This window comes from Drosophila hydei, unplaced genomic scaffold (assembly GCF_003285905.1).
Source record: "Drosophila hydei strain 15085-1641.00,03,60 unplaced genomic scaffold, DhydRS2 tig00008119-arrow-pilon, whole genome shotgun sequence".
In the NCBI taxonomy this organism is placed as follows: Eukaryota; Metazoa; Arthropoda; class Insecta; order Diptera; family Drosophilidae; genus Drosophila; species Drosophila hydei.
The window spans coordinates 4,215,928-4,273,722 of NW_022045830.1; the positions used below are offsets into that span (position 1 = coordinate 4,215,928).

The 57,795-nt window shown below is 42.6% G+C and overlaps 15 protein-coding genes across 17 annotated transcripts; 5 read left to right on the top strand and 10 right to left on the bottom strand.

Annotated features, from left to right (window-relative positions):
- Positions 1-1,704: 1,704 nt before the first annotated feature.
- Positions 1,705-8,355, bottom strand: LOC111597810 (WD repeat-containing protein 44). 2 transcript variants are annotated; one of them, XM_023312698.2, is made up of 10 exons: positions 7,926-8,355; positions 7,588-7,828; positions 6,006-6,095; positions 5,682-5,820; positions 4,797-5,616; positions 4,534-4,734; positions 3,338-4,061; positions 2,462-3,280; positions 2,270-2,398; positions 1,705-2,036 (listed from the first exon to the last, which is right to left on the bottom strand). In XM_023312698.2, exons 1-10 carry the CDS (start codon positions 8,009-8,011, stop codon positions 1,881-1,883), a joined length of 3,405 nt encoding a protein of 1,134 aa, XP_023168466.2. In that variant the 5' UTR covers positions 8,012-8,355; the 3' UTR covers positions 1,705-1,880. The 2 variants fall into 2 exon arrangements, with proteins under 2 accessions (XP_023168466.2, XP_023168467.2); XM_023312699.2 differs by having other exon boundaries at positions 1,706-2,036; positions 7,597-7,828.
- An 82-nt stretch (positions 8,356-8,437) lies between these two features.
- On the top strand, positions 8,438-10,333 carry LOC111597811 (DNA polymerase alpha subunit B). The gene has a single exon (XM_023312700.2). It carries the CDS (start codon positions 8,540-8,542, stop codon positions 10,331-10,333), a length of 1,794 nt encoding a protein of 597 aa, XP_023168468.2. The 5' UTR covers positions 8,438-8,539.
- Positions 10,334-10,589: 256 nt separating this feature from the next.
- Positions 10,590-14,007, bottom strand: LOC111597841. The gene is made up of 6 exons (XM_023312746.2): positions 13,799-14,007; positions 12,278-12,399; positions 12,074-12,211; positions 11,808-11,986; positions 11,624-11,746; positions 10,590-11,566 (listed from the first exon to the last, which is right to left on the bottom strand). Exons 2-6 carry the CDS (start codon positions 12,281-12,283, stop codon positions 11,077-11,079), a joined length of 936 nt encoding a protein of 311 aa, XP_023168514.1. The 5' UTR covers positions 12,284-12,399; positions 13,799-14,007; the 3' UTR covers positions 10,590-11,076.
- A 1,008-nt stretch (positions 14,008-15,015) lies between these two features.
- On the bottom strand, positions 15,016-16,299 carry LOC111597865 (filamin-A). Its single transcript, XM_023312788.2, has 3 exons — positions 15,905-16,299; positions 15,457-15,840; positions 15,016-15,405 (listed from the first exon to the last, which is right to left on the bottom strand). Exons 1-3 carry the CDS (start codon positions 16,053-16,055, stop codon positions 15,110-15,112), a joined length of 831 nt encoding a protein of 276 aa, XP_023168556.2. The 5' UTR covers positions 16,056-16,299; the 3' UTR covers positions 15,016-15,109.
- A 1,252-nt stretch (positions 16,300-17,551) lies between these two features.
- Positions 17,552-20,833, bottom strand: LOC111597808 (tubulin polyglutamylase TTLL13P). Its single transcript, XM_023312693.2, has 6 exons — positions 20,272-20,833; positions 19,917-20,213; positions 19,709-19,862; positions 19,006-19,640; positions 18,438-18,948; positions 17,552-17,755 (listed from the first exon to the last, which is right to left on the bottom strand). Exons 1-6 carry the CDS (start codon positions 20,709-20,711, stop codon positions 17,645-17,647), a joined length of 2,148 nt encoding a protein of 715 aa, XP_023168461.2. The 5' UTR covers positions 20,712-20,833; the 3' UTR covers positions 17,552-17,644.
- Positions 20,834-21,544: 711 nt separating this feature from the next.
- On the bottom strand, positions 21,545-23,345 carry LOC111597872 (serine/threonine-protein kinase pelle). The gene is made up of 3 exons (XM_023312796.2): positions 22,882-23,345; positions 22,172-22,813; positions 21,545-22,111 (listed from the first exon to the last, which is right to left on the bottom strand). The coding sequence occupies exons 1-3, from the start codon at positions 23,172-23,174 to the stop codon at positions 21,583-21,585; spliced, it is 1,464 nt and encodes a 487-aa protein (XP_023168564.1). The 5' UTR covers positions 23,175-23,345; the 3' UTR covers positions 21,545-21,582.
- Positions 23,346-23,712: 367 nt separating this feature from the next.
- LOC111597874 (fumarylacetoacetate hydrolase domain-containing protein 2A) lies at positions 23,713-25,108 on the top strand. Its single transcript, XM_023312799.2, has 3 exons — positions 23,713-24,446; positions 24,501-24,829; positions 24,897-25,108. The coding sequence occupies exons 1-3, from the start codon at positions 23,913-23,915 to the stop codon at positions 25,057-25,059; spliced, it is 1,026 nt and encodes a 341-aa protein (XP_023168567.1). The 5' UTR covers positions 23,713-23,912; the 3' UTR covers positions 25,060-25,108.
- Positions 25,109-25,185: 77 nt separating this feature from the next.
- Positions 25,186-28,642, bottom strand: LOC111597871 (MICOS complex subunit Mic60). Its single transcript, XM_023312795.2, has 8 exons — positions 28,303-28,642; positions 27,853-28,067; positions 27,316-27,795; positions 27,104-27,252; positions 26,345-27,040; positions 25,871-26,029; positions 25,518-25,806; positions 25,186-25,459 (listed from the first exon to the last, which is right to left on the bottom strand). Exons 1-8 carry the CDS (start codon positions 28,525-28,527, stop codon positions 25,282-25,284), a joined length of 2,391 nt encoding a protein of 796 aa, XP_023168563.1. The 5' UTR covers positions 28,528-28,642; the 3' UTR covers positions 25,186-25,281.
- An 84-nt stretch (positions 28,643-28,726) lies between these two features.
- On the top strand, positions 28,727-29,450 carry LOC111597877 (39S ribosomal protein L35, mitochondrial). Its single transcript, XM_023312803.2, has 2 exons — positions 28,727-28,859; positions 28,924-29,450. The coding sequence occupies exons 1-2, from the start codon at positions 28,835-28,837 to the stop codon at positions 29,415-29,417; spliced, it is 519 nt and encodes a 172-aa protein (XP_023168571.1). The 5' UTR covers positions 28,727-28,834; the 3' UTR covers positions 29,418-29,450.
- On the bottom strand, positions 29,419-30,572 carry LOC111597875 (fumarylacetoacetate hydrolase domain-containing protein 2). Its single transcript, XM_023312800.2, has 3 exons — positions 30,111-30,572; positions 29,713-30,044; positions 29,419-29,653 (listed from the first exon to the last, which is right to left on the bottom strand). Exons 1-3 carry the CDS (start codon positions 30,501-30,503, stop codon positions 29,485-29,487), a joined length of 894 nt encoding a protein of 297 aa, XP_023168568.2. The 5' UTR covers positions 30,504-30,572; the 3' UTR covers positions 29,419-29,484.
- Positions 30,573-30,775: 203 nt separating this feature from the next.
- Positions 30,776-32,231, bottom strand: LOC111597876 (cytochrome c-type heme lyase). The gene is made up of 4 exons (XM_023312801.2): positions 32,155-32,231; positions 31,919-32,080; positions 31,185-31,799; positions 30,776-31,128 (listed from the first exon to the last, which is right to left on the bottom strand). The coding sequence occupies exons 3-4, from the start codon at positions 31,772-31,774 to the stop codon at positions 30,882-30,884; spliced, it is 837 nt and encodes a 278-aa protein (XP_023168569.1). The 5' UTR covers positions 31,775-31,799; positions 31,919-32,080; positions 32,155-32,231; the 3' UTR covers positions 30,776-30,881.
- Positions 32,232-32,256: 25 nt separating this feature from the next.
- Positions 32,257-33,963, top strand: LOC111597873 (NADH dehydrogenase [ubiquinone] 1 alpha subcomplex subunit 10, mitochondrial). Its single transcript, XM_023312797.2, has 3 exons — positions 32,257-32,355; positions 32,595-33,732; positions 33,795-33,963. The coding sequence occupies exons 2-3, from the start codon at positions 32,596-32,598 to the stop codon at positions 33,888-33,890; spliced, it is 1,233 nt and encodes a 410-aa protein (XP_023168565.2). The 5' UTR covers positions 32,257-32,355; position 32,595; the 3' UTR covers positions 33,891-33,963.
- A 299-nt stretch (positions 33,964-34,262) lies between these two features.
- LOC111597844 (transmembrane protein 181) lies at positions 34,263-37,734 on the bottom strand. Its single transcript, XM_023312751.2, has 7 exons — positions 36,937-37,734; positions 36,622-36,878; positions 36,013-36,093; positions 35,852-35,951; positions 35,516-35,793; positions 35,356-35,458; positions 34,263-34,845 (listed from the first exon to the last, which is right to left on the bottom strand). Exons 1-7 carry the CDS (start codon positions 37,379-37,381, stop codon positions 34,475-34,477), a joined length of 1,635 nt encoding a protein of 544 aa, XP_023168519.2. The 5' UTR covers positions 37,382-37,734; the 3' UTR covers positions 34,263-34,474.
- Positions 37,735-37,926: 192 nt separating this feature from the next.
- Positions 37,927-39,997, bottom strand: LOC111597836 (pre-mRNA-processing factor 17). The gene is made up of 3 exons (XM_023312731.2): positions 39,147-39,997; positions 38,599-39,077; positions 37,927-38,539 (listed from the first exon to the last, which is right to left on the bottom strand). Exons 1-3 carry the CDS (start codon positions 39,844-39,846, stop codon positions 38,006-38,008), a joined length of 1,713 nt encoding a protein of 570 aa, XP_023168499.1. The 5' UTR covers positions 39,847-39,997; the 3' UTR covers positions 37,927-38,005.
- Positions 39,998-40,148: 151 nt separating this feature from the next.
- Positions 40,149-42,783, top strand: LOC111597825 (probable ATP-dependent RNA helicase pitchoune). Of its 2 annotated transcripts, none has more exons than XM_023312713.2 (5): positions 40,149-40,510; positions 40,571-40,759; positions 40,955-41,668; positions 41,732-42,357; positions 42,420-42,783. In XM_023312713.2, exons 1-5 carry the CDS (start codon positions 40,201-40,203, stop codon positions 42,747-42,749), a joined length of 2,169 nt encoding a protein of 722 aa, XP_023168481.2. In that variant the 5' UTR covers positions 40,149-40,200; the 3' UTR covers positions 42,750-42,783. The 2 variants fall into 2 exon arrangements, with proteins under 2 accessions (XP_023168481.2, XP_023168483.2); XM_023312715.2 differs by having other exon boundaries at positions 40,151-40,510; positions 40,574-40,759; positions 42,420-42,780.
- The last annotated feature ends 15,012 nt before the right edge of the window (positions 42,784-57,795 follow it).

Sequence of the window (57,795 nt, forward strand, 5' to 3'; positions counted from 1 at the left end):
AAATCTTGCTCCTCTTTTGGGGTTGTTGTGAACGTATTTGTATTTGTATTTGTATTTGCCTTTATATTAGAAATCAACCCACAGCACACAGAACCGCCCCAAATAAGAATTCGCCTAGCCGTTAGCCGCTAGCCGGGGAAGCCCCCTCTTCAGCCAGGCACTTCAAATGATTTCCATGGCACTCAGGAAGTCGCCTCTTCCGGCCAAAAAAAATGAAGTAGGGAACCGAAGCCTCTCCCATTTTCATTTGCCGACACTTTTTGTTGATTTTCTTTATGTTTCGCTCATTTGGTGCAACACTTGTATGTATACATATTCACATATATAAATATATAGAGATATATATTTCTATGTTTATATTGCCGGCATTGTTTGGGCCAGTCTGGAGTATTTGTCGCAGTCGGGAATTGGCAAAGCACCAGCTGCAATTACACTTACCGAGCATGCCCAACACAATTGACTCAAAAAACATTCCATTTTTTAAATCACACACAAAGGATTATCCCTCACACACGCATACACACACACTTGAGTGCCTCGAACGCACCCTTCGGCCATTAGGAAGCCCCAACAATGAAGGTTAAACTTACGCTAAATAGCTGTCGTCGCCAGCCACACTCCCGAGAGCCACTTCTAATCCTTCCTTCTGCTTTACTGGCGAAGCACTTCAACAACCGCTTCTAATACCGCATGCTGGGGAACGTGCAAAATCAATAGCAAGACGAAATCATAATTAACTTCGCAAAGTCGACTTAAAATACCCTTTTTACAAGCATTATGTGACTCAACACTTGCAATCTTTAGAAATTTATGAATTTATATTTTTCCAAACAAAAAAAAAAATTGTAAATAAAATAAAATATTTATAATCCAAAACATATTTAAATTAAAAAATTTGCAAGTTTACTAAATGTGGACGTTGTATAATTTTCCATCGATCGCTCCAATTATCAGTAGCATGAATTCGACTTTAATCAACTTAAACGAGTACAGCCTGAAAAATTCCCAGTCATAATGTATAATGTAGTTGTATCTCTGTCGAATACATTCGTAGACTGCCGAATCGACTCAACTATTGACTTGTCCCACGAAGCTATATATGCTATATATGGATTGTAGGCTGTATCAGTTGCCACGTGCCCATATCAAAAATGCCGGCAAAAACTTTAGTTAAGTGCACAATTGGCATACCCCAAGGGAGCTGCACATTTCTTTACTTTACACATATTGTTATATAGTATATTAAATAATTACCACAAGCTAATTATCATTATTAGTCATATAAGTGTACGTGTGCGTGTGCGTGTGTGTTTTTCTGTGGTTTAAGATTACTTTGCATAATAATAAAAAAATATACAATTGGCTTTCAATTATTTTTGATTTTAAATAACAAGCAATAAAATATCAACTAATTTAAACTTACACACACGTGCACACATACACATACAGTTCACACAGAATTGGCATTAGAAAATAATTAACATTATAAAACATGTTTTTTGTTTTGTTAAGCATACAGACGCTTCTCGAATATCCATTAACAATTCACATAATCATTATAATCATATAGTTTATATATGTACTATATAAGACATTACATGATCGGACTGATCTTAGATAGCGAAATAGTTTAAATATATAAATAAGCGTTAATGCTATTTCAATTAATCCGTACAAAATACATATACATTTGTCATAAATACAATTAAATACACACAGAGAGGGAAAACAAAACAAGTACAGAGAAGAAAAAAAAGAGCTTTCCTCGCTTTTTCTTTGCCTTCCTTACATTTACCGTTTGCCCACCCACGTCTCTGTCCCGCTTCTGATCCCCAACATTTGCCTGCCAGCGACTAATTGACATATCGACGGCACCTCGATTAATCCGCAATGGCCGTGTAGGGCAGACTGCTGTGTTTGGGCTTCGTTTTATTGATGAACACCTTGATGGCGCCATTGAAATCGGCACTGACCAGCACATAGCCACAACCCTTCTTGTGCTGCTCCACCAACGGATCTGGCTGATTGTTTGCCAGCTGTGTGGAACGACAGAAAAATGAAAGAAAAACGTTATTGGACTACAACAATGGAAAAAATTCCAATAAATGTGTTTCTAACTCTATGGAATGTGTAAGGTGTGCTTTACAGTTTTCTACATGGCATTTCATGACTAAGCAAGGTTTAAAGTATGATATGCCATTTAAAGAACTATAATAAAGTAAATGTATACTAAAGAGCACTATAAATAATCTGTAAACGAAAACCTCACCTTATCATTAGAAATTTCATCGGGGTCCGGTTTGATAATCGCCTCCGGATGTGGCGCAAATATGGCACAGGTGACAGTAGCGTTGTGTGCTTTAATGCCCTCCCAGAAATCACTACGATCGCGACGAACCTTTAATGGAAGACAATACTAGATCAGGCTAAGCCGATGGAAACTAATCAATTTTTAGCTTACCGAGCTCAGCTTGGAGTAGTCGTGATTTGTTTTCCATATATAGATGCATTGGTTCTCAGAACCGGCTATTATGTATTTGCCATCGTGGCTGAACGAGCCCTTGATCTGTGATGACACATTTAGGTAGCCCTTGTATTTGCAAGACAAATTTAGATCGCGCAGATCATAGAGACGCACACGACTGTCATTGGAAGTGACCAGTATTTTATCCTCACCCGGCATAGGTTCAATGCCGCTGATCTTACGACCAATTCGATTTTTTCCGCGTGTGGATCGCACATGAATCTGCGTGTGATACTTCAGCTGGTCCGTGTTGTAGAAGATGCAACGGCCATCATAACTGCCAACCACAGCGAATTGTCCGTTCTGACAGAAATTGGCTGCCGTGATAAGCTTCGTCTGGCCATCGACCTCGTTCCAAAGTGCCACTTTTTTATCGGGTATGTTCCACAAGCGCAGCTTTCCATCCAGGCTGCCGCTCAAGAAGTAACGATCATCGCGCGGATGAAACGCAATTGCCGTGACGAAATCAATGTGCTGGAAGCAGCACAGACACTCCTTTCGAGAAATATGCCAGAGACGCACAGTCTTGTCCATGCTGCTGGATAGTATAAAATAGTTCTTCGACCAGCTAACATCTAGCAAATCCGAAGTGTGGCCATTATATGTGCAGAACGGCTTCGGCATGAAGGGACCCGTGCACTTCTCGGCGGCGGTAGCCATGGCGATGGCCTCCTCAGCAGAATGCTGGGACACTAACGACTCCTGTGATGGCGTTGGCGACGATTTCTGATCCGCGTTGTATTTGTTGCGCATGTCCTGCAATAGAATTAGTCCGTTAACTAGGAATATCTTTAGGGCTGTGCCAAGACTTACCTGGAAGTAGGGATAGGCGTCTTTTAGCACCCAAATGCGCAGCACTTTGTCCTGGCCAGCGGTGGCCAACAAACGTCCACAAGAGCTGAATTTCATACACCATACGGCGCTGGTATCCTCGCCACTGAGATCCTGGACATGCTGCAGTTTGGTGAACTCGTAGGGGCCCTTGTTAGAGGAAGATGCTTTAATTTTGATATTCTGTTCGGGATTCATAGCATCCACGATATCAGCCACATCCTCTTTGTGGCGAGCATGTGACACCTCCGACGCAATGGACTTGGCTTTGTCCACAGTCTTGCGCATGGTGCTACCAAAGAAACGCTTAATGCGCGCAGTTTTCTTCTTAAGTCGACTGCCATCCTCCGTTTCCAGCTCCTCCTCATCCGGCTGTTGACCCTCAATGCTAGGCGGTATGCCAATTACGCTTTCCTCATCCGATTCCTTTTGTATGACCTCCAGATGTGAGGTCAGCTTCAGTATATGCAACGAGAGCGGATTCCAGCCCTCAGGCACTGGCGGTGAACGCACTTCAGATAGCGGCATATTCTCGCCGGTATCCAGATTCTTAACAGGAACTTGTTCGAGTATTTCAAAGTCCGTCAGCTGTTTGCCCGAATTAGTGCGAGTGCGCACATAAATATTCATCTGCCTCAGCACATCCTCGTCTCCAGCGGACTTGCGACGCTCCTTCTCGTTGGCAGCCCTATATAAGGCCGTATAGCTGTGAAGCGAAAAAGGGATATAAGTTAAAGCCTTTGTAATAACATTTAAGGCAGTTGTCGAAACGAACTTTAGCAATAAGTGACTAGCAATAGATTATCTGTAAGATATATACGATATTTAAGATATATGTTTAACTAACTTCAGGCACATCCTCCAAGTCTTGTACATTATATACAGTTCAAACGGATTGCTGCGAAGAAAGCTCGAAATATGTACATTAAATTTCACTCAACTTAAACTAAAGTTCATTTGTTATGCCTTGATATTGTTTGGGAATGGACGAGGTATTATTACAAAGCAATAATACTGTCTGATTTCGAGTGTCCCTATTTGCTTTTTGGCTAGTTTGTTATCTACTTGTTTATATCCTGTTCTATAAAAAACTATTCACACACGCCATTTTTTTATATTAATCTTCCCCTAAGCCATGCTAATCCATTCCCTCTCTCTTTGTATTTGCTTAAACCTACCGTGTGGCACTGCCCAAGCTATTGGAGCCACTGCCCGCCAGCTTGGGTCGACTAGCACTCTCCATAAGCATTTTCTCAATGCGCTCGATTTCATCTTGAGATGGTCCTTGCGCCTTGTTGCTTGCCTCATCGCGCGGCTTAACCACATAACCACCTTGTATGGCCTTGAACAGATTAAGGCCCTGATTGGGATCGATCGAGCTGCAAGCAAAATAAACTATTAGCTATATATTACTATATAGATATATGGATTGATTACTCACCTGACGCGACCCGGTGCTGAGTTGCTCTTGGCCGAGTTCGAGGGACTTGGTTTCGAGTAGACGGACGTGACGCTGTTGCCCAGCGAATGTGATGGCTTCATCATGATGCCTGCCGTTGAGACAGGTCGCACATGACACGCATGACTTGTGGAGGCCATTTGCGCCAGCGACGAAGGAGTCGTGGTGGCCGTGGAAGCGGAGGCAGACACAATCGTGCTAGTTGAGGAGCAGGTGAGCGTATTATTCGACGTGTTGTTGCTGACATCATTTAGCGAACTTTCGAACTGCTTGACAATGTCGTCGCGTAGCTGTTGCTGCACATCCCGCACGCTTTGCACGGACCGCGTATCGCTATCGGTATCCTCCGTATCAGCTGCTGGCAATCGCATGCCATCGTTCATGTTGAACTGCTCCGAAGAGCTGCTGGAGAATTTGCGTGATTTTTTCTTGCGTCGCGGCGGCGCCACTGGCCCGCTCGATGTAATCGAGTCGGTTGTCTTGGAGTGTGCCAATTTAGTGCTGGCTATCACATCCGGCTCTTGGAGAATCTGGGGAGGATTTGCAGCAACTGCTGCGTCGCCCTGTTGCACATACTTCGCAGTTGATGCTGATGCTGCGTTCACAACTGTTGTAGCTGTGGACATGGCCATTGTTGTGGTTGTGGGCGGCGGTGTCTGTCGCAGATGCTGCTGCTGTTGTTGCTGTTGTTGTTGCTGTTGCTGCTGCTGCTGCTGCTGCTGTTGTTGTTGGAGCTGCAGCTGCTGCTGCTGCTGTTGCTGGGCATTCATTGAGGCCAGCGATTCACGATCAACGCTGATTGCTATGTGAAAACAAATGATTGTTGTGTGTGAGTGAATTCGAAATGGTTACTATATGCGTGCTCACCTGACGGATCGATGCTGCCCGCCAAGATGCGACCCACACGGCCCAATGATGTCATGCTCTGTATGCTCATTGTATCGCTCTCAATGACCTTAAACGGATGTGTGGGTCGGTTGGTAAAAACGCCATCCATGGAGCTGTTCTGTGGTTTGGATTAAATAACAATAAAATTAGCCAAGCATTACACAAACAAAGCAAAACAAAAGCAAAGAATAACCAATAAAAAAAGATGCTAAAGCTGAGCTTTATATATATACAAATATATATATATATTTACGGATAGAAGCTAAAGGCTACAATTTTGATTTTGATAAATAGATATAATACCTGAGAATCAGGTGTGAGTGTATTTCCTGGATTATCATCTTCATCATGGTTCATGCATTTACGTAGTTCTTGAAAGCGTTGTCTACCAGACTATATGGCACGATATACATATACATATACATATATATATATATTTAATTGATATCATTTTTTGATTTAATATATACATCATATTTATAATTTAAATTTGTGTTCATAATTCATTTAATTTGTATTTGTTTTTGTTGTTTCAATACCAAATGCGCACAAAATATGAAAATAAAAAGCAAAATACAAAGAAATTAAGCAATATGTAAAGTAAATAGATGATAAAATAAATAAACTTTAATTACTTATTCAAGCTAAGCAATGGGCCTAGTTCCGCCTGAAACTGGGCCGCAAATTACGTATATTTTGTTGTTATCAACATCAACATTTGCGGAACACACGACGCTATTTGATAAGAGCTAGTACCTTACCTTCCTCCCAGCCCCCTTAATAGCCAACAGCCGACCTTCACAATTAGTATATATATTGCGAGTAAAATGTGAATGAAAACGCAGGTGTCGCGTTATAGGCCAAACCCTGACCGAAAATAATCATGAATTGTTATGTAAAACAGAAAAATGATAAATAATACACACCTGATAAAAGCTCGAAGCAAGAATTATTATCAGTAATAATGATGATAAGGCAGAACTTTGATAATTAGCGCGCTAATCAGAGCGCGGGGCAACAGTAAAATAATTTGCAAGCTCTTCAATTCCAATAATTATATAAATAGTTAACAAATCCCTGGGCACAAATCAAATTCATTTACATCTTGCCAAATAAATAAATTGGGTGAAATACAAAAACAAGTCAACAAGTGGCATATAAAAATATTTTATGAAATCAACAAAATGCCTTAATAGACGTTTCAATTTATACATGTATATGTATATACATATATGTATATATATATATTTACATATATACGAGATGAGCTACAAGAAGAGCTATAAATAGGTATTAAAATGTGATTGATGAGAAATGAAAGTTTTCGCTGCATGGCCAATAAAATATTGTTTAAATATGCACAATCGAACATAATCATATTAAAAGAAAACTCTCGACTGTCAGCACCGAAATACTAAACTCATTAAGTAGCCCTCGCGGCTGACCGCCCGATGACAAACTGCGGCAAACCTCTGACAAAGCGACGCGATTCACAGGGGCGCAAACATGAATTATAAAAACAAACATAAAGCAAATGGGTAGCTTGAGTAATAGAGAAACCCATATGAGTATGGCAGTGGGGACAGAGGGCCGGGGCAGATGGAAGGGTAAATTAATTTGTTTTGTTTTGCCTCATTTTTGGGGGAAGCGCAGTGAAATCGGCACATTGAAATTTGCATTGATTTTTTTCTTTCGTTTTTTTGCGTACAGTGGGCAACAGAGTTGAAAAGGGAAAACGCGAAACGTGTCAAGAATTTGTAATGGGTACGAACGGTTGGCTCTAGAGAGGAATACGTATGACAACTGAACAGCTAACATAACGTTTTGTATCTTTAAGGCATGCCACTCAAATCAGAGCAAAAATCAAATTATGCCTCCCACTCACCGCACTTACCACGCCCTTCACTGGCTTGGGCTCGACGAAAATGCCAGCTGCGGCAGCAGCGGCGGCTGCAGCCGCATCCTGTTGCTTAAGCCGAGCGCTTAGACTATTCGTCGGACTGCGGGTGGCAGGAGTGTTGGCGCCAATGGGCGTTGCATCGCTGTCCGAAGAGGCGGCCGCATTTACACGCACCGCTGGCTCCGGAAAGATAAACTCCTGTGCGCAATCCGCTGGCAATTTACGACTGCAACAACAACAAAAGAAAACGAAAGAGTAATACACGCGTCGTTAGGGTGAGTCACTGTATGAGTCGGAGGGGCTAAATGGGGGGCTCCACCTACCAGAGAGTTGAGGCGCGATTAGGTGTTGTGTCTTCGGCATCGAAAAATTCCTCAGAGCTGTCTGAGTCCGTTTCCAGTTTGCTCATTTTGTGTTTGCTGTGCGTGAATTACCTAACTCGCTTTCTGTTTCGTTTATTTCTTTAATATGCAAATTGACCAAATTATGTTTTTTGTGTGTTGTTGTTTTTGTATTGTTGCTGCAGGGCTCTCGATGCTGTTGTTGTTATTACTGGTGCTGCTGGTGTTTCGGCTCCTAGTTTAGCGTCATTTCGTGGTGCTGCGTGAGCGCAACAATCTCTCTATTTAACATATTGTAGGCATTGCTATTTTATGTGTTTCACTTTAAATTTAATTATTATTAATTTAGTTTTACGCCCGAGAAAAGGTTTGTTCTGTTGCATTGACTACTTAAATGTGTTGGAAAACGCAGCAAAAATACCACAGATTACAGTGATGCCCGACTATCGATTTAACTTATCGAATTGCGGCTGTGAATGGCAATTACAGCTGTTAAAAGAAACATGTTATCGTGTTCCCGCCAAAATACCATTAATAGAAAAGTTGTTTACGAATCGTAACTTAATATTTTTTCGAATTATACAGACGTTAAATAAATGGAAGCCGAACTCCAACAGCAATTTGATGAAATGGGGATTGAGCCGAGTGCCCAAGTTTTGCAAAAATGCGCAGAGCTCGCGCTCACGTATTGCGTTAATGATGCTACCGAATTTGTGGAACAATGGATGGCATTCAGTTTGTCCCATTTGCACGGAGATGAACCGGCAATCGATAATCTTGGCGAATTCGAACGCAAGGTGCTACAAATAAAACGAGAAAAGGTCGGCGCCAAGAAGACAGCAAACTACGCCAAATCCCAATCTACTGCATTGGAATCAAGTTCTTTAGCCACCTACGGTCTGGTGGAAGATGATCCCTTGATGGATGATTATGTGGACAACTCTGGGTCCCCACAGCCTAAGACTCCCAAAACGCGAAATAAACAGGGTCGGTTGAAGAGTGGCATGGTATTCAGCCCAGCCAGCTTCACGCCACAATCGGCAAAGAGAACTCCAGCTGCGGACACAACAAGCACAAATGGAAAACCTGGAGATATTGTGGACACATTTGGTCATCCCAAGCTTATAACCGCCTGTACGTGGCAGTCAAAGATCGAGCAAGCACTGCCAGTAGTTCAGAAATTGCTTCACAATGATGTACCATTGACAATCGCTAATCTCAGGTATATGAACGATCTGCTCTACGACAGATGCGATGATCTACACGATCGTGTCGTGGATATTGGCCAGGCGTTGGTGGACAAAAAGCTGGGCAGCATAGGTGCTGCCGAATGTAGCTGGTATCCGCAGGACAGGCACACACTGGACGCACTCCACGTACTCCATGCCGTGGGCATGATACATTCCGACGATGATGGCCCACTGGATGCGCACTCCGCTCTGCTAGCCGTGCTCAATACAGATGAGAAATGCCTGGCTCTGAACTTTTCACAAATCAAGTCGGCTAGCATATTTCCTGGACAGGTGGTGCTAGCCAAAGGATTTATACCACGTGGCGACACTTTTGTGGTGGAGGAGATTTACACAGATCGCAAACTGACGCCACCCCCTCCATTGAAAGTGGATCGCGATGTGCAGTTTGTAGTTGCTGCTGGACCGTATACCCACAGCACAGATCTATTCTATGATCCAATGCATCAGCTGCTCAAATATCTGCAGGAACACAGACCCGACGTCCTTCTGTTGACGGGTCCCTTCCTGGATGCCGAGCACACGCTTGTCGGCGAGTTGGCCGAGACCTTTGAGTCGTTCTTTGAGAAGATGATTGCGGGCATCATGGAGGCAGTGGGCAACAGTACCACAGTGGTGCTGATCAGCAGCCAGAAAGATGCAATGACTCCAGCGGTTTATCCTACACCCGCGCCAATGGTGCGAAAAACATATCCCAATTTACATATGCTGCCCGATCCCTCGCTGGTCGATCTGGATGGTATCACGCTGGGCGTTAGCTCTACGGATGTGGTGGACCATCTGCTGAGCCACGAGTTTGCCGCCAATGCGGGCGAGCGCATGCATCGCGCCATCAATCATCTGTTCAATCAGGGCAGCTTCTATCCGCTCTGCCCGCCTGCCGATGAGAACATGTCCTACGACTCACAGTTGGCGCAGAAATATGCACAGCTCAAGCAGCTGCCTAATGTGCTTATACTGCCTAGCGATCAACGGCATTTTATACGTCTGGTCAATGATTGTCTGGTCATCAATCCGGGGCGCTTGTCTGACAAAAAAGGCGGTACTTTCGCCCGTTTCCTGGTGACGCCAACAGCACCCACGGCCACATCCAATGCGAATATGTTTAATAGCGTCGCGTGTCAAGTTCAACGTATTTAAAGTTAATAAAATTCGAAAAAAACAACATTTGAGGTTCATTATTGCAAGAGGTTACTACAATATGATGGGAAATATTGGAGTAGATCAGAATGATGATCTGATGAACACTTATCCAGTTTCTTATTTCAACGTAATCTCTACTTAGAATGAAAGTTGACAATGAGTATTAAGGTTAAAGTCAAGTGAATAAACCAATAGTAATTTATATGATTTTGATCATATATATATACATATATTTTTTTTTTTTAAAGCGTTTATTCATTTAGGGTTTTGTCGTTTATAGCTAACAGTAGGAAATGATATCTAAACATATTACATATAATCGTATTGTACTTTCTATACTCTACAAATCATGTGTATTTGTATGTGTATGTGTTTGTGTGTGTGTTTATTTCACTATATCGAACTCAATTCGAAACATAGCGAAATGCTCTGGCATACAACTAAAATCTTTATTGTATATTTTAACTATACAAAAAATACTGCTGAAATCGTTTACAATATGATCTAAGCAAAACTGACCGGTCTCTCTCAGTTGCTGTTTGCAGATATATAATTCCTGTTTGTTTTTCTTGTTTTTTTTTTTTTATATTTTTAAGTATCTTCGCGCCACATTTGATTTAAGTAAATTCTGGCTTTCGCCGTTGTTCTTGGATTCGTGGAGCTGCCAACTACGACCGCCACGACGGCCGTCCAACAACTCCCGCGAAGCGCGTTCAGTTGTTGGGCTCCTGCTTGTATTGTTATTGCCGATTGTTGACGCCCTCAGGATTGTGCATACTAACACCGGGTACACTGCCCATGCTGTGCTCCATATTTTTTACAATCACATAGTTTGTCATGTGATTGATGGCCTCGTCCTGCAGCCGTTCCGGCCAACGTCTCATATAGGATTTAATGAAGTCGGCGAAAGCGTCTACTTTATCGGGCGTTGTCTTGTGTGTGTCCACAATGTTTTTTACAATGTCCACAAACTTGTCATAATCTTCGTGGGATTTTTTGATTTTATTATAGTTTGGCACACCGCCATTGGTATTGCCACCTGGACCGGCTCCACTCGCGCCGGCCGCATTCTGCATTTGCTGCTCCATGTTGCTGTCAGCAAGCCGCGCTGAGGCAGCTGCCGCTACAGCTGCCACCGCCGCCGATGAGGCCATAAAATTATCCACATTGCCCGCATTCGGCGGCGGCTGGGAGTGGTCCATAAAGTGGCGATGCATGCCATACTCCGTTCTGCAAACAACAACCAATTAATACTCATGAATATATATATGCTAAGATTTCGTTTACTTGTAGAACCCCTCCGTGTTGTTGCTATTGAACTCTTGCTGCGACATTGGATTTTTCCAAACTGGTGACTCGGATGTCGATGGTAAGTTGCTGGCATTCGAGGCGCTCGTCATGCGTTTGTCTCTGCAAATAGATTTGAGTTAGCCAAGGTTAAGTTTGATTAATTTTCATTTGTGGAGCTCACTTGTAACCGGTGTGTGCAGCCAAACTCTTGAAAACATCATCCACTTGGCTATAGAACTTCCACGTGCTAATGATGCCCGTTGTTTCAAATGTCTTTTGCTCCTGTCTATAACGTTGTGTTAGATTGTTAACCTTAAAGTGTACTTCAAGCGCGGTAACGGGTACGCCAAGACCCGTCAACTGAATGATCAAAACAGAAAAGGAACATTAAGTTCAATTAAAACTATATAAATAAAATTGTAATTTGCTGATTTGTATATTACTTACTTGCTTTGCCATAGCCACATAAAGGTGTCCATTTCGTTTGATTGTGCGCAATTCATAGGCGCAAACTTTCCATAGTTTAATTAGCTCTAGTACTCCACTATCCTCCCATTGTCGGCGCTTTTTGTTGAATTTTTCATACTATTCACAGAGTTGGATCAGGATTCAGTATAATATTCATCAATAATTCTGCTTTTGCATACTCACAGGCATTTCACATGGGTCTTACTTGCCACAAACAGTTGCCCAACAAAATTTGGCTGCGAATCGGAGCTAGACATGGAGCACGCTAATCAATATGGTAACATAATTGCACCTCAGAACAGCACCTGAAATATTTAAATCAATTAATAATGTTCTGGACTACAGTCAGAAGACTTAGAGCAGATATACCATCTTGATCATCATTTATATATTTTTTTTTCTTATATAAAAATGTTGGAATATTTATGAAAATGGAAAAATAAGGTTTCCTGTGCAACTTCTAAGTTCCTTTATGAAATTTAATCTACATGAGAAATTTATTATAACTAGTTTTTTTTATCCATTCTCCCACGTATTTATTTAAATAATGTAATATTCCAATTGTTATATAAAAATATACTCAACTATTGTAAATTTTTAAGATTAGTTAGTAGTTCTCGGATAAAGCATTCCATAGGATAGTAAAGTTAAAAGAAATCAGCGTTGGTTAAGATTTTGCTCATAATTTTTTTTTTTTTTGAATGTATCTAAATATTTAAGCTGGAAACGCGTTAATATTTTATTTATTGTACGAGGATTTTCATAAACTGAAAAGCGTTAACATTTAGAATCGAAACTCTCATGTTACAAAGATATTAAAATCACGGGGTAATTAATATGATTGGCCTTTGGCCTCAATAAGCCTACGTATACCTTAAAGTATTTACACTCTTTCTTCTGTTAACATATGTTTGCTTTAAGCGCGCGCACCTGATAGCTCTATCACATTGTTAGATAAATTATAATTTAAATCTTCCTTAATTCAGCTGATGCATTTTACATGTACATGTACTAATGAAGCTGAACGAACAACTAATTTAATTTCAGAGAATAGTAGACGGCACCTGTTTGAGTGATAATGATTATAATTCTAATAATGCAAGTATTTTCAATAATTATGTTTATATATACTTTTTGGCACATGAAAACACAAAAATCTGGCAGCGCTCTACATTTGTACACAGACTCACATACACACACGCATGTGTATGTACATAATTAAGAGTATTAGATTATCATTAAGCTATACACCGGCACATAATCACACACGCACACTCACATGCTATGCTCAATGCTAGTAAACAAAAGACGAAATGCAAGGTGTAAATGCACGCGTAGCGGGCACGAGACAACAAATACGTAGAAGCTAACGCGACGGCAACTCAAATTGTACTGAAGCGGTATTTCAAGTATACAAAAGCTGCGGCCAAATGAAGATGCTACAGCAACAACAACATCATCAGCAGCAGCAAGAATGACGACGATGTCGACGTTGCCGCTACATTGGCACTTGCTGGCCCGCAGTTGATGGGGCCAACAGCAGCAGCAGAAACAACAACAACAATATGAATACTATGTTGTTGCCCGTGAGGGCAAGAGATGGTTACTTTTCTTGAATACACACACGCGTACAACTACAACAGTTTTTTCCCTTTGCAAAGAATGAAGATACAGATACACACATACACATGTACAGGTACATACTTTTCCTTCGATTACGGCAAACGCAAGTTCAATGCTCATGAGCCGAGCATGAGGAGCAGCTGGTCGCGTAAACAGTGTTACAAACACAACAAGCACAACCCGAGCAAATCCAAAACTTAATAATAAGTTAAATAATTTAATTTTAATTATGTTCAAGAACACACACACGAAAAACGTAGTTAGCAGCTCAACTCGAGATATTTACCAACACTAATGATGGCAAGACACAACACGGCCATAATGATGTTCTACAAGCGAAACAGCAATAGCGCGCGCAACATGGTGTGAGCAGTGCAGCTAGTGTGCTTAGATACAGCGCAGCGTTGCCACCCTATTCATATATTGTGCAAAATATTTAAAATAAGGTTTGTGTGTGTGCACGTTAAAATGCGCCAAGCTTATTTTCCTTCAATAACGAAGACAATATGCCAATCAAACTAGTAAGCTGTTGGAAAATACATATGTACATACATATAACACAGCCACGCCCACAGCAACGTGAATGAATAATGATTTTTGCGATGCGCTCTAGCTTGATTTCAGTCATGAGCATGACCACGTAATTTATCTTAAGCGCGCCAGTCGGCAGCAATAGCTACAGCGGCAGCTCGTTAAGGCGAGCAAAGCAAACGCATTATCATCATCATCAACTGCGACTGTGGCAACCTTTTGTGTACTCCCCCTTCCCAGCCACTAATACTATGACGCGCAACTGCTATTGTTGGCGCGCACACAAACACAAGCATAAGCACAAGACACGCACACGCACACACACATTCACATGCGGCGTACGGCAGTCATCATCATTAGGTTAGATGCCGAGCGCTCCCCTCACTGCCTGCCTAGCACATATACTAAATGCGAACGTCATTAGCGTCGGTTAAATAACAAAAAATGATAATGTTGCTCTTTCATTTCGTTGTCGTCGTCATCAGGGTCGGTAATCATCATTAGATTGCACATAGAATGAACTTTAACTGTGGAGTACGCTTCCCGCAACAGGCAACTAGTGGATGAGCCATTGACATAGTATTTTGAATGGCAACCCAACAAAAATAAAAGCTGGCAATGGTTCGGTTCACGATGCGAACAAACGACTTCGTTCGCCGACGTGGTTCGTAATCAATGGCTTCGATTAAGCTATAATTACAACTATTAATTTTTTTTTTTAATTTAAGAATATATTTTATATGATAGTTTTAATATTGTATGCCATAATAATGTATGCTATGCGTTTAGTCACCCACCCAATAATATCTTTCCAGCCTGAACCGGATCAGTCCCAAGCCTGTTTTTGAATGCCTGGTTCTGTTATTCGGCGCAGAGGCTAAATGGTGATCCTGGAATGTGTTGTTCACCCCACTTGGCCACCAGAGTGTAGTCGCCGGGCTCCCGCACTTGGTACGTGACTCGGAATATATGCCGGCCGAGATGCTTGACCAGCACCTCATCACATGGCCCCTGCGGTCCCAGTATGCCTACAAAGAGCATATTACTACCGGCGGAACTGCCATCTACTGTGAACTCGTTCCGCTCAAGCAGATTGACATGGGTCAGACCCAGGCCGCGACTGTGAACTTTGCTGGCATCCGATTCGAAGCGGGACACTGCTTAGCATAAGTTAGAAATGTGAATACCTGAATATATTAGCCACTCACTTGCGGGACTGGATGCTGCATGTTCGCTCCCATCCTCAGCGGGTGTAGTCCCTCCAGCTATGGTGACTATAATGTAGGGCGACTTCGGCAACGGCACGGAATTGCACTTAATGTGCACCTTATATAGGCCCGCCTGTGCCAGCTGACACTCCACCTGAAAGCGTTCCGGATCGAGCTGTGTCAGCTGCAATGGCGCTCCATGCTGTCCGCTGGGTGTCTCGAGGCGCACATCAAAATTGCCCTTCACCCCATTGCGCTTGATAACGAAGCTAACCGTGGAGTTGATACGCACCGCACCGCTGGGCAAATGCAGCAGCTGCACCTTGCCCGCATCGGTCAGCTCGGGCGCTACATAGACATGCGGCGGCTCTGTGGGATACGCATCTGTGGAGGATTTATAAATAGCCAACGATCTGTATATGTTTACTTCCGCATGTGCAACACTCACCCGCATCGGGCGTGCGCTGGTATCGCCCAAAAATACAAACACTCTCCGCGCTGCTGCCGCTGACATCGCCGACATCGGCCAACCCCTGGGCCAGCCCCGCCGCGCCCGCTGCGCTCGTATTCAAACGAATCTCCTGCGACACTCGGAACATGCCGCCAAACACGCACGCTAGAATTTACAACTTGCAATCCCAACTAATCTCGCAAATTGCTTTTTCAATAATTTCTGTAAATTTCTTTTTCTCCAATTTACGAGCGCACAATGACGTGGCGCCGTCTGTGCCGCGGCTGTTCCTTGGATACACTGAAGATCTACTGCTGTGCAGTGCCACCTCTCTCTCTCTCTCTCTCTTTCGGGCACTCGAAAATGCTCTTGAGAAATTCTCAATATTTTCCATTCACAGCTATAGAAACACGCGCCAAAATGCAAATGTTTATGATGTTTCCTAGCTTCTTGATGGCTTTCTGCCAAGCAAAAGCATACGAAATATATAGAAATGTGATATACAATTTATTTATTATTAATTTGCGTACTCCTCTCCATAGGTGACGAGAGATTAGCGCGCGTATATCTGAAATATTTTATTTTCTGTTTTCTATTTCTATTTTATAAATTTGGAGACAGCTCAATGAAAAGAAGAATATTTTTGTTGTATGCTAAATATATTATAATATACAAATTAAAAAATGAACTACATTTTTCTTATTAAAAATAAACTTAAAAATTTAATTAAGATTATTGGGTTTGTATTACACTTTCTTTTTATTATATTAATATTTATATTTAAATAAACAAAAACAACTTTTCACATAAAAAATATTTTTTGCTAAATGATAAAATTAAATAAAATATAATGAATTAATTAGATTATATATATATTGATATATAAATATATATATATATATTTCGAAATTTTAATGTTTCAATATGGAAACATTTCTAATTGTACATTTATTTAAATATAAAACGTTTTAGAAACTAAAATAATCTTAGAAAATATTTTTAAATAAAATACAATTGATTTTTAATTAGGACATTATAACATTGATAAAAACTTTAAAAAATTAAAAAAAAAAAAACTTAAAAAATGTTCAAAAAAATATTTAATAAAAATACTTAATTTTTATGTTTTTTTTTTCATATATATTTTTGTAAATTGTTTCTTAGATATATATTTTATTAAAAATTTTTTGATCAATTTTTTTTAAATTCAGTTCTAAAATATGATTAAATTATATAAACTTACATAATTTTTTTCGCTCACTGAAAAATAAAAACAAATATAAAATTTTTAAAATTTATTATTTTCCATTCAATTTGTTAATTTCGCCAATACAAACATGTTTCAATGGTTAATACCACAATTACTGCACAATACTTATTTGCCAAATATGTTTTCTCCCATACGGCTAGTTCGTGAAGCAGCTCATTAAAATTTAAAAAATTAACAAATTCATAACTAAACACCACTACAGTTGTGTGTACATATGGATATGGATATGTACAGATACATATATATATATACATGCATATATATACAGATACGCATGCTCATTTTGCCGGCAACGTTTTTAGTGTTTGAACCCGAGCCAGGTTCATCTGCGCCCGCCCAATGGAAATAGATCTTCGATCTTGTCTGTTGATTTAAATGGGGTTTTGTTGATTTTATACTATATAGTCTGACAATCGCTGCTATCCCAACTGCTCAACCAACCCTCGTCGCTGCCAATGCACTGTGGCTCACGTTGCTCCCGTTATATCAAAACCACATTGCAAATAGTGATACAAATTTGGAAAAGTGGTGATATCTGTGTTGCTTAAATGTCCATTCTGGAAAAGCAATGAATATATCTAGAGTGGGGAAAAGAGGCAGGTTAAATGGAGGCCCGAAATTAAGCGAACATTGATACGAAATGCCGAAAGTCTTTACCTTTACCATGCCAAAACAAAATTTTTATCTCAAAAAAAGAATCGACATAAAACAAGTTTCTTTATAGCTCATTAAGTTAATATGATTATGTGCTGGTAGTTAACTTTGATCTTGCTGCTTTCTATACCAATGATAGTTATGTGTAACTGAACTCGGAATCTTTCTACAGATTGTGATTGAGAGACATATATAGATCTATATCTATCTCTATTTGTAGAAAGACAGCCTTCATAGACTAAAGCGTGATTATATTAATTTGTGAAAAAAAAAATAATGTAAAAAAAAGTCATGAAAACTTTTAACAAGACATCCCCAAAAACTGACCTATTTACGGCTATTTTATGCTATTATATCTGTCACGTCATATGTATACGCCGTATTGGACTGGGTAGTTCGGGGTATGACGACCCTATAAAGTATGTATATTCCTAATCAGGTCGACGAGCTAGGCCTTTCTAGCCACGTATGCTTGGCCGTCTATCCTTCTGTCCGTCCATATTGAAGTGTCTACTCCTGTATAGCATAAGCAGTCAGGGTATCTTCTAGTCGGTCACTCCCGACAACAACCCTCTTACTAGTTTCATATAGAATCAAATAACTTACGCTCTCTGTGATTTTTTGATTCTTTATGGCTTCGGTGCGCATCTGCTGCCAGGTATTGCGCAAGCGCTCCTCTGCCTCGGAGACGTAGCCGGGTGACCAGTTCTCCTTCAGTCGGAAGAGCGTCAAGCGATGCTTCTCGCGTGCCAAGCGTGGCTGGATCAAACGTTTGCGCTTGCTGCGCGCATTTAGCATTTGCTCCTGTTTCGCCTTCTTCTCCTCGATCTGGAGGCGCATCTTGCGTGCGAGATCTTCGCGTTTCTTGCTGGCCGCCGTCTCCTGGAAAATGGACACCAGATTGGTCTGTCCAAAGAACTTGCCGTAGTAGTTGATTCGACTGGCATCTGGAGGTGGCATAATGCGACGAAAGTTGCCCATGTGGCTCTCCTCCCAGGCAATTTGCTGGGCCAGTGAGCCGACCTCCGGATCTGGCGACTGCTCCTTGTTTGTCGGGCTGCCTTCTTTGTTGGGCAACACCTTCGACGCAGCTGGAACGACGCGCGACCGTTGCACGCTGCAAAGGCAGAATTTTGATAGTTAAGCTAAGGGATCTGCTCTTGCATCTACTCACATATCGCCCTTGGACTTGAGCAGGCGCTGCTTGACGCGCTTGCGATCCTCCCGCATGATCTGCCTCTTATCCGCCAGCACGGTGCTGACCAAGGTTAGGGTGTCCCTTATGAGTGGTCTCTTGACCTCGCGATCGACTTGCTCGTTGGTGTGAAAGCTGGGCGAATGATTCACCTCCAATATATACGGCTTCAGCTTCCAGTCGACCAAGATGTCAAAGCCGAGTATCTCGAAACAGGCCTGTATGGTATCGTGACCCGGAAAGCAGGCATGATAATTATGCTTGAGCACTGGCCACGCGCTCAGCACGGTCTTGATGATGACGTCGTCCACGTTCGACCAGAACTCGCTCACATCATAGTTATGCCTGGTCATCCAGTTGTTGATGGCGCTCAGCTTCCGCTTGCTGCCGCAATCATCATTGTCGCACAGATCGTACTGGGAGTTGCGCTTGTTCACCGAGTAGTTGGTCAGATGCATGTACAGATCGTGGGCATTGCCCGGAGTGGGCTCCACGTATTTGTTGGTGGCGAACCGCGCCAGACCCTCATTGTAGACATAAAGCCGCAAGGGGTCCACGGATGTAATCAGAGTATAAACCCGCAAATCAAACTTGTAGCCATCGATGAGCAGCGGCTGCAACGGTTGAGGAAGGCAACAATAAGCGGAATATAGGTGGAAATGGTGTGGAGAAAGGTCCATACTCGATGTATATAAGTCTGGCAGATGAGTCGCTCGTTGGGTCCAAGGGTCTTCAGATCGTTGGTCAACCAAATGCCCCGACCCTGAGCGCCCGAATCCGGCTTCAAGATAAACGTACGTTTGTGATTCTGAGCATAGTGCATGGCGTCGCCATAGCTGGGAGCGGGACTTAGGTATGGAGTATACGAGACAAATACGCGATCAACTTACTCGGCGGGCAACATCCAGGTTTTTGGAAATATTTTGTAATCGTGCGGGTACAGTTTGAGCATGCGATTTAAGTTACGTGAGAGCAGGTCCTTGCGACATATTTCGATCATGCCCGGAAAGTGATTGATCTGCTGAAAGCGTTTCATGTTCTTGAAGAGCTCGACGCCGGGAAATGAATCGGACCACAGTATATTCCACAACTTGGATTCTTTAACCAGTTTATAACCCAACGATTTGGATATACGCCCAATCATGGCGTAACGCGAATTGGACACGCAAATTGCACTCTTTGAATCACTGATCAAAACTCGAGAATAGAAACGAGAGCTGGAGATGGCCAGAATTGGGAACTCACCTAACTCTAAGTGCCTCATCGCGTAGTGGCGACGTCTCCTTTCGTGGTGTGCAGGCCACGCGAAAACGCAAATTATTCAGATCTATATAACCCTCGACTGGCGCATCACTATTCAAGTCGATTGTCTTGACCGGGTGAAACCCTTGTCCGCCCCTCAGGCGCGGCTCTCCCGATGCATTCGATTTCTTCTTGCTCTGCTTGGGCTTGGACGGGGATGGACGGCGGCGCGGCGAGCAGACCTCCTGCAGAGGGCCCGCCAGCTGGGACCATTCCAGTTCAATGACTGGGGCAACGCACTTGGACTCAGACAAGGCCATTTCTACGCCACGTATGACTGGGCTGCGCAGGCCCCGTTGCTCTCTATCCTTACGTATTTTCTCTTTTGAGAAGTTGCGCAGCTCCTGAATTCTTTTATAAAACTTGGAATTTTTCAAATTCATAGTGTTTGTCAATTGAAAAAAACAAATTGAGCTTTCCTGTGTTCTATATAAAACGAAAATTATAAACAAAGTAGAGTCTAATGTACTTCTTATTGACGCAAGCTCAAATAACCGAATTGACAATAGAATCAAAACACTAACCAACGAACAACGGAATGTGTCTAATAGTAATGCTAATTCGAGTTCCAATAGCAATTCTTATAATCTTATTGACACTAAAGGCATGGATACATTTCCTTCAGTTTCCACATTTCAATAGTATGGGTTTTTTTTATAGTTACACAAGCTTTAGTCGTACTAAAATAATTGAATATATTTTTAAAAACAATAAAATTAACTTTATTGAATAGACATTTTTATGGCATTAATATTTAAATATGTTGTCGGTCATGTAATTGCAGAAGGCTCTATCTGGAACACCAATTTCCCAATCATGTCAATGACCAACAGCCCCCAAATAATATACCCGTTCACGAACTGAATGAGTATATTCGTTTTATGTTAAGTCTCTCTTGCTGTTAGTTCATCTGAAACTTTAAGTGTGTAATATTTCTTATTCTATATCTTTCACAGTTTTACAGCTAGGACCTTAAAATTTGACACATGAAAGGAAATGGATTCAACGGTCCTTGGTCGATGAATAGGTATTGTGCAGTGGATAGATTTGTTAATAATAAAATATATTTTGTAGGCTACATGATTTAATAATGTTTTGGTATGCATCTATAAGGACATATATATATATATCAATAATAACAATATATATATATATATATATATATATATATATATATATATATCAATCAATAATAACAAAAGTCATATAAAAAGTACAAAAAATAATATATATGGGAATGGTTTTTGTAGATATTCAAGATTCAGTGCTAAAGGTCTTGAAGCGTTTGACCACATCATCCATGGAGGGTCTATCCTGTGGATTGGATGCCGCACACTTGAGACCCACTTCTATGGCACACAAGCACTTGTCCAGTTCATCGCCCATGGGCGTGACCAGGTGCTTGTCAAAGAGATCCAAGCGATTCTGTTGCGGCTGCAGGCATTTGGCCTTAACATATTTGAGCAAGTTTTGTTGGTCATTTTGCAGCGTGCATTCGGCCATGAGGCGGCCGGTGAACACCTCCAGCAGGACAACGCCAAAGCTGTAGATGTCCACGCCAGTGCTCAGCTTCTTGGAGCTGAGAAACTCGGGCGGCAAATAGATTCTGGTGCCGAAGACTTGTCTCACTTCCATAACTGCATCGATAGACTTGGGACCTTCACGCGCCAGGCCAAAGTCACCAATCTTGGGCTGCAGACACTGATCCAATAATATGTTCGCGGGCTTAATGTCACCATGTATGAGCGGCTTGCTGCGTGCCGTGTGCAAAAAGTAGATGCCTCTGTGAAGAATAAATATTGTGAGATTATATAAATTACTGTAAGCTAAGGATTCGGTCTACTTGGCTGTGCCCAGGGCTATGCAGAGACGTTGCTGCCAGGTCAATGGTGACAGCGGCTGCTTTGACTTGTGCGCTCTGAGTCGAGAGTCCAGCGAACCGCCCTTCATTAGCTGGTAAACCAGGCAGGGCTTCTCCCCGTTGATGCTGTAGCCATAGAGTGCTAGGATATTGTCATGTCGTATAGTATTCAAATACTTCAGTTCGTTGTAGCTCTGTTGCAGATGCACTTGGGTCTTGTCATTGTGCTTGTGGATATAGTTCATTGCCTTGATGGCCACGGCGAGCTGTTTCCATTCACCCTGGAAGACTTCGCCAAAGCCACCATTGCCCAATTTGTTCTCTGGTCGCCAGTTTTCCGTAGCTATCACTAGTTCCTCGTAGTCGATTTCTAGCAAGGATTGAGCAGCGCGTTGCACGCTGCTCACACGTATATCGCCTGGGGATTCAAGGCTATTGCTATTCATATTGCTATCATCAGTGACGCCAGACGAGGAGGCATATGGTGGTCCATTATTGATTTTCGAACTGGTGCTGGCCGGTGCACGCAGCTCGCTAATTGTGGGCATGCTACGCGGAATGTATTTGTGGAATTTGTCATCAACATGATCCTTAATAATGCGCATGGCATTGTGTAGCTTCATTCTGCAAGTCAAATTTTATTAGATTAGATTAGAGAGAAACCTGAATAACATGCTGTAGCTACACCATACTTATGAAAGAGCGCAAACAGGCTATAGACCGAGTGATTGTATTGCCCGCCCCATATGTTCAGGAATTCCATAGAAGGCGAACGCCCGCGCGTACTCTGGATACGTATGTGCTGTACATCATTGGGATACAGCTTTACAAACGCGGCCAGCTGCTGCCACACATCCAGAGAGTCCAAGTGCTCGCACAGCTGCTGTCGTACAGTCTCTGGCAGCAGTCTTATGGGCATTGAGTTGTCCTCGCGACCCGATCTCGTCGGGCTATCACTGGCTCTACCTTCTGCTGCCGCGTTCATCTTGTAACAACGACTGTATTTTGCAGTGCGTTGACTGAATCATGCAAGTTTTTGGTGAATTTTACATATATATGCGTACGTAGCTAGAAAACCAGTGTAATTTGATTACTATAACTTGTTGAGCAGGAAAAATCCCAATTGGACGCATGCACAATACATCTGGTGTTGCCAGACTTCAAATACTCAATGCAGATCATTGCAATTCTCATACTCGTTACTTTTAGCAATTACTTAACGACACAGAGTCACAGTTGCCACACTTTACAAAATGTAAACAATTTGTAAAATAGCGCTAAAATATAATTCAGTTGACCTCTTTTATTTTTATTTATTACAAGTTTTCAGTTTTACAATTATATTAATTCATAAATTGCATAAAAATACTTGAGAAATGAAAATGATATAAGTCGATATATCGATAGCCATCAACAGAATGTACGCATTTCAAAAGTGTAGCATATGAACTAATGTGACAATTGAATGTATTATGTTTGAAATTGTTGTTGATAGTGTTTTAAGCTCTGGTTGAAATTCAGTCAAAGGAAACCCTGTTCAATATTAGCAATAAATTTTAGTAATTCACCCAAGCCTTATAAATCAAAATAAAAATGGCTTAACTTAATTATTTGGGTGTTAATATTCAAAGCGAAACGTTTGGAATTTCTTTTGGGTTCAAAGCTCGCACTTCTTCAAAATTAACCCATTGCTAGCAATAAATCAAATACATGAAATCAAATTATGAAAGCTGCAGTCTCTTTGCTGCGTAACAGGCTTGGTTTTGCACGCTTGCATGCAAAGGCATCTTCATTGGAACGTTATGGATGGGATCATCTGAAATGCAATGCATTAGAACCAATCATGTCATCCTGTAACTCTGACTACTACCTTCCAAAATGTCGCTTTATGCAATATCTACATCCTGGCGACACTGAAAAACGTCTTGGCATGGTGTCGGAAAATGGCACCAAAATGATTGAGTTGTCCGCTAGAACTTGTGCCGCGCCAGACATGATGGGATTTATACACCAGAGATATTGCATGAGAAGTTTGTTGGACAGCACCAAATATATGGATGTTGATGATGTTAAACCCGACTTGAGACTTCTACCTCCACTTGATTCACCCGGCAAAATAATTGGTGTTGGTTGCAACTACTACGATAGCTGCAACGAAAGAAACATGAAAGTACCCGCTACGCCTGAGTTTTTTGTCAAATTCGGTACGTCCATTACGGGTGCCCTCGATAATATCCGTGCTCATCAAATAGCTAAGGTCAGTTAATATCTTATCTAATGCACTCTAATTCAATATACTGCACACTTGCAGCACATTGATTATGGCTGCGAACTAGCCGTGGTAATTGGTAAAAAATGCCGCCATGTCTCTCGTGTCGCTGCTATGAGCTGTGTTTTTGGTTATATGATCGCCCAGGACATTAACGCACGCGATTGGAACGTATTGTTAGGTGGTCAAACAATGCTAGGTAAGTCGCTGGATACTTTTTGTCCACTGGGCCCGATTATTGTCCATAAAAATCATGTGCCCGATGTCAACAATTTGTGGATTAAGACTATTGTCAATGGTGAACAACGTCAGTGCGGGAACACTAAAAATATGATATTCAAAATTGACTACCTCATACATAGATTATCTCAGTGAGTCAACCAGTTGCGGGCATAGAATTCATTTTATTTTTATTTGAGTTTCAATTTTTGAACATAGATTTATGACGCTTTGCCCGGGTGACATTATTTTAACTGGTACACCAGCCGGCGCAGGGGCATACCGCAATCCGACAAGCTTTTTGAAGCCCGGAGATATGGTCGAGAGTGAAATACAAAAGTTGGGCAAAATGAGAAATAAAGTCGTAAACCCTTATTCTTAAATTGTAGGAAAAGTGTAAAATAAAGTCGTATACCCGTGTGCTCAAATTATATTTCCATTTCTTTCATTGTCCTTTTTACAGGACACTTTCTATATTTGTAATTTGTATAATTGAATCTAAAACAAATTTTTACAATCCATGTTTTTAAGAAGTGCATTTTTTTGAATTAAAAATAAAACAAATTGTTGAAAACTAAACGGTCGACTTGGTAGGGAACATAGTTTACAAATACATTAAGCCGCTCGCCGCGGCGTGCGCCATCAACGTATTTGCTGCCTGCTGTGTCTCGAGCATGAGACGAGTCTCTTTCATCCAGTCATTAGCCACTTGGCGAGGAGCGCCCTGCAGTAGGTTTAAGTATTTAAGCGCCTGCAGGAAATCCCCACGGTCAACATGGTACCTAATGAATTACACAAAGTTCAGGTCATGGAATCTATTAAGTTATTTAGTTAGCTTACCTGGCTCGATTCAATATATCATAGGTGTCCAATTTGCTATAATCAAACGGTTTGTTCTCTAGCTCATCACTCGAAACAGGATTATCTGGCCGTAAAATGAAAAGGGATTGCAGAAATGAGAGGAAGTAAATGGGAATGCTTCCACCATTTTCGGGCACCATCGCTAAACGTCGCGCAATGCGCTCAACATTCAGGAACCGCTCACGTAGCGCATCCTCTGGAAATACTCCACGCTCCTGAGCCTCCTTCGGCATGTTCTCCAACACAGCAATCACTAGTTCGTCGCCCTCTGAAAACAGTTGTCAGCAATATAATAATAACGATTTGCAACATCTACAGTCGAATCCACTCACCAGCCACTTTGGAAATTGCATTGATTTCGTTCCTAAGTGGTCGCAATTTGTCCTTGTAGTGTACGCCGGGCGTGGCAGTGCGCACAGAAGCCCACAGGGCTTGGCAGGCAGCCCACAAAGCTTGCGCCTGGTTTGCAGAACGCTCAGTTTCGGCGCGTTCTTTGCACGACAATAAAAATATCAAGTTAGTTAAAGCAAAAGTATCATATGATTTGAAGCTTGGGGAGTATACCTGTGAACTTGTCCTCTATTTCTAAACAAGCAGCATTTATATGAGAGCAAATTGTTGATATTATAATGCAAGCCGGGTAATTTTTCAGCTGGAAAATAATCGTTTCTCTTAAGCTTTAAGAAATCTGATACATCCTATACCAATGCTTACGAATTATTTTCCAACTTACTTAATTAGCAACAAAATACAAAGTCTCACTAGCTGCCTGGGGGTATGCGATATTTTTTTAATAGTTTACGTACCAGACAGTGCAGCATCCATTCCGCGTAGCTTGCCAAGCATAGCAGAGAGTTGAAGTTTATAGTTGGCCTTTTCAGCTGCTAATTTGTCGTCCATTTCGTGCTGGAATTTGCGCGTCATATCCGTTTCTCGCTGCGCAATTACGTCCTTAATATGATCAGTATGCGCTTCCGTCTGTTTCTTAAGCTGCATACGCAATTGCTTGTCTGCCTCGGCATGGATTTTGAATATCTTTTTTTGATTTTCCACCGCCAGCTTGCGCTTCTCTGCCTCCAAATGGTATTCAAGCTGGGCACGCAAAGCCTCAGAGCTATTGTCGCCTCGCAAGGAATCAATCGCACGCTTGAGACGCAACTCGCCGTCGGTTTGCAAGCGCTGCAGCTCCTTTTGGTAAGCCACTACATGTGAATAGGCATGCAGTATGAACAAATCCAAATCTTCTTTCGATAAGCTTAATTTCTTTTCCGACAGGTTGATGCCCGGGAAAATAGACTCAATTTCATCAATGAAATAGCTGCGAGCCTGTTCGACACTGCGCCAATATTTATCAGATACGCTGGCTGTATCTTTCTCCCTATACAGCTCATCTCTGACTCTACTGATGTGTGCCACAAGCTTCTTAATGTTATTTCGCACTTGCTCCACCTTCTCTTGGTTTTTCGCAGTTGCTGCTTTACTCAAAGCGATCTCACAACGCTCTGAAATAAATGTAAATCAATTAGTTTTAATTCGTTGCTTTCGGCAAAGCAGCCAGAACTCACCAATCTTATCCTGTGCTTCACGGGCCGCACGCTCCGCCAATGATACTGCTGAATCTCTTGCAGTTGCGCGGTTCTTCAATGTTGCCCAAAGTGAATTCTCGCCATGTTCCACTGCCTTATCCACCACCCGACGGACATCCTCATTGAAACTGTTTAAAATATTAATCTGTAATGTATCATGGCCAAATTAGCGATTAGGCATTAATACGCACGCCTTAAGAATTCCAATAGCAGCATTATACTCCTTAATCGCCAACTGAGCCGAAAGCTCGATTGCCTTCTCAAGTTCCACGACTTCATGTGGCAACGGATGAGCTTTTGGTGCAGAAGGTTTTGCTGGTGGCGGTGCAGCGTCCGATTTGGTGACTGAAGTTATTTCCTTACTGGCAACTTGTGGAGCTGGATCAGCTGGCTTTAAGCTTTCTGATTTTTGTGCCGCCGCGTCGCTTTGTTTCTTCGCTGCAGCCTGCATTGGTTGACTTTTTTTGCCGCCGAATAAACCAGTTACTTTATTGGAAGCTGAGCTAACCGAGTCCGAAACGCTATTAAAGGTAGATTTTACTACATCAAGTTTATCGTTGACACTTTTGGTGATGCCCTGGAACGGTGGCTCCTCCAGCAGTGCCACTTTAATCACCGTTTCGGCACCAGGCACATTGTTCTCAACCAATTTGCGGAAATTAACATCGTATCTACAATTGGATGCATAAATTAAGCTGACAAACTAAGAAGTGTGATTAGAAACTGACTTGGAATAGGTGATAACGCCGCCGACTATAGCCAGTGGGCCCAATAGAAGCATCACTTTGCCGAAGCCGGCTTCGCGTGCATTTAGAGGCGGGGGCAAGCTGCCTCTATGCCGTTTTTGGTGCTGTTCCTGTTGTTGATTTTGCTGTTGTCCATTACCACTGTGACTTTTGTTGTTGCTGCTGTATTGTCTGCTGCTGGTTGGAGCCAGAGTGCGCTATAAAGATATAATTGAAGGACGCAAATTGGCAATGGAAGCTCATATTAATAATCAACAAATGCGGTCTTGCTGGAATTTTGGACATTTTTTACATTTGGTAGATGACATAACACACAAGCACTCTTGTATATTTTTGCAATTGGGTTTGTTTGGGGGTGATTGCGGGGCGGTCGGGTGGCACCGACGTCACCGACACGATTGATTTTCACATTATTCTAGTCACATTTATTACCTGCATCGCACTCTTGCACTCAATTGCTGCTAGTCTGTACATGATGTAGCCACAGATTTTTGTAAATTTGCTTCGATGGTACCTACTGCAGACTCTAACCGGCGGCGAGAATATTTTTCCTGCCCAATTTCTCTCCAACGACAAATACTGGCTAGCTCGTTGGCCGTCGACGTTATGTGCACGTTTACAAAAGAATGGCAAACGGTTGCTGCCAGTCTTTTCCATTCGTGCAGTAATGGAAAGCCGTTGTTGCGTGTAAGTATTTTTAAATCAACATAAATTTGTAACTTTAATTTGACTCAATTTTATACTGTTTTACAAATAATAATAAAAAATTCAATAAAATGAAGTATAAAAGAATGTGTTTTAAATTGAGTGCAAATAGTCTTTATAAAATGTGAATGTCAAACACCAAACATGTGTTTCTCTCAAACAGCTGACTCGGCCAACTCGGAAGCTATTACGCGATTGCGTTCCGAAAGAAAATTTGGACATTATCAATCAACATTGATCAATTAAAAAGAATACAGAAATGTTCCGTTCGCTGGTTGCAGGTGGTGAGTTGTACTGTCACATAAATATGAATTAATTGCATTATTATTAATAATATTATATCAACAGCGATACGCAACGTCTGCCGTGCTCAGCCGGCGTTCGCGCTGCAGCAAACCCAACGAAACTTTTTTGGTCATTTAATTGCTGCATCTTCTCCTGCCCAAAGCAAAATAAGTTTACTATCCTCCCAAAACCTTACACCTCCGTTATTACAGCCAGCTGCGCTTGCCGCCTTGCCTACTCGCAGTGTCACGAAGTTCTCACTCATCAAGGGCAAACGCAAGACAGTAAAGGCGGTGTTAAAACGCTTCAAGCGTCTCGACTGGGGTGCCTGGATCCGAACACATTCTGGCCGCCATAAGAAAATGTTTAAGAAGTCCCCAGAGCTGCGCCGTCGTCTGCGTCAACATGTATTTACAAATGCTACACAGAGCTGGCTGCTGGATAAGATGGTGACGAGCTATTGGCGTCGCCCCAAGCATTACATCGATGATCCGTATGCTCCATACCACAAACGCGATGAATACTTCGCAACCAAATCCAAAACATTTAAAGTGTAGTGGCTACATGATTAAATAACATGTTTTTTAACAGTTGTTTGATTTACATAACATTGAATAACAATATTTAATTTGGCTTGCATGGGGCAACAACTTGGTTGGTCATCGTGCCCAGGCCAACAATTTCTGTCTTGATGACATCTCCCACTTTAAGATATTCGGGGGGGTCGCGGTACATGCCCACACCTTTTGGTGTGCCGGTCAAAATGATGTCGCCCGGGAGCAATGTAATCGACCTGTCACGGATTAGCCATTAAAATCACAGAGGATTAGTCATTATTTTATATCTACTCACTGGGTTAGTCTGTTGATGACATCATCTATTTTGTGTATCATATCACGTGTGTTACCATTTTGCTTCTCTACGCCATTAATCCATGTTTTCAATGGCAAATCGTAAACATCCTTTATTTCACTTTTGTGCACCACAGCGGGGCCAAGGGGACAGAAAGTGTCCATAGATTTGCCCAATAGGAACTGACCACCGTTCCGTTCCTTTTGCCAGTCTCGAGCGGAGATGTCTTGAGCAATGCTATAGCCAAACACATAATCAAACGCCTTTTCCTTGGGCACTTGACGGGCGACCTTGCCAATGACGACCACCAGTTCCACTTCCCAGTCAATTTTCTGATAAGATAATATATGTAGGAAATTGTAAATTATCATCATGATTATCTCATATTCTAAACATACGTTTGATATTGCGTGCGCTACCACATCATCTAATGGGCCCACCAATGTGTTGTTGTACTTGCTAAAGAACATGGGTTGTTTGGGGGCGGGCTTGTTCTGTTCGTCACAGTGGTCCTGATAGTTGAGGCCGATGCAAATTATTTTACCCGGATCACTCAGTGGAGGCAACAAGGTGACGTCATCATTCAAAAGAAGCTTCGGCTGTTTCTCAGCCTTTTTGGCAATCTCTTCCAGATTCGGGTTCTGCGCAATCAAAGTCTTCAGGTCATAGGGCACACCTTCGATGCCGCCGAGCTCAAGCAAAGACTTATGATCGTCGGTCAAAAGACCGAGACGTTTGGCGAGATCGCCCTTACGCAAATATTGCACGAAGCGCATTCTAGCAGACAACATTTATAACTATTCGATTGATCAGCAGCTCCACTTGTAAAAATGAAATACATGGAATGAAAAAATTTGTTATCCAACACTGATTAAATAATAGCTTGAAATTCTCTCCAGACAGACTATGTTAGAGATGGTCGCATGTCGTGCTCCCAGAAGCACGACAAGCGTAGCACGAATTTAACGGAGCCTCGTGAGTGTAACGCACGGGAAAAACTATGCAAATAGAAATGCACAATAAAAATGCAATTTCTCTTTGATTTCAAATAAAAAGGATTATATTTTAAATGGCAGCACCAAACTTTAATGTATGCAGTGCAGCCGACAGTATAGTTTTTGGGTTCGATAATAACTTAGACCAATTTTGTACACTCCTTAAACAGTTTTCTATTCGCTACCGGCAGGTACCTTGCTGCTGCCAAGCTTCTCTAATAATTCGTATTTCCAGCGCATATAGGCAACACGCATACGATCCCAAACATTATCAACCGAGTCCATTGCCGGGCGCACGTCTAATAAAGCAAAGCGGTAGTCCTTGTCAACCAATCCTCCATCATAGTAGTCGATAACATAGCGCACATCCGTGCCGCATCGATCGACAATCCAATCGTGGCGATCGAAAGGCAGCTCATAACTAGAAATACAAAATGCTTAATATATGTTTATAGATAGAATTGTGTAACTGTTTACCCAAGCCAGCTGCGAAAACGTGCACGTGGACTGAAGTCCTTGGCCTTGCCACCGAAACTCTTCAAGCGCGGGTTGCCGCACTCTTTTGCATGTAGCGCCTCCCATTTAAGTACCTCCTGCCAGGCCTGCTCGTTATTTGCATTGTGAATGCGTATTATGTCGCCCATATCTTTCTGAGAGACATCTTCATTTTTCCAGCGCCAGCCCTTGCGCAGCATTGCATTCCAGAACATCTGTTGGCTAGGATATTGCCAAAATTGTACGGTTCCGTCCTCGGTTACCTTTGGTATGGTCGATGTCTGCCGATCTGTGGGAAGTGCAAAGGGTTGATCGGGTGCCGGCTGCTGATTCGCGGGGGGCATCATATTCAAAGGGTTGACATCGCTGTTGTCGTGCTTTACAGGGCACTCAGATGGCTGCATCTTAGGATGTGGTGGCACCGCAGATGCCGAATCATTGCCCTCCTGTTTCTGATGCATGGGGCATTCGGGCGGCGGTGCCTTACCAGAATTGGCCATTTGCTTAGCATGTTCAGATGGCATGGTTTTGACGCCTTCCATCTGCACCCTGGATAGCGCAGAGTTTCCCATATTTATTGATCTTTTTAAATTATTGCTAAAATAACAAAAATACAGAAACTGTGTCACGCGTAAAACTTTTAAAATTCTCAGTTGCGTAACTGCGCACAAATGATATTGTGGGAAAAGCACGCAGTTAGAACAATTGTAACTTACATATTTTTATCTTATAGAAGCGGCACAAAAACTTGATAAGTTAAAATTCAAATTATCCTGCACTTTTAATTGATATTCTTCAAAATCATTGTGAGCTCTAGATGCCAACAGAAGTCTTGAAACGCAGCTAGGTTACGAACAGAGCTGTCACAGCATAAAAAACTATATAAAAAAGTATAAAATTTCTGTATTCGCTTGACGACCAGGTTGTAGAAAATGTATAAAATAATGCTTACGAGTTGACAAGGATCCTACTAGTTTGCCTACAAATTTATTTATCAAATTTCAAACATATGAATATTTCTTTAAAAGTATGATCAGAAACCCTGTCGGCTCACTTGTAAGTGTTGAACAACCCTGTACAGTTTGTCGTTTATCAACACCAACTGCATAGGCCGAAATTGTTATTGGATAGATTTTAGATTTTTGCTTTTAAAGTGAGTAAATAATCCGCGTATTTGCAATAAATAATAATTTTTCTGAAGCTGCAGCCGCCCTGCCAATACTCATTTGCTAAAATAATGCAATTACTAGATTAAATTATGCTGGCAATTAAAAATTGCAGTGCAGTATCTTAAAGCTTGTGTGATGTAACAACAGACCACAGAAAATGCCAACAAATTGGTAATTATTTTTGTTTAGATTGTTATTAATGCTTGGTTATTTACGATTACAGCATGACTGCCGTGTTTCGAGTTGGCCTGGTGCGACTGGTTAGCCGTGGCTCAACCGCTTCTGCCCCTACCACACTGCTGCAGGCCCAGACGAATGCATTGCCTGCCGCATTCATGCAGAAGTGCAATATATCCGGCAAAACGATGCGTGGTGGTCCACGGTGTCCCAAAGTGGCGCCCTACCCGTACAAGACGAAGAAGTACAATGTTTTAAGCTCCATCTTCGACAAGACCACCAAGCGTTTCGATGAGAACTCTAAAGTTATTTGCGTGGAGGGTCCCATAGCATCGGGCAAAACAAAGTTCGCTAAGGAGTTAGCCGCGGAGTTAGATATGCAATACTTTCCGGCCGTTGATTTAGATCTGATCTTTATTAATTCGTATGGCTTTGATATGCGTAAACTGGACCCAGAGCTGCCTCCCAGCTGCCGCAGCTTTGACATTAAGGACTTCTGCGCGAATCCCAAACATGTCCAGGCTGCTCAGTTCCAGATTCGCATGTACATGTTGCGTTATTCGCAGTATGTCGATGCACTGCAGCACATCTTGTCCACGGGCCAGGGCGTGGTCACGGAGCGCAGTCCCTTTTCCGATTTTGTCTTTATGGAGGCCATGTTCCGCCAAGGCTATGTATCACGCGGTGCTCGTTCCGTTTACAACGATGTGCGTCAAAACACCATTGGCGAGCTGCTGAAGCCACATTTGGTTATCTACCTAGATGTGCCCGTTGATGTTGTCCAGAAGCAAATCAAAGCGCGCAACATTGAGCACGAGGTGAAATCGAAAGCGCTCACCGATTCGTATTTGAGCGATCTAGAAGTTCTATACAAGCAGCAGTATCTAAAGGAGATTGCTGGACATGCCGAGCTGCTCATCTACGATTGGTCAGCCGGCGGCGAAACTGAGGTTGTGGTGGAGGATATCGAACGCATTAATTTCGAGCAGCACGAAACGGATCCGCACAACAAGAAGATGCTCGACTGGCGTTTCCCACTCGAGAGCGAGTGGTGCGAGGCGCGAATCAAGTACTGCAACGAAAAGCCCGAGTTGATGAGCTACTTCAATGTGCCGCGTTACGATGTGCCCGAGCTATTGCGCAGCGCTGACGACGGCAAAGTCTGGCGTGACGTCTGGTTCAATGTGAGTTCATTGTTAAATTATGCTTAAAAAGCATTTATAGTTAAATGAGTTATTATCAACAGGCGCCTGGCATGAAGTTCCGCCCCGGCTACAATGCGGATGTGGGTGACACTGGCTTGCTGACCAAAACCAAGTTGGGCCTGAACGAGCCATTCTAAGCGGGCCATTTGTGTGCTTTGAATTCAACTGGCGAAATGTGTTAATTATGTAATAAACAATCTAGTAAAATAATTGTTATCCTTTCGCTTACAAAGTTCGATCTATAATTTGTATTTCATTACAACTGGAAATCAAGTGACTAAACCTGGACTCGATTGCAGACTCCGAATAGAAATATATACCATATGATGATTGAGATACCATATATGATTGAGAACTTAACACCTTGTATAAGCCTAAAAAGTCTATGAAACTATAAAGGTTTTTGTACTCAAATTTAAAATATCTGCAAGGGAGTTTAAACATATACTCTTTTAAGATATATGTATTGTTCTTTTTATACGTGTACAACCAGTTGAAAGGATCGGGAGTTGAGATTTGACATACATATAGTATATAGTCGTATATTACAAAAAACATTTAATTAATTTTACTTCAAATTTAGTTAGTTAAGGGAATTGATAACGCTTGGCTCAACGCTGCAATCTGTAGAGTAAGTAATTTTTACAATAATGTTGCGCTGTTTGGATCGCATATTATGGAACATTAAGTTTTAAAATATGATGTGACTAGTCGAGCAATGTTAATCGCTGTCATAGTCATTTTTGCCCCCACCGCCAACGGAGGTGAGTGGCCGACGAGACTCCTCGTCGGAGCCGTAGACGACGTCCTCGTCTGAATCGTCAATCATGGAAATGGCTGGATTATCTTTGGTAACGGCCAGGTCGGCCTGGGCGAAGCGACCATCCGGCGAGTACACATACGCCATGGTGTACAAATAGAAATTTAATAGCCCATAGAAGCACATAAACTGCGCCGAACTCCGGTAGGTGGTGTTCAGCGTCGCCACAAAGTTGTCCTCCAGTATACCAAAGCCAAAGCGACAAGTGGTCACCGTTATGGAAATGGACAGCACAAAGAGCATCAGCAGCGTGAGAAACTTTAACCGAATGTCTGCAGAAGTGGAGAAAAGCAAAAGAAGCAGTGAAAAAAGAAGAGATGAGTTGAAATAGGAAAATCAGATATGAGAAGGGAAGATGAGAATAAAAGAGGCCGGGAGCAAGAAGGATAAAAGTAGGAAAGATGGCAAATTCAAGGATGAAATAAGCAATAAATAGGAACAGAAGGAAAAGGAAGATAAGAAAAAGAACAGAAAAGGCAAGCCCAGAAGGAAAGAACAAGGGAGAAGAATAGTTAAAAAGTGAGGAGAGGTGATGAAAAGAGAGGAGGTATAAAGCAGTAAGCAAGGACAAGTAACACAGAGAAGACAGGAAAAGAAAAGAGAAGCAGAAGATAAAAGTTAGGAAGAGAATGCAAGAAATGGAAGGAGAAGAAAGGAACAGAGCAACAAAGAGAAGAAAATGGAATAGAAACAAGCAGAAAAAACCAGAGAGATCAAGAGAACAAAAACGCGATCAGAGCAAAATATTCAAGAGACAAAGATTAGTATGAATAAAAACTTACCAAAGTAGGGCATGGAACGCAGCTCGGCATAGGCTCGCAGCAGGAGCAGACCCAGATACAGCACATACATGCAGCAGGCAATGTAGAAGAACATCTTAAGGCCCTGCAAAACGGATCAGATGAGGATGGGGTAATATATAGGTAATCCCACTGCACTCACATTATAGTTCTTGGTGTCCACGAAGTGGCTGTATGTGGGATCTCGCAGCTCGTTGCACTTCTCCCAGGTGGCTAGGACAATGGCGCACAGCCAGATGGGCAGCACCACGATGATCTTGACCAGGTAGAAGCTAACGAAGCGACGCTCGTTCTGTCGCAGGCCGTGATAGATGCACAGCCAGAACATGAGCAGGGCGCACAGGAATGTTGCCTGCAGAACGGCATCCAGCATGCCAGGCAGCCAGGAGTTCATCAGGAATATCAATGGAAACAGTGGATCTGGGCAAATGATATCAATTAAAGCAAATAACCAAGATCCGAACTACTCCAAACTCACTATCGTAAAGCAACAGCAGCGGCAGCAGCACGGATATCCACTTCTGCTCAATGGACCAGTCATAGACGGGATACTTGCGCAGCGTGTGCGCATACCAGCACTGCCCGAGGGATAAATAATGATTAGCTATTGACTCTATCTCCACATAGATCTTCACTTACGATCACTATGAACGTGAAGAGCAGAAAGATGAACCTAAACCAGATCTCAATCTGCGTAAACTCCGGGCTATATGTCTTGAACTGCAAGAGATCAATATGAGAGATTAAAAAAAAAAATTTTAATAATTAAAAATTAAAAATTAAATTAAAAATTAAATTCAACAATTAAAAATTAAATTCAACAAATTATTTGAAAAATCTGAAAAATAATACATAAAATAATAGAAAACAAAATTTATTTATATATTCAAATAAAATTAAAATAATAGTTAATTTAAAATATAAATAAAAATAATTATTTATATCACATGAATTTAATTTTTGTTTGTTATAACTTAAAAAAAAATCACAATAAAATAATGTAAAAAAATAAATATTTGTATGTATAAAAAATATTTTTTTTTTAAATTTTTTGTATAGTTTTCATTTTAAATATAAAACTAAATTTAAAAAAAAATATATTTTTTTACATACAAATATTTATTTTTAAAAATAAAATAATTTTATTAAATTTAAAATTCAAAGGAATTTAAAAAAAAATTAATTCATATAAAAGAAATTGTAAGATAAACAACGAAATATAAGAATTCCAATTGAAAGGTTACTCACATAGAAGGTAATGGCTCTGATGTTGTACTTCTGATGGAACGACTCGAGCCCAAAGAACCGCACTGTGATGATGTAGTGGGCATAGTCGAGAAAGCCCAGGTGCATGACGGTGAACTCCTCGCAATCGTTGCGCACGCAGAGCAAGTGCCTCGTGCGATTGTGCGAGGTGCTGCTGCCCAGGATGCTGAGTGGCTTGTGCTGCTCGTTGATGCCGTCGATGGTGACGCTGATCTGAAAGCTCTTGTCATAGCGCTCGTCTGAGCAAGCAGAGAGATAGTAAGTACCTTGGCATTACAGACTGGGCTCAACACTCACCATCATTGTTGTCGGTGACCAGTTTGGCAATGAGCCACATCTGCTGCGAATAGGTTGTCATCAGTGGCGATTTCATGGCAAAGGGCCCCGTGGCCAGCACCGTTTTACTCTTCGCCAGCGTTGTATTGGCCAGTATCTGCTGTGCGGTCAGCGCCTCTGTTGTGGTTATTGGCGGACCGGTCAGTCCAATTATGATGCCCAAGCCGAAGCAGGTGAAGAAGCCAAGAAAGACCATGACGAACTCACGCTTGTGCATGGAGTACATGCGCATATGGACGGATCGCTCGCAGCGATCATGAAAGAAGGCGGGTGAAATGTATTTGTTGAACTCGCTGAACAAATCGCTGAACTGCGACAGGGAGTTCTTGAGGCGCAGCAAGAGGCCGCCAGATGGCAGATGATAGGCATAGCCCAAGCCGGAGGCGTCTGTGGGTGGCTTGGCCATGGCTCTCCAACTGCGCGTGCTCGTCGAATGGAAGTGCTATTGTCTTTGCTGGCTTGCTTACTTAATTCTCAAATTTAAACTAAGCTCATTTTTTCAATGGCGCCCAAACTTCCATACAGTTGAAGTAGCGCTGGCAAAGCTGAAACTAATTATGTTCGATGTTTGTATTCCTTTTACGTCTTATTGTTGTGCAAAACAATTTCTGCGCCGTTCGCTTGCTTGCCCGTGTGAAAAGTATTGATTTTGGCTGGCAATCGCATGTTTTGTACCCTGGGGTGGGCCCCGAAATTTGATTGCCAGCTTCAGCGCCATATTGTACAGTTTGGCAAGCACTGCGCATGCGCTCTCTTATCAGCTGGCCCAAAATGTAAACAAAATCGTTTCCAATGTAAAATATACCTGTTTTTGTTCCCGTCTACTCATGCTTTTAGTTGATAAATTACAAAATAACAAGAACCATGTAAAGAAGTATCCATATTCATGCCATACACCACAGTTTGACAGTCACTACTCTACGCCTAGGAAAATGTAAACAAAGCCGCAAAAATTGTGAGGTGTCTGCTCATTTAGTCATTTCATATTTTACATTTTTGTGCTTATAAATTAGTTAGCTGTTTGTGTAATTTAATCCCAATATTTAATTTGACCATCCCAGCCGGCGGTAACCAATTTGCTGGCTTCGTGTGGATGCCACAGGGCGCTGATGCAGACGCTGTCGTGCGCCTGCCATTTCTTGTACATTTTCGTCGTCTTCCAGTCCCATATATAGCACTTGCCATCGCCATCGCCCGACACCACATAGCTCATATCCGGCGAGAAGTCCAGCTGGCAGGCATAGCCGGAGACCATGTGGCCAGTGAAAGTCTTTTTGCGATTCATTTTGAAGCGATTCAAAGCGGAGAATATCACGATTTTGTTGTCCAGCGATTGACACGCCATCCATTTGCCATTGGGCGCCAGGGTAACTGCTGGCATGGAATGCATCGTTGGATCTGCTATGTATTTCATGTCCACAGGTATGTCCCACTCCCAAATACGCATCGATTTGTCGTCAGACGTGGTCACGAATCTTCGATTGTCATCCACAAAGGTAATGGTGCTAACAGAGCCCAAATGACGATCGTATTCCTGGACAATATCGCCGCTGCGTGTGTCCCACTGTGAAAGAGATTTGGCTTGAGTTTAGCTTTAATTATGCTGGATGAATTCACACTTACGCAAATGATCTTTTTGTCGGAGGTGCCGGCCACAAAGAGATGCTGCTTGCTATTATCTGGATGGAATTTAACGCAGAATGGCATTTTGCGTGTGGTAAAGCGAGAGACAACATCGCCCGTCTCCGCATCCCAGAGTTTTATATAGCGATCATACGAGGCGGACAGGAAATGTGAACCCTTATTGTTCCACGCAATATCCTTAATGGCTTGCCGATGACCGGAGAAGGTGCGCACGCAACGTCGGTCGCCATACACTTCCCACAGTTTGACGCGACAGTCCATGGAACCGGATAGCAACAAATGCGCCGTCTTTGGAAACCAGCGTATGGATGAGATGCCCTTGTTGTGGCCCGTCCAGGTGTGTATGTGAGCCTTGGGCAGAAAACATTTCGGTGGTGGAGCATTCGAACGCAAATTGACACCCAAATCGTGTGGAGCATGCAAGTACGAACGACCCTGGTAATCGTAGGCATCCTTGACTGTAAGGCAATAAAGAAAAATGTAAATACATCTAATAATATCAACTATTGTCAATGTGGCAAGCTCACTGTGCAGCGTGGACTTCTCTTCCAGCGGCTTATCCTCGGGTATACGTCCGCGTTTGTGTCGCTTAGAGAGCAGCTCATCCAGTTCGGCTCGTTCCTGTTCGTTAGGCTTGGCCACGCTTATCTCATTCTCGTACTTTCCCCAGGGTCCGAGAAAGCCTTCCACGTCCTCTGGATTATCGTTTTTCTCCTGCTTGCGCATTTTCTTAGGCTTGGGTGCCTCGAAAACGGTTTTGCCATTGTCATCGTAGGCGGACTGTAGGTCACCCACAAAAGACTGCCCATCGGCTTCATTATCCACTGTGGGATCCAACGCGTAGCCGTAGGTGTGGAAGGTGCGTCGCTGATTCTCAAATTCAAATGCATTTATGTGCGCCTTCTCTACGTAGCCAGCCAATGTGTTGCGCGGTGCCCGCTGCTGCATTGTCAAGTCGGGATGCTCGGGTCCCTGAACGGGCGCATACATTTCTTCGTAGCGTGGATTGTAGGCGACTTCTTTGAGAGTTGGATCTAGCGTACGCGAAACAGCTGCAGTTCCCATTGGCACAACGTCGGGTGCTGCACAAACGGCCAGCGTTGTGGACAACGAATGCGTTTTGTCCACTGGCTGCAAATGCGCGGTCAACTCCTTAGTGGCATCCTTGCTCTGTTCATTGTCCGAGTCATTCTCGGAGGAGCTGCCATAGGATTGCAGTCCCAGCATGTTTTTCTACAGATTTCTTACGAATTCCGTGTATCTGTTGACAAAATGCTGCAAATAAAGGACTAACAAACTGTACAAAATGAAAACAAAAACGTTTATAGAAATTTCCATCAAGGTGGCGTTTGTAAGCTAATTACTTGTTCGTTGTGACTGGCAAATTTAGATATGCCAACTCTGCCAAAAATCTACTATAATAAATTTTTTAAATATACCCGAATCTTAAAATTTGCAAACGAGTAGAATAGAGTAGCATTAGATTAAAGAATTGATTTCAAAAATAACATTTGAAATTAGTTTTAAAAATAGTAATTTGTAAGTAGCTTACGGGAATTCACATATTATTATCGAATACACATGTGTATGATATCGATTGGAACAGAGACAGCTGTTTCCAAATTGTTAATTATTGAATGTGAATGGCAATATCGTGGTCTGCAACACGTGCGCGTTTGTTATATTCCAAGTTCTGTTTTTAAATCGCAATTGCTTAAAATGTCGATCCGAGAAAAACTTTTGATGAAAAAAATTGTCAAGCGCGAGAAAATGAAGAAGGAGCTCTCGCAGAAAAAGGGCAAACCAAAACAGACAGCGCCTATACCACCAGCCGTAAAGGCGGGCAAAAACAAGCCGAAAAACCAGAAGCGACCTGTGAACGATGAAGAAGGTGAGTGAAAAACTAAAAACATTTCTATTTGCATATAATATAAAAGCATTTCATGCTCAGTAGATGACTTAGAAGATGATTTCCAAAGGCAACCGCAGCCCAAAGGCAAGAAGTCCCGACAGCAGAAAAAGAAGCCACAAATTGAGGTTGCCAACTCCGATTCAGAGTCGGAAACAGAAGAAGAAGAGGATCCGGAAAGCGGGAGTGAACCAGAGGATGATGAGGACGACGAGGAAATAGATAGTGAAGGTATATTATTTAAATCGATTATTCGAATGTCATGATTAATGATGATTCAAAGGCGAATTCGATTTGCTCTATAGCAGCGAGTTAATGTTGTCAAGTGCAGGCATGAGATACACTTCAAATGGAACTGAAAAGCTTATATTGTACACTAGACTACTTCAAACAAGACATTCATTAATGTGTTCAAAATACTTACAGCTGCAGACTCAGCTGATTCGGAGGAAGAGGACGAACCTGCGCCGGCCAAGAAATCCAAGCTACAGCCTAAAGCGGCAAAAAATACGGCCACAACAAATGGCAAAGCTACAGATGACGATGTGCCATTCACCGTGGAATCCTCTTTGGCGGCATTGGATTATCGGGACTCGGATGATCGCACCTTTGCCTCACTCAAAGGCGCCGTCTCCGAGGCCACACTGCGGGCTATTGACGAAATGGGCTTCTCTGAGATGACCGAAATCCAGGCCAAGTCTTTGACACCACTGCTCAAGGGTCGCGATTTGGTTGGCGCTGCCCAGACCGGCTCAGGCAAAACTCTCGCTTTCCTAATACCCGCCGTGGAACTGATCAATAAGCTCAGGTTTATGCCACGCAATGGTACGGGCGTCATTATCATCTCGCCCACACGCGAGTTGTCCATGCAAACTTTTGGTGTACTCAAAGAGCTGATGGCACATCATCATCACACCTATGGCTTAGTCATGGGTGGCTCCAATCGTCAAGTGGAGAGCGAGAAGCTGGGCAAAGGCATCAATATTCTGGTTGCTACACCAGGTCGTCTGTTGGATCATCTGCAGAACTCCCCGGACTTTCTCTACAAAAACTTGCAATGTTTAATTATTGATGAGGTGGATCGGATACTGGAGATTGGTTTTGAGGAGGAACTCAAGCAGATCATCAATCTGTTGCCAAGTAAGAGGAGTCTATTTCCAATGACAGCTTACATTTTATTTATCCAATATTTTTTGTCTTTAGAACGCCGTCAGACTATGTTATTCTCGGCCACACAGACCGAGCGCATTGATGCGCTGTCCAAGTTGGCGCTTAAGAAAGAGCCCATCTATGTGGGCGTCCATGATAACCAGGAGACGGCTACCGTAGAGGGGCTGGAGCAAGGATACATTGTCTGTCCGTCCGAGAAGCGTTTGCTGGTGCTCTTCACGTTCCTTAAAAAGAATCGCAAGAAGAAGGTCATGGTCTTTTTCTCCTCATGCATGTCGGTCAAGTATCATCACGAGCTCTTCAACTACATCGATCTGCCGGTCACGTCTATACATGGCAAGCAAAAGCAAACGAAACGGACCACAACCTTCTTTCAGTTCTGCAACGCCGAGTCAGGCATTCTGCTCTGCACGGATGTGGCGGCGCGTGGTCTAGATATACCGCAAGTTGATTGGATAGTGCAGTACGATCCGCCAGATGATCCACGCGAGTATATTCACCGAGTGGGTCGTACGGCACGCGGCTCTGGCACATCGGGACATGCCTTGCTGATGCTACGACCCGAGGAATTGGGCTTCTTGCGCTATCTGAAAGCCGCTAAGGTGCCGCTAAATGAATTTGAGTTCTCCTGGCAAAAGATTGCTGATATACAGCTACAGGTAGTCTTAATAACTATATATATATAAATGTACAGAAGTTATTATTCTCTCTCTTTTTACAGCTGGAGAAGTTGATATCGAAAAACTATTTTCTCAACCAGTCCGCTAAGGAGGCCTTCAAATCGTACGTGCGCGCCTATGATTCGCATCAGCTGAAACAGATATTCAATGTGAACACGCTGGACTTGCAGGCGGTGTCCAAGAGCTTTGGCTTTCTGGTGCCACCAGTGGTTGACCTCAAAGTAGGCGCTGCCAAACGCGAGCGCCCCGAGAAGCGTGTGGGCGGCGGTGGCTTTGGCTACTATAAACAAATGAACGAGAGGGGCGGCGGCCACAAGCAGCGCGTCTTCAAACAGGTCAATCGTGATCAGGCCAAGAAGTTTATGCGTTAATTCTTTAGCCTTAAGTTTAAAATCATGTGCTTTTTATATAGGTATATATGAACTTATATACCATAATACATATATATATTATATATTGTAGAGATGTGCATGTCTGTGGCTTAATTTCACAAATATCTTTGCATCATTTAACGCGAAAACAAATCAACCCATAAGGCGTTGCAACGCCCACACGGATGTGCCGCCGCCTTATTTGTTCGCTGTTTATTTCACATATATTTTTTATTGTCTCCGCCAGACTTTAACAAAGTATTTGGCAAGCTCTGCCCAATATGGCCAATGTGACTTTTTTTGAAAGTATATTAAATTGTTCCAGTTTGTTCAGTGCTCAGTGGCGCTCGAACTGTAACAGTTTGGCATGCCCGTAGTCCAGGTCTTAACCAATTGCGCAACGTTCAGTGCGTCGTCTTGCTGGCGCCCACAACAAATGCGGCCATCAATTGAAATAGCATTGAAGAGCTGTAAACAATTTTCTAATAAAACTCGTTTAACCCACGACACCCGCTTCACAGGCTGAGCCGCACGCTGTCCAAAAGACGGCATCAAGAAACTAATGCGCTGCCTAATCGAAGCAGCCAACCAGCTAGACAGACAGCCCGACAGCCGGCCATGGATAGCAACAAATTAATGCTAGTTTTTATGTTTCGTTCAAGCCTGGGCGTGGGCGACAAAACCGCGTACACGCCCCCTCCGCCAACATTAGCTGGTGGCATGCAACCAACGCCAACGAGCCAGCACTTGCTACAGCTGAGCCACTCAAGCAAATCTTGTGAATGAAATCGAATTATAGTTGATGCTAATGCTAATGCTAATGCCGATGCTGATGCTGCAGCTAGTAGCAGTTGAGAAACTTCATTCATGAATGCATGGGTGCCGCCAGCGTGCTAAATGGAGGTGATCTAGTTGCAGTGGAACGACGCACAGATGCCCTGTACTTACCCTCTGTAGATACAAATTTCATTAGTGTCCGATAAAAAGTTTCCATTCAACAGTTTTATGGCTTCAGCTGCCAGTAAAATGTAAATATTGGCGAAAAAGTTCAACTGCAACTTTTTCACAAATTTCTCGTGCCAAAAAGTTAAGCGATAACTCACAGTTAGACTTGAGTCGAGTTGAAAACTTTGTGTTTTGTGTGTGTAAACGAGTTGAGTATGTGAAAAGTGAAGTAACAAACATCGTGTGTTGGTATTGCACTAAAGTTTAACTACTCGAAACTATTTAAGTTATTTAAACTCGATCAAAAACATATTTATTAATTTTCGACATAAAACTAAAAAAGGAATTTAATCTAACTATTAAGTTTCTCTCATATGCACAGTCTTGATCTCTCTCTCTCTCTCTCTTATTCTCTCAGTATCTGTTTATATTTATTATCATTTACTAATTTCTAGTTTCTTTTTCTCTCTCTCTCGCTTACTATCTTTCACTATCTCTCTCTGTCTGTATTTCTCTCTATCTCTCTCTCTCTATGTCTGTATTTCTCTCTCTCTCTCTCTCTCTCTCTCTCTAGGTCTGTCTCTCTCTCTCTCTCTCTTTAACTCTATTTTTTCTTATTTTTCTCTCAAAATATCCTGTATCCTTCAATCATCATCCCTCAATATCTGAGCATCTTTATCTCTCACTTATTTCTGACATTCTTTCCCTCTGTCTGCCTCTCTTTCACTATGCCTCTATATGTCTGTAGTTCTATCTCTCTCTCTCTCTCTCTGCCTCTCTCTCTCTCTTATCTCACTATATCTGTCTATCTCTCACTATTAATAGTTTCTGTCTCTCTCTCTTTAACTCTCTTATCTTATAAGATATAAACTTTTTTTTTTTTTTTTTTTTTTTTTTTTTTCGTTTTTATTTCTTTATTTTGTTGCAGCTTATTGTCTTAGACTCTATAGCGCATTTAGCTCTAAACCTTAACTAATGGGAGGGCAGATATGCCAATTATTCTGCACTTGTAGCTACTATCTTAATTAGTTCTAATATTGTCTAGAGGATGCAATCTCTTCAGTCTTCGCCTATTGTTGTTTATAGCCAGGTTGCTTGCGAGATGGTTAGGATGCGCTGCAAGTCTGTCCGCGTATCTTGAACTGTGTCGCCCAATGAGTTCAGCAACTGTGGGAATTGCTAAATCCCTATGTAAGACTGAGTTTCTTACAAACCAGCTGGCTCCAGTCCATCTGCGTAGTGCTTTATTCTGCAGGGTCTGAATTTTGTTCCTTGTAGTCTTCGCCGAGGAGCCCCATAGAGAGATACCATATACGAAGGTTGGGACAACTATTGCCTTGTAGATGGCGGCCTTGCTGCTGTAAGACAACTTGCTTGAAGCTCTCAGCATCCAGTCGAGGGTTTTTAGCTTGCTTTTGCATTTTGAGGTTACTTGACTTATGTGCGCTTTAAAAGTCAGCCTTCTGTCAAGAGTGATACCAAGGTACTTTACTTTTGAGGCTTTGGGAATAGTGGGCCCCAATGCAACGCTTGGGCAATCTCCTCTTCTAGTGGCGAAGGTAGTATGTACAGACTTTTGTGCATTAATGGTGATACACCACCGTTTTGCCCAGCGTCCGAAAGAGTCCAGATATTTTTGTAGTGAGTCTGAAGCTTCTTGCGCAGATACGTGACGTGATAAGATGGCGGTGTCATCTGCATAGGTCGCTATGAGTACTGCATCTGTACTTCCTATATTTGGCTCGGGAGTTGGCATATCTCCTGTGAATAAAGTATAAAGTGTTGGGCCTAGAACACTACCCTGTGGTACTCCAGCCATAATTGGTCTAGTCAAGGATACTGTTTGCCCCCTTGACACTTGGAAGGTTCTTCCAATAAGGTATGAGGATAGCAACGCGAAAAATGGGGCTGGAAGGGTGGTCCTCACTTTCTGCAGCAGTCCCAGGTGCCAAACTCGATCAAACGCCTGTTTGATGTCTAAAAAGACGGCAGAGCAGTACATCTTTTCTTCAAAGGCTCCAAGGATATGGTGCACAACTCTGTGAACCTGTTCCGGTGTTCCATGCTGTCTCCTGAAGCCAAACTGATGGTTTGGAATGGCCTCCTGGCGTCCCAGATGTGTCAGTACTCGTTCCAGAAATATTCTTTCGAATATTTTGGAGAGTACTGGCAACAGGCTAATTGGTCTGTACGACTCAATTTCTCCCACGGGTTTGCCAGGCTTAGGAATCATCACAATCACGGCGCGCTTCCAGCAGGCTGGAAAGTGCCGGATGCGGAGCATGGCGTTGTACACCATAGTTATGTAGTCTATGGTGGAGTCAGGCAGTGCTCTAAGGACTCTGCCGTTTATTAGATCATATCCAGGGGATTTTTTTGCCTTCACTCTTCTGATGTGTTCAAGAACCTCTTCTTTTGTACATCCAGTTATCTGGTCTTCAGCTGGGAGGGGCGAGAGAACGATGTCTTCTGTTGCTTCGATTTCTGAGGCCTCTGCGGTAATCACCGGCGTGAATTGGTCTTGAAGGTGGTTTGCAAAAGCCTCAGCTTGAGCTTCGTCTCCAATGTGCCAGGAACCAGAAATGCTCCGAATGGGATGACGTCGTATTGGCTGCCGTTTGAGCTTTCTTGTAAATTTCCATAATTGAAACTCTGCGTCAGTGGGCGATTCAGCTCGTACCAGCGCATCGCTGATACACCTCTTTTGAAGCAGGGCGAGAGCAGCTTTAAGATGCCTCGTGGCTTCGTTGTACATGGATTTGGCATCAGGCGTGCGTAATCTTAACCAGCGTCTCCTGGCCCATCTTTTGTGTATTAGTAGGTGTTGGGCCTCCAAGGTGAGGGGGATGTTGTACGGAGACTGTTGTCTTGTTTGGCAAGATGGTGGGGCGGCTTGGTGCGCAGCTTTGACTATTTCTTCCTGCAGTTTGTTTGCTGCGTAGTCCACGTCTTCAGGAGTGTTAAGTTCCATTTCTATGTGCAAAGAGTAATGGAGCTCGCGCCTAAAGACTCCTAAATCTGATCCTGCTGGCAGTAGTTGTTTCCTAATGGGCAAGGGCTGTGGCTGCGCGTGGATTGTGACTATTAGTGGCAGGTGGTCAGAGGATAGGTCCAAGGATTCTTCAATGGTCAATTGCCGGTCACAGATGCCTTTGTAGACAGCGAAGTCGATTGCCGAGGGCCTGTGTCCATTAATTGGGTAACGGGTGGGGGCTCCAGTCGCCAATATGCTGAATTGTAAGTTTTGAATCGCCTCAAATATGACTTCTCCGCGACGATTCGCACTATTGCTTCCCCAAAATGGGTGCCATCCATTCCAGTCGCCGCCGATGAGGGTCTTATTCAACCTTTGGCCTAGAACCTGTTCCATGTGATGATCACACAGACCAGTGTTTGGCGGAAGATAAATTGACGCAACTTCGATCGCTCCAATAGACGTAGGCAGGGTGATGGCTGAGACCTGCATTGTTGCGTTGCAAATTGGCAGTAAAGGTGTATGCGGTATTGTTGCTCGTATGAGGATTGAGGATCCACCAAAGCAGTTTGCTCCTTCACCATGAGCCTGATAGTGTTCGTATCCGAAAATTTGTGTAGTGGGGCACTCATGAGTTTCTGTTATTAACATTATATCTATGTTTTCTTGTGAGAGAAACGCAGCCAGTTCCTGAGTCTTGTTTCTCAGGCCATTGGCGTTCCAGATACCCACACGTAAAGCCATTATTTGTAGGCAAGCTTGGTTATGATGGCCATTAAACTGTTTAGCATGGTTGCTTGTTGGGATTGTACTTCTCGCATCGCTTTGAGCTCGGCATTAATTGCGTCAAACTGACGTTGTTGTTGCTGAAGCATTTCAGTGAACAAAGTGTCACTTGTGGTATTCTTATTTGACGGTCCACCTCTAGCGGCCTGTGCGTAAGAAACACCACTAATAGGCGTTGCAAAGCTCGTGGCTTGGGTAATGCTCCGGGGCCTTGTAATTTCGGAAGCAGTACTCGGACCCGTAGACGGTGTTTGTGTGGGACTCCTTTTTTGTGCTGGGGATTGCAATTTGCGCAACCGCTTGTATACTTGGCAGCCCTTATAGTTGGCTGGGTGCTGTAACTCACAGTGCACACAAGTTGGTGCCTGGTCCTTTTCGCGGGTGCAGTCTTTGGATGCGTGTTTCCCGGCGCAACGCACACATCTGGGAGCTTTGTGGCAGTAGCGTTGTGTGTGTCCAAATTCTTGACAGCGATGGCATTGTGTCAGGTCGTTGTATCTTCTTGGCAGTTCCACTGTGCAGCGTTGCCTGCAGACAACTCGAATGTCCAAAATTTCTTTGTTGTTGGGGGCCTGAGCCACGTCAACAAAAAATATATTTAGCGGTGTTTTGTCCATACGGCTCAGTGGGTTGTGCACATTTGTAATTGTGTGGCCTTTGGTTTCCAATTCCTTTTTAATTAGTGTTGTATCAGTGCTGGAGTGAAGCCCTTTGAACACGACTCTATATGGTTTGTCCTCCTTAAGCTGGTAGCAGTGGAACTCCAATTCCAGCTTAGTAAAGTGGTCTATAACTCTGCGATAGTCCTCACTGCATTGGGTTAATACACCTATGTTATTCTTCTTTGGCTTAATTACGTATGATTTAGCATCAATTACTTTATCTATTATCTGTTGAAGTAGGGCCACAGACTTGATGTTTGGACACCATATGGGGGGCGGACGAGGTTTCGGAGTAGTTTGCTGGTCGGTCAATACTGGGGCTTCTGGAGCTACAGGTGATTCGCTGTAGTCTTCATCTTCTTCTACGAGCAGTGAAAATCGATTTTCTGATATTAATGCTGCATTGCTGGTGCTTGGTTCGTCGAAGATGAGCCTTTTCTTGATGGTTTTTGGTGAATTTGGCTGTTTACGTTTCGTGTTTTTGTTGTTAGTGATGCCTTGCACGGAGGCGATATCTATTTTTGAGTTTATTGGCATGATGGAGGCTTGCCTATTTGCCATCACAACGTTAAGCTGGGCTTGCATTTCTGCATTTACCTTTACAGCTGTAGCGAGGTTATTGACATTAGATGTCATCGCGGATTGTGCTTTTGAGTGCAGGCGCACTCGCGCCAAGCGACGAAATTTCGTAAATTGCAATTAAAGCAATTGAGTTACGCGGAAGCAAGCGATAAGAAAACGCTGCGTGTGCGGTTTTTGTTGCTGTTGCGTTGAAGAATGCACCGCAAAGTTCTATTTTTAGAACTCTGCAGCAGTAGAGCTTAAGCGAAGGCTGTTCGAATTCACGTCTTTACAGGTCGAACGACTGATCGCGATTGAAGATATAAACTTACTTTCATTCTCTCTCTCTCTCTCTCTCTGTCTCTGTCTCTCATTTACTTTCTCTATTTACATTGAAAAATCTCTATCTAGCACTAATCTCAGTTTTTCTCTCTCCCTTTCACTGTGTCTCCCATCCTCCCTTCTCCTATTTCGATTTTCAGGCTGACTTCCATCACATGTTACATAGAGTTGCTCTGCACTTAAATGCCCTGTTCAAGCAAGTTAAGCCAATACAGCGCATAAAACCCAACTTGAATTTTTATGAATGAAACTTCAGGTGTTTTACTTTGTTGCTGCTTGCGTTGCTTTAATATAAAATCATCGAATAACTAATGAAAATTCGAGCTCAAATTGTTAGTATTATTAGAGTAAATATACACATGCCTAAGTCGGGCTCTGACTCAGCTCAGAAATTGTACTAAAAGCTTTAATTATAACTGACTTTAATCTCTAATAAAAGTAATTATAGCAAAATTAATAACAATAAATTAGCTCTGCTTTTATCCAGTCTACTACAACCACTACTATTTTTATGAACACAGCTGTAAATAATACAGAAATATAAATATCCATAAATAGTGTATATGCTTATGTTAACAATATTATCAAGAAGATCATATGGTCGTATATCTATGAATCGTCTGTCTGCCTTAGTTAAGCATATCATCAACGATAGTTATCTAATCAGCATTGACTCAATTGGATTTTATTCTCTTGCGAACATCTCATTCATCGTGAGCTAGTTTAAAATTTAAAAGCCCAACTCTCGACTAGCTGGCCAGAGTAGCTGACTGTTGGCAGTTGACAGGTGTATGTGTGTGCGTGTGCGTGTGTGGGCGTTGTAGCATGTTTTATTTGGCTCACTCGCTGCTGGCGCCCACGCAACAGTTGTTCACGTAATGAAAACCCCAATAGAGCCAAGTTGCCTTTTAACCAACATGCCGCTACTAATTACACAAAGCGAGCATTGTGGCAGGGCGGGCGCACGAAGCAGGTGTATCATTTGGTCGGTCAGCATCCAGCATTCAGCATTCAGCATGCAGCAGCCCTCAATCCAGGGCTGGGCGTACAAAAGCCTACCAAGTGTGCATGCATTATGAACGTGGGCGCCCGTCAAGGATGTCGCACACAAAGCTGACGCCGTGAAATATGGCCTCCGATGCGAGCTATTGACCAATGTAGCGCTCAATCCACAGAAATCGCTGAAACTAAAGGCAATTCTCAAGCTAGACTTTACTAAGATTAAACTATAATTAAATTGTAAACTTGGAAGAAAGTTAAAATATAATTTATAAATGTATATAAACATATTAATGTCAATACAATTCTGTGTGATTTTGGAATAATTCTAATTCTTAGAAGAAAGTTAAAATATAATATTTAAATATATATACTAAAATCCATACAATTCGTTTTGAATTTGTTTACTTCTAATTAGTATTGTTTCACTAATATTTTATATAGTTTATATGCAAGCTTTCAAACTAGGCAGGAATATCTGTGAAATATAAGCCAGACAATTCAAGATCTCAATATCTTTGTTAATTTCTATAGGTAGACGTTAGCTTGAAAGGATAAGATATTCGATGACTTTAATAAGCAACCAAATTTATGTTTTTTTTTTGTGTCAATGAGAAGTAGTAGTAGGAGAAGTAGAAGATGAAGTAGTAGAAGTTGTACTAAAAGAAGTAGTAAAACTAGTAGTAGAAGTAGTAAAAGTAGTAGTAGAAGTAGTAGAACTAGTAGAAGTAGTAGTAGAAGAAGAAGTAGTAGAAATTGTACTAAAAGAAGTAGTAAAACTAGTAGTAGAAGTAGTAGAAGTAGTAGTAGAAGTAGTAGAACTAGTAGAAGTAGTAGTAGAAGAAGAAGTAGTAGAAATTGTACAACTAGTAGTAGTAGAAGTAGTCGAAGTAGTAGTAGAAGTAGTAAAAGTAGTAGTAGAAGAAATATTAGAAGAAGTAGTAGATGAAGTAGTAGAAGAAGCAGTAGAAGAAGCAGCAGAAGTAGTAAAATTAGTATAATAAGTAGTAGAAGTAGTCGAAGTAGAAGAAGTAGTAGAAAAAGGATTTACTTGCTTATCAGATTTAAAGAGAGTACCACTAAATATGTGTGTTTATAAACATATATAAATATATTTGTATATAAGAATAATACATAATACATAATATATTTTACTAATGCCCTGTCCCGCATCTGTATGTTGAAGTACGCATTTAAATTAACAAAATCATCAACAAAATGCATCAAATTAGTTCTGGCTAAATCAGGCTCATATTTTACAGCCCCTACCTGTTGTATTACCTGTCCTGTCCTGTCCTGTTCTGGCCATATTTGCGGTTTCATTTCATTCAAGCCGCGCTGACGCCCGCAACAGTTGTTCGCATAATGAAAAGGCTAATAGAGTCCGGTTTCCCTTTAATAAGCATACCGCTATTAATTATACAAAGCGCGAGCAGCGATAGGCAACGTTCTCGCTGCTAACTGACCAATCAGGCAGCAAGTGTATCATTTTGTCAGCAGCAGCAGCAGCAGTTGCAGCAGCCGTCAATGCGGGGAACGGCACAAAAGGAGGCGGATGAATGCCAAGGATGTCGGACATCAAGCTGAGTGTGAAATATGGTCACTCATGTGTGCTATCGACAATTCAGAGCACAGTGGGCTCAAAATGTTGAAATTCAAATCAACTTTAGCGTGTAGAGAAACTCAATAGATATTTATTTAGATAGAGAAATTCAATAGATATGTGTGTAGTAAGGAAATTGGAGTAGAAGAATAATAAGAAAATAAAATGAGATAGAGAGATAAAGACAGTGTTAGTAAGATATAGAAAGACAGAGTGAGAGAGAGCGAGAGAAAAAGAGAGATAGGGCTTCTACAGATGTAAAATATTATAACAATCGCGATCAGTCGTTCGACCTGTAAAGACGTGAATTCGAACAGCCTTCGCTTAAGCTCTACTGCTGCAGAGTTCTAAAAATAGAACTTTGCGGTGCATTCTTCAACGCAACAGCAACAAAAACCGCACACGCAGCGTTTTCTTATCGCTTGCTTCCGCGTAACTCAATTGCTTTAATTGCAATTTACGAAATTTCGTCGCTTGGCGCGAGTGCGCCTGCACTCAAAAGCACAATCCGCGATGACATCTAATGTCAATGACCGCGCTACAGCTGTAAAGGTAAATGCAGAAATGCAAGCCCAGCTTAACGTTGTGATGGCAAATAGGCAAGCCTCCATCATGCCAATAAACTCAAAAATAGATATCGCCTCCGTGCAAGGCATCACTAACAACAAAAACACGAAACGTAAACAGCCAAATTCACCAAAAACCATCAAGAAAAGGCTCATCTTCGACGAACCAAGCACCAGCAATGCAGCATTAATATCAGAAAATCGATTTTCACTGCTCGTAGAAGAAGATGAAGACTACAGCGAATCACCTGTAGCTCCAGAAGCCCCAGTATTGACCGACCAGCAAACTACACCGAAACCTCGTCCGCCCCCCATATGGTGTCCAAACATCAAGTCTGTGGCCCTACTTCAACAGATAATAGATAAAGTAATTGATGCTAAATCATACGTAATTAAGCCAAAGAAGAATAACATAGGTGTATTAACCCAATGCAGTGAGGACTATCGCAGAGTTATAGACCACTTTACTAAGCTGGAATTGGAGTTCCACTGCTACCAGCTTAAGGAGGACAAACCATATAGAGTCGTGTTCAAAGGGCTTCACTCCAGCACTGATACAACACTAATTAAAAAGGAATTGGAAACCAAAGGCCACACAATTACAAATGTGCACAACCCACTGAGCCGTATGGACAAAACACCGCTAAATATATTTTTTGTTGACGTGGCTCAGGCCCCCAACAACAAAGAAATTTTGGACATTCGAGTTGTCTGCAGGCAACGCTGCACAGTGGAACTGCCAAGAAGATACAACGACCTGACACAATGCCATCGCTGTCAAGAATTTGGACACACACAACGCTACTGCCACAAAGCTCCCAGGTGTGTGCGTTGCGCCGGGAAACACGCATCCAAAGACTGCACCCGCGAAAAGGACCAGGCACCAACTTGTGTGCACTGTGAGTTACAGCACCCAGCCAACTATAAGGGCTGCCAAGTATACAAGCGGTTGCGCAAATTGCAATCCCCAGCACAAAAAAGGAGTCCCACACAAACACCGTCTACGGGTCCGAGTACTGCTTCCGAAATTACAAGGCCCCGGAGCATTACCCAAGCCACGAGCTTTGCAACGCCTATTAGTGGTGTTTCTTACGCACAGGCCGCTAGAGGTGGACCGTCAAATAAGAATACCACAAGTGACACTTTGTTCACTGAAATGCTTCAGCAACAACAACGTCAGTTTGACGCAATTAATGCCGAGCTCAAAGCGATGCGAGAAGTACAATCCCAACAAGCAACCATGCTAAACAGTTTAATGGCCATCATAACCAAGCTTGCCTACAAATAATGGCTTTACGTGTGGGTATCTGGAACGCCAATGGCCTGAGAAACAAGACTCAGGAACTGGCTGCGTTTCTCTCACAAGAAAACATAGATATAATGTTAATAACAGAAACTCATGAGTGCCCCACTACACAAATTTTCGGATACGAACACTATCAGGCTCATGGTGAAGGAGCAAACTGCTTTGGTGGATCCTCAATCCTCATACGAGCAACAATACCGCATACACCTTTACTGTCAATTTGCAACGCAACAATGCAGGTCTCAGCCATCACCCTGCCTACGTCTATTGGAGCGATCGAAGTTGCGTCAATTTATCTTCCGCCAAACACTGGTCTGTGTGATCATCACATGGAACAGGTTCTAGGCCAAAGGTTGAATAAGACCCTCATCGGCGGCGACTGGAATGGATGGCACCCATTTTGGGGAAGCAATAGTGCGAATCGTCGCGGAGAAGTCATATTTGAGGCGATTCAAAACTTACAATTCAGCATATTGGCGACTGGAGCCCCCACCCGTTACCCAATTAATGGACACAGGCCCTCGGCAATCGACTTCGCTGTCTACAAAGGCATCTGTGACCGGCAATTGACCATTGAAGAATCCTTGGACCTATCCTCTGACCACCTGCCACTAATAGTCACAATCCACGCGCAGCCACAGCCCTTGCCCATTAGGAAACAACTACTGCCAGCAGGATCAGATTTAGGAGTCTTTAGGCGCGAGCTCCATTACTCTTTGCACATAGAAATGGAACTTAACACTCCTGAAGACGTGGACTACGCAGCAAACAAACTGCAGGAAGAAATAGTCAAAGCTGCGCACCAAGCCGCCCCACCATCTTGCCAAACAAGACAACAGTCTCCGTACAACATCCCCCTCACCTTGGAGGCCCAACACCTACTAATACACAAAAGATGGGCCAGGAGACGCTGGTTAAGATTACGCACGCCTGATGCCAAATCCACGTACAACGAAGCCACGAGGCATCTTAAAGCTGCTCTCGCCCTGCTTCAAAAGAGGTGTATCAGCGATGCGCTGGTACGAGCTGAATCGCCCACTGACGCAGAGTTTCAATTATGGAAATTTACAAGAAAGCTCAAACGGCAGCCAATACGTCGACATCCCATTCGGAGCATTTCTGGTTCCTGGCACATTGGTGACGAAGCTCAAGCTGAGGCTTTTGCAAACCACCTTCAAGACCAATTCACGCCGGTGATTACCGCAGAGGCCTCAGAAATCGAAGCAACAGAAGACATCGTTCTCTCGCCCCTCCCAGCTGAAGACCAGATAACTGGATGTACAAAAGAAGAGGTTCTTGAACACATCAGAAGAGTGAAGGCAAAAAAATCCCCTGGATATGATCTAATAAACGGCAGAGTCCTTAGAGCACTGCCTGACTCCACCATAGACTACATAACTATGGTGTACAACGCCATGCTCCGCATCCGGCACTTTCCAGCCTGCTGGAAGCGCGCCGTGATTGTGATGATTCCTAAGCCTGGCAAACCCGTGGGAGAAATTGAGTCGTACAGACCAATTAGCCTGTTGCCAGTACTCTCCAAAATATTCGAAAGAATATTTCTGGAACGAGTACTGACACATCTGGGACGCCAGGAGGCCATTCCAAACCATCAGTTTGGCTTCAGGAGACAGCATGGAACACCGGAACAGGTTCACAGAGTTGTGCACCATATCCTTGGAGCCTTTGAAGAAAAGATGTACTGCTCTGCCGTCTTTTTAGACATCAAACAGGCGTTTGATCGAGTTTGGCACCTGGGACTGCTGCAGAAAGTGAGGACCACCCTTCCAGCCCCATTTTTCGCGTTGCTATCCTCATACCTTATTGGAAGAACCTTCCAAGTGTCAAGGGGGCAAGCAGTATCCTTGACTAGACCAATTATGGCTGGAGTACCACAGGGTAGTGTTCTAGGCCCAACACTTTATACTTTATTCACAGGAGATATGCCAACTCCCGAGCCAAATATAGGAAGTACAGATGCAGTACTCATAGCGACCTATGCAGATGACACCGCCATCTTATCACGTCACGTATCTGCGCAAGAAGCTTCAGACTCACTACAAAAATATCTGGACTCTTTCGGACGCTGGGCAAAACGGTGGTGTATCACCATTAATGCACAAAAGTCTGTACATACTACCTTCGCCACTAGAAGAGGAGATTGCCCAAGCGTTGCATTGGGGCCCACTATTCCCAAAGCCTCAAAAGTAAAGTACCTTGGTATCACTCTTGACAGAAGGCTGACTTTTAAAGCGCACATAAGTCAAGTAACCTCAAAATGCAAAAGCAAGCTAAAAACCCTCGACTGGATGCTGAGAGCTTCAAGCAAGTTGTCTTACAGCAGCAAGGCCGCCATCTACAAGGCAATAGTTGTCCCAACCTTCGTATATGGTATCTCTCTATGGGGCTCCTCGGCGAAGACTACAAGGAACAAAATTCAGACCCTGCAGAATAAAGCACTACGCAGATGGACTGGAGCCAGCTGGTTTGTAAGAAACTCAGTCTTACATAGGGATTTAGCAATTCCCACAGTTGCTGAACTCATTGGGCGACACAGTTCAAGATACGCGGACAGACTTGCAGCGCATCCTAACCATCTCGCAAGCAACCTGGCTATAAACAACAATAGGCGAAGACTGAAGAGATTGCATCCTCTAGACAATATTAGAACTAATTAAGATAGTAGCTACAAGTGCAGAATAATTGGCATATCTGCCCTCCCATTAGTTAAGGTTTAGAGCTAAATGCGCTATAGAGTCTAAGACAATAAGCTGCAACAAAATAAAGATAAAAAAAAAAAAAAAAAAAAAAAAAAAAAAAAAAAAAAAAAAAAAAAAAAAAATATTATAAAGTAAGCGACAAAAAAATATAAAAATAAATATGAAAAAATAGACAAAAATATATATATATGCTTAAATAAATTAAATATATCATCAGCTCATGAAATTAAGAAAAAAGTAAAATTAGAGATAATGATGAGATAATAATAATAAGTTAATAATAAGAATAACTCTACTGAAAGGCTCTAAAAAGTGAGTTCGATCTTTTTAGCTATGCAAATTTGGCTTCAGTCTCTCGCACATTTGCCTCACTGTAAGCTGTGAGCTCTTCCGTTGAACTGGAAAACTGCCTAAAACGTTGTTAACTCTGCCTCTGGGCCAGGCTAGGCTAACTTAGCTGGCTGGCTGGCTGACTGGCTGGTTGGAATATTTGATCTGCATTTGAAATGCAATTTTGTTCGCATGTGAAATCTAATAACTCAAGCCAAAGTGCAGGGGGCGTGGCTAAAGCGTGTGGCTTTTTCACAGTTTTGTGTTGAAATCAGCGTCAGACATTTCATTTCATCAATTTGAAGACCATGCAACATTTGTTCAAAATTGAAAGTGCTACCAGAAATGGCCTACACGCAAAGCCCTACAGCTTAACAGCCCACGAATGAAATGATGTGTTGCTTTTGTGTCCAAATTTTTTATCTCAGAGGATCTCTGTGTGCATGTGTGTGGGTGTGTGGGTGTCAACATCAAAATAGGCTTTGCTGGGCACTAAATCGAACAACCATAATAATACAATGCCTAAATCTCTGACACATATATTCAATGGCAATAAAATGTATAAATGTGGCTAAATACACACACACATATATATACATCCATATGTACGTTTGATCGGCCTACACACTCGCATACACACACATGACCATGCCAAGGTGCACCACAGCGAGTGGTTGGCCAGGTCGATGGTGGGCGCCTGCTTTCCACTTCCATTGATTGAAAACTTTCACGTCTCTTTTTAAGTGCATGCGGGTGCTGTGTATGTGTAAAGCGGTCGCTGCTGATGGCTTTTTGCGGAATACACGGAAGCCAGGCGCAAAGAAAAAAGATGAAAAAAAAAAACACACTGAAATGCCTAGCACTGAAACGCATTTGCAATGGAAAGTAAAAGTTGTTGCTGTCCAGGGACGCTTATATGGTGCGTCGCTGGCACCGCATGCGAATTCCAATTTTCCCACATACATTTTAACTATTTTGAGCATTTTGGCTCAAAGGCAAGTTTTAACACCAACATTTGGCATTTTGGCCCGAGCAATTTCCATTTGGTACGTTTGCTAATTTGCATAGGCTTTTGGCCAAATGCCCACATATACAAAGCGTTGTATTCGGTTCTAAGCGTTCGCATTCGCTGTCTTCTAACAATTTCCGTACGTAATTAATGCCTCCGCTCTCAGTGTGTTTTCATAATTCAAATTGACGCCAACGCGCCAAATATCCATTAACAAGCGAGTGCAAGCGAGATGGCCGCTGT

Coding starts and splice junctions, on each gene's coding strand:
- LOC111597875 (XM_023312800.2), bottom strand. CDS start 30,503: ATGTTGTCTGCTAGAATGCGCTTCGTGCAATATTTGCGTAAGGGCGAT. Junction 30,045..30,110: donor TAGCGCACGCAATATCAAAC/GTATGTTTAGAA, acceptor TTATCTTATCAG/AAAATTGACTGGGAAGTGGA. Junction 29,654..29,712: donor GTCATCAACAGACTAACCCA/GTGAGTAGATAT, acceptor AATCCGTGACAG/GTCGATTACATTGCTCCCGG.
- LOC111597811 (XM_023312700.2), top strand. CDS start 8,540: ATGGAAGCCGAACTCCAACAGCAATTTGATGAAATGGGGATTGAGCCG.
- LOC111597825 (XM_023312713.2), top strand. CDS start 40,201: ATGTGTATGATATCGATTGGAACAGAGACAGCTGTTTCCAAATTGTTA. Junction 40,760..40,954: donor CGAGGAAATAGATAGTGAAG/GTATATTATTTA, acceptor AAATACTTACAG/CTGCAGACTCAGCTGATTCG. Junction 41,669..41,731: donor GATCATCAATCTGTTGCCAA/GTAAGAGGAGTC, acceptor TTTTGTCTTTAG/AACGCCGTCAGACTATGTTA.
- LOC111597865 (XM_023312788.2), bottom strand. CDS start 16,055: ATGTTCCGAGTGTCGCAGGAGATTCGTTTGAATACGAGCGCAGCGGGC. Junction 15,841..15,904: donor CCAGCGCACGCCCGATGCGG/GTGAGTGTTGCA, acceptor AATCCTCCACAG/ATGCGTATCCCACAGAGCCG. Junction 15,406..15,456: donor TGCAGCATCCAGTCCCGCAA/GTGAGTGGCTAA, acceptor TATGCTAAGCAG/TGTCCCGCTTCGAATCGGAT.
- LOC111597874 (XM_023312799.2), top strand. CDS start 23,913: ATGAAAGCTGCAGTCTCTTTGCTGCGTAACAGGCTTGGTTTTGCACGC. Junction 24,447..24,500: donor GTGCTCATCAAATAGCTAAG/GTCAGTTAATAT, acceptor GCACACTTGCAG/CACATTGATTATGGCTGCGA. Junction 24,830..24,896: donor CTCATACATAGATTATCTCA/GTGAGTCAACCA, acceptor TTTTGAACATAG/ATTTATGACGCTTTGCCCGG.
- LOC111597836 (XM_023312731.2), bottom strand. CDS start 39,846: ATGCTGGGACTGCAATCCTATGGCAGCTCCTCCGAGAATGACTCGGAC. Junction 39,078..39,146: donor AGAGAAGTCCACGCTGCACA/GTGAGCTTGCCA, acceptor ATTGCCTTACAG/TCAAGGATGCCTACGATTAC. Junction 38,540..38,598: donor CCGACAAAAAGATCATTTGC/GTAAGTGTGAAT, acceptor TCTCTTTCACAG/TGGGACACACGCAGCGGCGA.
- LOC111597841 (XM_023312746.2), bottom strand. Junction 11,747..11,807: donor GCTGCACACACCGGTTACAA/GTGAGCTCCACA, acceptor ATCTATTTGCAG/AGACAAACGCATGACGAGCG. Junction 11,567..11,623: donor AACACGGAGGGGTTCTACAA/GTAAACGAAATC, acceptor TGTTGTTTGCAG/AACGGAGTATGGCATGCATC.
- LOC111597871 (XM_023312795.2), bottom strand. CDS start 28,527: ATGGAAAAGACTGGCAGCAACCGTTTGCCATTCTTTTGTAAACGTGCA. Junction 27,796..27,852: donor GGCGTTATCACCTATTCCAA/GTCAGTTTCTAA, acceptor ATCCAATTGTAG/ATACGATGTTAATTTCCGCA. Junction 27,253..27,315: donor GCTATTGGAATTCTTAAGGC/GTGCGTATTAAT, acceptor TATTTTAAACAG/TTTCAATGAGGATGTCCGTC.
- LOC111597808 (XM_023312693.2), bottom strand. CDS start 20,711: ATGAATTTGAAAAATTCCAAGTTTTATAAAAGAATTCAGGAGCTGCGC. Junction 20,214..20,271: donor GATGAGGCACTTAGAGTTAG/GTGAGTTCCCAA, acceptor AGTTTTGATCAG/TGATTCAAAGAGTGCAATTT. Junction 19,641..19,708: donor GCCAGACTTATATACATCGA/GTATGGACCTTT, acceptor CAACCGTTGCAG/CCGCTGCTCATCGATGGCTA.
- LOC111597877 (XM_023312803.2), top strand. CDS start 28,835: ATGTTCCGTTCGCTGGTTGCAGGTG. Junction 28,860..28,923: donor CCGTTCGCTGGTTGCAGGTG/GTGAGTTGTACT, acceptor TTATATCAACAG/CGATACGCAACGTCTGCCGT.
- LOC111597873 (XM_023312797.2), top strand. CDS start 32,596: ATGACTGCCGTGTTTCGAGTTGGCCTGGTGCGACTGGTTAGCCGTGGC. Junction 33,733..33,794: donor GGCGTGACGTCTGGTTCAAT/GTGAGTTCATTG, acceptor TATTATCAACAG/GCGCCTGGCATGAAGTTCCG.
- LOC111597876 (XM_023312801.2), bottom strand. CDS start 31,774: ATGGGAAACTCTGCGCTATCCAGGGTGCAGATGGAAGGCGTCAAAACC. Junction 31,129..31,184: donor CGTTTTCGCAGCTGGCTTGG/GTAAACAGTTAC, acceptor TTGTATTTCTAG/TTATGAGCTGCCTTTCGATC.
- LOC111597810 (XM_023312698.2), bottom strand. CDS start 8,011: ATGAGCAAACTGGAAACGGACTCAGACAGCTCTGAGGAATTTTTCGAT. Junction 3,281..3,337: donor ACGCCTATCCCTACTTCCAG/GTAAGTCTTGGC, acceptor ATTCTATTGCAG/GACATGCGCAACAAATACAA. Junction 2,037..2,269: donor ATGAAATTTCTAATGATAAG/GTGAGGTTTTCG, acceptor CGTTCCACACAG/CTGGCAAACAATCAGCCAGA.
- LOC111597844 (XM_023312751.2), bottom strand. CDS start 37,381: ATGGCCAAGCCACCCACAGACGCCTCCGGCTTGGGCTATGCCTATCAT. Junction 36,094..36,621: donor TCAGAGCCATTACCTTCTAT/GTGAGTAACCTT, acceptor GATCTCTTGCAG/TTCAAGACATATAGCCCGGA. Junction 34,846..35,355: donor GCGTTCCATGCCCTACTTTG/GTAAGTTTTTAT, acceptor CCACTTCTGCAG/ACATTCGGTTAAAGTTTCTC.
- LOC111597872 (XM_023312796.2), bottom strand. CDS start 23,174: ATGAACGCGGCAGCAGAAGGTAGAGCCAGTGATAGCCCGACGAGATCG. Junction 22,814..22,881: donor CTGTTTGCGCTCTTTCATAA/GTATGGTGTAGC, acceptor TTTGACTTGCAG/AATGAAGCTACACAATGCCA. Junction 22,112..22,171: donor ATAGCCCTGGGCACAGCCAA/GTAGACCGAATC, acceptor TATTCTTCACAG/AGGCATCTACTTTTTGCACA.